This window comes from Hordeum vulgare, chromosome 4H (genome assembly GCF_904849725.1).
Source record: "Hordeum vulgare subsp. vulgare chromosome 4H, MorexV3_pseudomolecules_assembly, whole genome shotgun sequence".
Taxonomy (NCBI): domain Eukaryota; kingdom Viridiplantae; phylum Streptophyta; class Magnoliopsida; order Poales; family Poaceae; genus Hordeum; species Hordeum vulgare.
Window position 1 is genome coordinate 59748557 of NC_058521.1, and position 72089 is coordinate 59820645.

Below are 72089 nucleotides of genomic sequence, written 5' to 3' on the forward strand. Positions count from 1 at the left end.
ACGCTATTGAAAACAAAGTTGCCATAGTTGAACTTATTGAGGGTTTGGATAGAAAGATCCACAATCAAATCTCTCAGTACGGATCCAAAGTGGGAAACTTTTTGAAAAATTTAAAGGAGAAGGAACTTATAGTTAATGATTCTTCTAGAATTGGCAAATTAGAAGATGTCATAACCAACTTGAGTTCCGCTTTTGCCGCTGCGCAAAATACTCCAAATCTTACTCTCAAAAAGACTGTCATGCCTGTTTTTGTTCCTAGAGCCAGTGGTGAGTCATCTAATAAATATGAAAATCTTACAATGATAAATGATCACGCTACCTATGGTTTGAACACCAAAGATGACTATACGTGATTCCATCACTTTCGCCTAGCTAAGGGCGTTAAACAAAAGCGCTTGTTGGGAGGCAACCCAACGAATTTATCCTCTTCTTTATGTTTTGTGTTTTCCACACTTTCATAATTCTGTTATGATTGTGTTTTTTGTGTTTCTTTTTGCGTTTATGCCAAGCAAAACCGTTATGATTAGTCTTGAGGATGATCGTTTGGTCATTGTGGAAAGACAGAAAATTTCTTCTCACGAAAAGCATTTTCATTTTTTTCTGTAAGAGCTTTTGAGTTGATTCTTTTTGCTGCTGATTTCTACGCAAATTCTTCAGACTTTCGTAGTATTTCAGAATTTTTGAAGTACCATAGGTATACGAAACATAAGGATTGCTACAGACTGGTCTGCTGTTAACAGATTCTGTTTTTTGTTGTCTTGGTTGCTTATTTTGATGAAACTATGGATAGTATCGGGGGGTATTAGCCATGGAAGATTGAAAGTACAGTAACCCAAAATCAGCACAAGTAGAATTCAAGTTTTCTACAGTACCTAAGGAAGTGGTGGTTTGCTTTCTTGTACTAATCTTATCACGAGTTTCTGTTTAAGTTTCGTGTTGTGAAGTTTTCAAGTTTTGCGTGAAGTTCTTATGGACAAAAAGATAAAGAGTGGCAAGAGCTCAAGCTTGGGGATGTACAAGGCACCCCAAGAGATTCAAGGATGTCGTAAAAGCCTAAGCTTGGGGATGCCCCGGGAAGGCATCCCCTCTCTCGTCTTCAATCCATCGGTAACGTTACTTGGGGCTATATTTTTATTCACCACATGTTATGTGTTTTTGCTTGGAGCGTCTTGTATCGTAGGAGTCTTTTATTTTTGTTGTGTCACAATTATCCTTGATGCACACCTAGAGACAGAGACATGCACACACCGTGATTTTGTCAAGCTGCACTTATATCTTTTGGTAGACAATTCACCTCACATGTGCTTCACTTACATCTTTTGAGCTAGATACTTTTGTTCTATGTGCTTCACATATATCTTTTAGAGCACAGTGGTGCATGGCTTGGTAGTTGATCTATGCTTTGAAAGTAGTCTCAAAAGGGGTAGTTATCCAAAGGGATACAAAAACTTCCACCTTCATGTGCATTGAATAATTAGAGAAGTTTGATTCATCTCAATTAGTTTTGAGTTGTGGTTATGGTAATATTGAAGTCATGCTAGTAAGGTGTTGTGGATCTAGGAATACTTGTGTTGAAGTTAGTGATTCCCGTAGCATGCACGTATGGTGAACCGCTATGTGATGAAATCTGAGCATGATTAGTCTATTGATTGTCATCCTTTGCGTGGCGGTCGGGATCGCGCGATGGTTTATACCTACCAACCCTTCCCCTAGGAGTATGCGTTGAATGCTTTGTTTCGATTACTAATAAAAAAAATTCAACAAGTATATGAGTTCTTCATGACTAATGTTGAGTCCATGGTTTAGATGCACTTTCACCTTCCACCATCACTATCTTCTTAGTACCGCGCAACTTTCGCCGGTGCACAAAACCCACCATTAGCCTCCCTCAAAACAGCCACCATACCTACCTACTATGGCTTTTTCAAAGTCATTCCGAGATATATTGCCATGCAACTACCACCATGACATGTGCCACCACGTCTACATTGCCTTTGCACGATCCTAAGATAGCTAGCATGATGTTTCCATTGATGTCTATGCCATGCTAGATCATTGCCACGGTACACTACCGAAGGCATTCCATATAGAGTCATACTTGCTCTAAGTTTTGAGTTGAAAGTGTGATGATCATCATTATTGGAGCATTGTCCCATGTGAGGAAATAAAAGAGGCCAAAGAAGCCCATAAAAAAATAGGCCAAAGAGCCCACCAAAAAAAGAGAGAGAGAAAAAGAGAGAAGGGAGAATGCTACCACTTTTTCCACACTTGTGCATATTAAGCACCATGATCTTCATGATTGAGAGTCTCTTGTTTTGTCACCACCATATAGCTAGTGGGAAATTTTCATTATATAACTTGGCTTGTATATTCCAATGATAGGCTTCCTCAAAATTGCCTTAGGTCTTCGTGAGCAAGCAAGTTGGATGCACACCCACTAGTTTCACTACAAGGAATATGGTAATACAGAATGCTATTTTTTCGTCGCTACATCGTCACGGTTTTTAGTTTACGATGATCTCACGACAAAAAACCAAGCGTCGAAAACGGAGTGTCACAAATGAACATCAGCGATGTTTTGATCAAAATCGTCGTAACTTTTACGACGATTCCTCGATTGTCGTAACCTTTACGATGATCCTAAATAATCGTTGGCAATCTAACCCAGTCCTACATGGCAGTCCTACGTGGCAAAATTACAACGAAATCAAAACATCATAGTTGAAATTAGCCAAACCCATTTCAATTGATCACATGGGCTGGTTTTATTTTTTTGGGCTTTTTATTATTGGGCTTCTTTTTGGGCCTTAGCCTTTTTACACCCACTTCTAGTATTTTTTTTATTTTTTTTGTATCATGATAATTTGGGCCGTGGCCTTTTAGTACCCAAATACATTTGATCCAGTTTCAGTTTTGGCCTTTTTTCATTTTTGAATTCAACAATTTTTTATTCCAGAACTTGGTTTCATTTCTATTTGTTGGGCCTTTTCAACCCAACTTTTTGTCCGATATTAAATCCAACATTATTGTATATTCAAATCAAGAAAATTCCAAGTCGAATTAAAATCATCCATCATATAACATCACATAATACATCTTTCAGGTTTACATAACACAATAACTCATCTCATGAATACATTTCCTTACACACGAATATAGCAAGAACGAACAAAATTGCACAAGAAAAAGTTGATTTGAATGTCCCAAGTAGGCATCATCGACATCTTCTCACCACTTTCCTAGCAATAGAAAAAGAGATAAAACAAAAAACATTAAACAGTCCAATAACAAATCGATAAACAAGGACCTAGTTCATGGGCACATGGAACAATGGACTTAGGACACAGTTAACGACATCTAGTTTATAGCAACCATTGAAGAGACACGTAACAACAAGGTAATGAAAGCATCTACTGGACATAACAATGAGCACGGAAAATATAGAAGGGGCAGTTGCCCAGATTTTCCTATGCAACTATGTGGGAGCACATTCCGCACAACACGCTAAGGCAAACAAATTCGCCAGCATTAATATGCAAAGACGACGACAATGTCACTGACTTGTCGAAAGGCACCTAGATCTCATGACTGGAGCAAGTAAAATTAGCCACTAAGCACCATTGAAGAGACACATAATGATGTACAAGCCTACAGGGTAATGAAAGGACCCCCACTAATTAAACTACCAAAAACATCTTACATTTGTGAACCGAGGGAGTACTACAGATCTTATTTGCATATTGTTGATTTCGCGGGGGCCTAATACAATTGTGATGTATGCACTGCCTTGTAAACACGAGTGCTAACTTATTATGATTCACCAAAGCTTGTTTGCACAAGGAATGGCTTTAGTTACTTTCAAAAAAGAAGGGATGGCTTTAGTTAGATTTTCCTACTCAGCCAAAGGGCTTGGCCCAAATCACTGTAGCATATTCTACTGCTGATTTTACAGTAATTTTTTGTCAACAATTTTAGTTGAACAGTTTACTCTTGTTCCAATGCGCTCAAGAGATGGTTGTTCAACACATTTAGTTATCCTATTTCACAGCAATGGCCTAACGGCGAGAGGAATTATGATATTCACTTATCTTGTACCAAAGAATCCACTGCTTTCTGCAGTCCATTTTTCTGAATGAAACTACTAATATTACTTGACAGGATTTGATACGACTAATGCATGCACTACATGGTGCTACTGCTGCTGCATGCAAATTTTGTGAACCTGACTATTTTTGAATCGAAGTAAAAGATTTGCCCCACTCACTAATTAAGAAGATGAAGGAATAGATGGTTCAGCATTTGGCTGGACCCATAGCTCATTAGATTGTTTTACATAATGTTATTTTAGATCACATGAGTGGTAGGCAACTACCTTCTCCACAGGGGGACTTCCTGGTGGTGATGTTGAGCACCTTGGTGGGCATCCTGGCGGGGCCCTTGACCTTGAGCTGCTTCTCCTTGGCGCCCTTCACCAGATCGGAGCACAGTGCAAGCAAACGAAGCGGCAACGCAACGCGAACGGCAAAAAACGCAAATAGTTTTGCAAGGTACCTAGAAAGAGAGGAGCATACTCATCATCTGTTCTAGAATAAGAATTCGGAAATGGTTACTGGTTGATTGGGCTTTTTGGGTATTCACTGAATCTGTGGAATATAGTAAATTTCATGTAAGCTCCTTTGATTATATTAATAAGTTTCAGAAAAACTCTCCTATACTAATATCCTAAAAATATTCATGGTTGTAATATAACTAGTTTGCATGGTTTACTTTATTTAGCAAATAAATCAGAAGAGAACATTGGGAGTAGACGAGTAGTGAATGTTCAATATGAGTAAATCTAAGATCCTGGTTTCCTGTATTTACCAAATAAATTATCTAGCATGCATCGAACCCCGCCGGCACACGCATGAAGCACGCAGCAAACAGGTCGACAAGAACGAGAGAGAGGAACTAAAGTAAAGATGAGATAGGATGGTAAAACAGTTTGTGAAAAAACTGACCTGAATAGGTGAAGAAATCTCAACAACAGTTAAACACTTTTTGCATAAGCCAGTCCCACGTGTACCTAACTTTGCCGCTGCACGTTCAATGCAAAGATTGTCGATGGGGATGCAGGCTAGTGAATGAGGACATTGTTTGCATCTATAGTTCCAGTCTGAAATTTATTCGTCAACATATCAGAACAAGACCATGCAATCTACGTTTATCTGACTAGCAATTATTGAGTGGACAACAATGAAACATATCTTAGTTGGTATGTGAGTGCCTTCTTATAGCCCGAGTACAGTACACCCATTTTTCTTTGATATAAATGCTTGTGGTAGTTGTTGACATGCAACCATACATCCACCATACTGGGGGAAAAATTAACTGTGGACTACTGCATAAAACCTAAAAGTGCATCACTCTAAAGCAGGACATAGTTACTGATTTGCTACTGAAAAAAATACATGCATAAGAAACTGCTGATTGCAGGGCCTTCATCTCGTACTCCTTATTCTCCTGGGCGTGCCCCTTCTTCTCCTGCAACAGCAGCAACAACAGGTCAATAACAATAGCAGTTTGACATACTCCCGGGAAGCTTCAATTTACTCCATTTCTTTGATCAACAACTTATGCTAAGGACAACGTTCTATCGAACAAATCCATTTATTTGATCCAACAAGTCTTAATAGATCAGTTTGACACCAGCAACATCAGATATTAGAGAAGAATGAATATGACAACAGCAATAGCAGTTTGCCACCAGCATACAAAATTTCATTGAGTAGCTATCATGTTCAATAATCAAACTAGATCAAATACATGCACTGCAATAACTTCTCCACTGCATGTTTAATTAAAGTAACAGAACTGCTAATGCTACTACAAGCAAACAAGCAAGAAAATGAAAATCTGATAGTAACAAGCAAGCACATGATAATCTGAATCTCGGGAGAAAAAAGAGACTACTCCCAGTACGTGTGTGCAAGAAAATCACAGCAAGCAAATGTGCAGAGAAAAGAAGAGAGCTTGTACTCCCAATACATCATCATGGCAGTGCACCAGAGATTTTCAAGTTAGAAATACACCCAGGGGTAGATGAGAGAGTATCATGAAGGTTCAATTTAATTTCAATAAACTATTAACTAAATGCTCCAAAATGGGCATGCACGGTGTTGTTTAAACAAAGGAGAAGATAATTGTACAACTCAAATCTGAGATCAAGCCAACCCGGACCACCTCCAAACTGGAAAATCCATCGAGCAACGCCTTCAGAACAGAGAATGGCATGGCCAAGCCCCTCCGATCAGCAAGTGAGTTCAGAGACAGCACCCTGCATCTAAGCAAAAGTACCAAGTATTTCTGAATGTCAACCTCACGCTACACAACAGAGCCAAATATAATTTACCAAACACAAGCGATTTGTGATATGCATATAGGTGGAAGCGCGGTCAAACAAATCACACCGTGCGGAGGTAACTAACAGGGGTTAATACCTGAGATGCGGGGCTTCGGAGGAAACGTACAGGGCGGGATGTGAAGAGCCTGAGCAGATTCAGGACTGGTGGCTTCTGCGAGGATGAAAACAGTCAGGCGGGTGAGCATCTAGGAACGGCGGGAACGCATTGACACCAACGGGGCGAGAAAGGCAACCGAGGCGGTCGAGGGCCTGACCAGTCTCCCGGATCCATAACCCCATCGCGTAAGATGCCTTCACCATCTCTCAGGGCTGCAGCGACGGCGGGCAAGATCGCAGATGCGCCGAGTGCGGCGCCGGTGGCCTTGCGTTTATTTGCGGCGCCATCTTCCGGAGCTCGGCCTCTAGCTCGCGGTGCGCGTCGTCGAGATCGACGGAGCGGGGCGCCCCGACGACGGCGAGCAAGGCCGATCGCGCGGAGGGGGTGGGGCGGCCACGCACGCACTCCGCCGTATCGAGCTGGATGTCGAACCCGACGACCTTCTTGAGGCCCGTGCAGCCGCACTTGCGCGCGTGGTGGCCCAGCAGGCCCCAGCCGAGTGCGGCCCCGTCCGCGGCGGCCCCCGCGAGCGTCGCGGTCGAGAGGAGTTGGTGGAGAAGGTGGTGGTGCGTTTGGCAGCCGACGGTGGTAGGGGAGTTGGTGGAAGGGAGCGGCCGAAGGAGCCGTGGTGGGAGGCGGCGGCGAGGGGAGATGGAGGTGGGTGGCGGATTTGGATCAGGAGAGGAGTAGGGTGATGGAGAACGTCGCATGGGAAACAAAAAATTTCCTACGCGCACGAAGACCTATCATGGTGATGTCCATCTACGAGAGGGGATGAGTGATCTACGTACCCTTGTAGACCGTACAGCAGAAGCGTTAGTGAACGCGGTTGATGTAGTGGAACGTCCTCACGTCCCTCGATCCGCCCCGCGAACTATCCCGCGATCAGTCCCACGATCTAGTGCCGAACGGACGGCACCTCCGCTTCAGCACACGTACAGCTCGACGATGATCTCGGCCTTCTTGATCCAGCAAGAGAGACGGAGAGGTAGAAGAGTTCTCCGGCAGCGTGACGGCGCTCCGGAGGTTGGTGATGACCTTGTCTCAGCAGGGCTCCGCCCGAGCTCCGCAGAAACGCGATCTAGAGGAAAAACCGTGGAGGTATGTGCTCGGGCTGCCGTGGAAAAATCGTCTCAAATCAGCCCTAAAACCTCTGTATATATAGGTGGGAGAGGGGGGCCTTGCCTTGGGGCTCAAGGAGCCCCAAGGGGGTCGGCCGAGCCAAGGGGGGAAGGTCTCCCCCCCAAACCGAGTTGGACTTGGTTTGGTGGGTGGGAGTCCTTCCTGCCCTTCCCACCTCCTCCATTTTTCTTATTTCTCTTTGATTTTTCTTCCATTGCGCATAGGGCCCTTTTGGGCTGTCCCACCAGCCCACTAAGGGCTGGTGCGCCACCCTCAAGGCCTATGGGCTTCCCCGGGGTGGGTTGCCCCCCCCCCCCCGGTGAACTCCCGGAACCCATTCGTCATTCCCGGTACATTCCCGGTAACTCCGAAAACCTTCTGGTAATCAAATGAGGTCATCCTATATATCAACCTTCGTTTCCGGACCATTCCGGAAACCCTCATGATGTTCGTGATCTCATCCGGGACTCCGAACAACATTCGGTAACCAACCATATAACTCAAATACGCATAAAACAACGTCGAACCTTAAGTGTGCAGACCCTGCGGGTTCGAGAACTATGTAGACATGACCCGAGAGACTCCTCGGTCAATATCCAATAGCGGGACCTGGATGCCCATATTGGATCCTACATATTCTACGAAGAACTTATCGTTTGAACCTCAGTGCCAAGGATTCATATAATCCCGTATGTCATTCCCTTTGTCCTTCGGTATGTTACTTGCCCGAGATTCGATCGTCAGTATCCGCATACCTATTTCAATCTCGTTTACCGGCAAGTCTCTTTACTCGTTCCGTAATACAAGATCCCGCAACTTACACTAAGTCACATTGCTTGCAAGGCTTGTGTGTGATGTTGTATTACCGAGTGGGCCCCGAGATACCTCTCCGTCACACGGAGTGACAAATCCCAGTCTTGATCCATACTAACTCAACGAACACCTTCGGAGATACCTGTAAAGCATCTTTAGAGTCACCCAGTTACGTTGCGACGTTTGATACACACAAAGTATTCCTCCGGTGTTAGTCAGTTTATATGATCTCATGGTCATAGGAACAAATACTTGACACGCAGAAAACAGTAGCAACAAAATGACACGATCAACATGCTACGTCTATTAGTTTGGGTCTAGTCCATCATGTGATTCTACTAATGACGTGATCCAGTTATCAAGCAACAACACCTTGTTCATAATCAGAAGACACTGACTGTCTTTGATCAACTGGCTAGCCAACTAGAGGCTTGCTAGGGACAGTGTTTTGTCTATGTATCCACACATGTAAATGAGTCTTCATTCAATACAATTATAACATGGATAATAAATGATTATCTTGATACAGGAATTATAATAATAACTATATTTATTATTGCCTCTAGGGCATAATTCCAACAGTCTCCCACTTGCACTAGAGTCAATAATCTAGCCCTCACATCATCATGCGAATTACATTGTAATAAATCTAACACCCATACAGTTCTGGTGTTGATCATGCTTTGGCCATGGAAGAGGTTTAGTCAGCGGGTCTGCTACATTCAGATCCGTGTGCACTTTGCATATATTTACGTCCTCTCCTTCGACGTATTCGCGGATGAGGTTGAAGCGTCGTTTGATGTGTCTCGACTTCTTGTGAAACCGTGGTTCCTTTGCTAAGGCAATGGCACCCGTGTTGTCACAGAACAAGGTTATTGGATTCAGTGCGCTTGGCACCACTCCAAGATCCGTCATGAACTGCTTCATCCAGACACCCTCCTTAGCCGCCTCCGAGGCAGCCATGTACTCCGATTCACATGTAGAATCTGCTACGACGCTTTGCTTGGAACTGCACCAGCTTACCGCACCCCCATTAAGAATAAATACGTATCCGGTTTGCGACTTAGAGTCGTCCGGATCTGTGTCAAAGCTTGCATCGACGTAACCTTTTACGGCGAGCTCTTCATCACCTCCATATACGAGAAACATCTCCTTAGTCCTTTACGAGCGCTTCAGGATATTCTTGACCGCCGTCCAGTGATCCACTCCTGGATTACTATGGAACCTACCTGCCATACTTATGGCCAGGCTAACGTCCGGTCTAGTGCACAGCATTGCATACATGATAGAACCTATGGCTGAAGCATAGGGGACGGAGCGCATATGCTCTCTATCTTCATCAGTTGCTGGGCACTAAGTCTTACTCAATCTCGTACCTTGTAAAACTGGCAAGAACCCCTTCTTGGACTGTTCCATTTTGAACCTCTTCAAAACTTTATCAAGGTATGTGCTTTGTGAAAGTCCTATGAGGCGTTTTGATCTATCCCTATAGATCTTAATGCCTAGAATGTAAGCAGCTTCTCCTAGGTCCTTCATACAGAAACTTTTATTCAAGTAATCCTTTATGCTCTCCAAAAACTCTACGTTGTTTCCAATCAGCAATATGTCATCCACATATAATATTAGAAACGCCACAGAGCTCCCACTCACTTTCTTGTAAATACAAGATTCTCCAACCACTTGTATAAACCCAAATGCTTTGATCACCTCATCAAAACGTTTGTTCCAACTCCGAGATGCTTGCACCAGTCCATAAATGGATCACTGGAGCTTGCACACCTTGTTAGCATTCTTAGGATCGACAAAACCTTCGGGTTGCATCATATACAATTCTTCCTTAAGGAAATCGTTAAGGAACGCCGTTTTGACATCCATCTGCCAGATTTCATAATCGAAAAATGCAGCTATTGCTGACATGATTTTGACGGACTTAAGCATCGCTACGGGTGAGAATGTCTCATCGTAGTCAACTCCTTGAACTTGTGAAAAACCCTTTGCCACAAGTCAAGCTTTATAAACGGTCACATTGCCGTCAGCGTCCGTCTTCCTCTTAAAGATCCATTTGTTCTGAATAGCCTTGCGGCCTTCAGGTAGTACCTCCAAAGTCCACACTTTGTTCTCATACATGGATCCTATCTCGGACTTCATAGCTTCTAGACATTTGTTGGAATCCGGGCCCACCATTGCTTCTTCATAATTTGCAGGTTCATTGTTGTCCAACAACATGATTGATAAGATGGGATTATCGTACCACTCTGGAGCAGCACGTGGTCTCGTCGACCTGCGTGGTTCGACAGAAACTTGAACCGGAGTTTCATGATCACCATCATTAACTTCCTCCTCAGCCGGCGTCGCAACGACAGAGGTTTCCCCTTGCCCTGCGCCACCATCCAGAGGGATGAGAGGTTCGACAACCTCGTCAAGTTCTATCTTCCTCCCACTCAATTCTCTCGAGAGAAACTCCTTCTCGAGAAAAGCTCCGTTTTTAGCAACAAACACTTTGCCCTCGGATTTGAGATAGAAGGTGTACCCAACTGTCTCTTTTGGGTAACCTATGAAGATGCACTTTTCCGCTTTGGGTTCCAGCTTTTCAGGCTGAAGCTTTTTGACATAAGCATCACATCGCCAAACTTTAAGAAACGACAACTTTGGCCTTTTGCCATACCACAGTTCGTATGGTGTCGTCTCAACGGATTTTGATGGTGCCCTGTTTAAAGTGAATGCAACTGTTTCTAATGCATAACCCCAAAACGATAACGGCAAATCGGTAAGAGACAGCATAGATCGCACCGTTTCTAATAAAGTACGATTACAACGTTCGGACACACCATTACACTGTGGTGTTCCAGGCGGTGTCAACTGTGAAACAATTCCACATTGTCTTAAGTGAGCACCAAACTCGAAACTCAGATATTCACCCCCACGATCAGACCGTAGGAACTTGATCTTCTTGTTACGATGATTTTCAACTCCACTCTGAAATTGCTTGAACTTTTCAAATGTTTCAGACTTGTGCTTCATTAAGTAGACATAACCATATATACTCAAATCGTCAGTGAAGGTGAGAAAATAACGATATCCGCCGCGTCCCTCTACGCTCATCGGACCACACACATCGGTACGTATGATTTCCAACAAGTCACTTGCACGCTCCATTGTTTCGGAGAACGGAGTTTTAGTCATCTTGCCCATGAGGCATGGTTCGCACGTGTCAAGTGAATCAAAGTCAAGTGACTTCAAAAGTCCATCGGCATGGAGTTTCTTCATACGCTTTACACCAATATGACCTAAGCGGCAGTGCCACAAAAATATGGCGCTATCATTTTTAACTCTAACTCTTTTGGTCTCAATGTTATGTATGTGTGTATCGCTATCAAGATTCAATATGAACAATCCTCTCACATTGGGTGCATGACCATAAAAGATGTTACTCATAAAAATAGAACAACCATTATTCTCTGACTTAAAAGAGTAACCGTCTCGCAATAAACAAGATCCAGGTATAATGTTCATGCCCAACGCAGGCACCAAATAACAATGATTCAAGTTCATAACTAATCCTGATGGTAACTGAAGTGAAACTGTGCCGACGCGATTGCATCAACCTTGGAATCATTTCCTACGCGCATCGTCACTTCATCTTTCGCCAGCCTTCGTCTATTCCGCAGTTCCTGTTTTGAGTTGCAAATATGAGCAACAGAACCGGTATCGAATACACAGGCACTACTACGAGAGCCAGTTAAGTACACATCAATAACATGTATATCAAATATACCTGATTTTTCTTTGGCCGCCTTCTTATCTGCCAGATACTTGGGGCAATTGCGCTTCCAGTGACCCATACCCTTGCAATAGTAACACTCTGTTTCAGGCTTAGGTCCAGCTTTGGGTTTCTTCGTCGGATTGGCAACAGGCTTGCCGCTCTTCTTTGAATTTCCCTTCTTTCCTTTGCCGTTTCTCTTGAAACTAGTGGTCTTATTCACCATCAACACTTGATGCTCTTTACGGAGTTCAGACTCTGCGACTTTCAGCATCGCAAACAACTCGCCGGGTGACTTGTTCATCCCTTGCATGTTGTAGTTCAACACAAAGCCTTTATAGCTTGGCGGCAGTGATTGAAGGATTTTGTCAGTGATAGCCTCTTGCGGGAGTTCAATCCCCAGCTCAGCTAGACGGTTTGAGTACCCAGACATTTTGAGCACATGTTCACTGACAAACGAGTTCTCCTCCATCTTGCAAGCATAGAATTTATCGGAGGTCTCATACCTCTCGATCCGGGCGTTCTTCTAAAAGATAAACTTCAACTCGTGGAACATCTCAAATGCTCCATGACGCTCAAAGCGACGTTGAAGTCCCGGTTCTAAGCCATACAAGACTGCACATTGAACTACTGATTAGTCCTCCTTACGTGCTAACCAAGCGTTCTTAACATCCTGATCAGCCGTAGCGGGTGGTTCATCTCCTAGCGCAGCATTAAGGACATAATCCTTCTTCCCAGCTTGTAAGATTAGCTTAAGATTATGAGCCCAGTCTACAAAGTTGCTTCCATCATCTTTCAACTTAGCTTTCTCTAGGAACGTATTAAAATTCAGGGTGACTGTCGCGTGAGCCATGATCTACAACACAAATATATTCAAAGTGGACTTAGACTATGTTCAAGATAATTAGAGTTTAACTTAATCAAATTATTCGCTAAACTCCCACTCAAAAAGTACATCTCTCTAGTCATTTGAGTGGTTCATGATCCACTTACACTATCTCAAGTCCGATCATCACGTGAGTTGAGTATAGTTTCAGTGGTAAGCATCCCTATGCTAATCATATCATCTATATGATTCATGATCGACCTTTCGGTCTCATGTGTTCCGAGGCCATGTCTGCACATGCTAGGCTCGTCAAGCTTAACCCGAGTGTTCCGCGTGCGCAACTGTTTTGCACCCGTTGTATGTGAACGTTGAGTCTATCACACCCGATCATCACGTGGTGTCTCGAAACGACGAACTGTAGCAACGGTGCACGGTCGAGGAGAACACAATTTCGTCTTGAAATTTTAGTGAGAGATCACCTCATAATGCTACCGTCGTTCTAAGCAAAATAAGGTGCATAAAAGGATTAACATCACATGCAATTCATAAGTGACATGATATGGCCATCAACACGTGCTTCTTGATCTCCATCACCAAAGCACCGGCACGATCTTCTTGTCACCGGCGCCACACCATGATCTCCATCAACGTGTCGCCATCGGGGTTGTCGTGCTACTCATGCTATTACTACTAAAGCTACATCCTAGTAAAATAGTAAACGCATCTGCAAGAACAAACATTAGTATAAAGACAACCCTATGGCTCCTGCCGGTTGCCGTACCATCGACGTGCAAGTCGATATTATCTATTACAACATGATCATCTCATACATCCAATATATCATATCACATCACAAGCATACCCTGCAAAAACAAATTAGACGTCCTCTAATTTTGTTGTTGCATGTTTTACGTGATGACCATGGGTATCTAGTAGGATCGCATCTTACTTACGCAAACACCACAACGGAGATATATGAGTTGCTATTTAACCTCATCCAAGGACCTCCTCTGTCAAATCCGATTCAACTAAAGTTGGAGAAACCGACACTTGCGAGTCATCTTTGAGCAACGGGGTTACTCGTAGCGATGAAACAAGTCTCTCGTAAGCGAACGAGTAATGTCGGTCCAAGCCTCTTCAATCCAACAATACCGCGGAATCAAGAAAAGACTAAGGAGGGCAGCAAAACGCACATCACCGCCCACAAAACTTTTTGTGCTCTACTCGAGAAGACATCTACGCATGAACCTAGCTCATGATGCCACTGATGGGGCACGTCGCATGGGAAACAAAAATTTTCCTACGCGCACGAAGACCTATCATGGTGATGTCCATCTACGAGAGGGGATGAGTGATCTACGTACCCTTGTAGACCGTACAACAGAAGCGTTAGTGAACGCGGTTGATGTAGTGGAACGTCTTCACGTCCCTCGATCCGCCCCGCGAACTATCCCGCGATCAGTCCCACGATCTAATGCCGAACGGACGGCACCTCCGCGTTCAGCACACGTACAGCTCGACGATGATCTCGGCCTTCTTGATCCAGCAAGAGAGACGGAGAGGTAGAAGAGTTCTCCGGCAGTGTGACGGCGCTCCGGAGGTTGGTGATGACCTTGTCTCAGCAGGGCTCCGCCCGAGCTCCGCAGAAACGCGATCTAGAGGAAAAACCGTGGAGGTATGTGGTCGGGCTGCCGTGGAAAAATCGTCTCAAATCAGCCCTAAAACCTCCGTATATATAGGTGGGAGAGGGGGGGCCTTGCCTTGGGGCTCAAGGAGCCCCAAGGGGGTCGGCCGAGCCAAGGGGGGAAGGTCTCCCCCCCAAACCGAGTTGGACTTGGTTTGGTGGGTGGGAGTCCTTCCTGCCCTTCCCACCTCCTCCTTTTTTCTTATTTCTCTTTGATTTTTCTTCCAATGCGCATAGGCCCCTTTTGGGCTGTCCCATCAGCCCACTAAGGGCTGGTGCGCCACCCTCAAGGCCTATGGGCTTCCTCGGGGTGGGTTCCCCCCCCCCCCCCCCCCCGTGAAGTCCCGGAACCCATTCGTCATTCCCGGTAACTCCGAAAACCTTCCGGTAATCAAATGAGGTCATCCCATATATCAATCTTCGTTTCCGGACCATTCCGGAAACCCTCGTGATGTTCGTGATCTCATCCGGGACTCCGAACAACATTCGGTAACCAACCATATAACTCAAATACGCATAAAACAACGTCGAACCTTAAGTGTGCAGACCGTGCGGGGTCGAGAACTATGTAGACATGACCCGAGAGACTCCTCGGTCAATATCCAATAACGGGACCTGGATGCCCATATTGGATCCTACATATTCTATGAAGAACTTATCGTTTGAACCTCAGTGCCAAGGATTCATATAATCCCGTATGTCATTCCCTTTGTCCTTCGGTATGTTACTTGCCCGAGATTCGATCGTCAGTATCCGCATACCTATTTCAATCTCGTTTACCGGCAAGTCTCTTTACTCATTCCGTAATACAAGATACCGCAACTTACACTAAGTCACATTGCTTGCAAGGCTTGTGTGTGATGTTATATTACCGAGTGGGCCCCGAGATACCTCTCCGTCACACGGAGTGACAAATCCCAGTCTTGATCCATACTAACTCAACGAACACCTTCGGAGATACCTGTAAAGCATCTTTATAGTCACCCAGTTACGTTGCGACGTTTGATACACACAAAGTATTCCTCCGGTGTTAGTAAGTTTATATGATCTCATGGTCATAGGAACAAATACTTGACACGCAGAAAACAGTAGCAACAAAATGACACGATCAACGTGCTACGTCTATTAGTTTGGGTCTAGTCCATCACGTGATTCTACTAATGACGTGATCCAGTTATCAAGCAACAACACCTTGTTCATAATCAGTAGACACTGACTATCTTTGATCAACTGGCTAGCCAACTAGAGGCTTGCTAGGGACAGTGTTTTGTCTATGTATCCACACATGTAAATGAGTCTTCATTCAATACAATTATAGCATGGATAATAAACGATTATCTTGATACAGGAATTATAATAATAACTATATTTATTATTGCCTCTAGGGCATAATTCCAACATAGGGTTCCTGTACGCGAGAGAGAGGGATGGATGGATGGATGGGGATGGAGAGATGGATGGATGGATGAACGCCATGTCATCGATCCATTTCACAACCAATTCCACCAATTAGAATAAAGCATATGTAATTGTATTTTCCTATAGTTTTGCTTCTACTTTTTCACATGATAAAATCCATATATAATATTTTGGAGTAGACAAGTTTGCATCTTGGAATTACAAATAATGTTGCCAAAGGGACTTTTCATTTTCTTTGCACGAAAAATCGATTTTCCATTTTTCGAGTGCTCAAAGTGAGTTTTTTTGTGAATGACCTACCAAATATTTGTTGCAAAATTGGACCAAATTATTTTCCTAAAACTTTAAGTCTTATTACATGTACAATTGACCAAATCGTTTGGTGCCAAAAGCTTTTGATCCACCTTTCGTGAAAAAGACAAATTTCCTTTGATTCAGCTGGAAGGAGGTCAAATTTCAACTACAACTGTTTGATAGATTGCTCTTTAATTTTCCCAAAAATTATTTCTAAGTACATAATTATCTATTTAATCATTAAAACACCAAAAAAATTGCAAGAGTCAAGCCCTAGCTACGAACGGTCATACCCGCCGCTTGGACCGCATTTTGAAACACGCATGAAAAATTCAAAAAAAACAAAAAAATGAAAAACCATCGCACTGTGTCATTATATGTGACCAAGTTACCAGGAAAAATAATAATGTTTTAATTTGGAAATTATTTAAAAAAAGTGTTCTCAGATATGGGCTATCATGTGTGAAGATTCATGCCTTTCAAGCGAAATGATCAATCTTATGGCCACATTCATGACATAGTTTGTTCAAATGATCTAATATTGTGCATAAGGGTGTGTATTGGAATGGCAAACAATGTTGCTTAAGGAAGTTTTCATTTTCCTTGTATGAAAAATTCATTTTCCATTTTTCAAGTGCCCAAAATGAGTTTTTTTGTGAAGGACCTACCATATATTTGTAGCAAAATTGGAAAAAATCATTTTTATAACATACTAGGACATATTTAATGTACAATTGACCAAATGGTTGGGTGTTAAAGGATTCTATCGACCTCTCGTGAAAAAGACAAATTTCCGTTGAATCAGCTGAAAACGGTCAAATTTGAACTGCAACTACATTATAGTTTGCTCTTTTGTTTTCCTAAAAATCATTTCTAGGTACACAAGTATCTATTTAATCATAGAAACACTAAAATATTTTCAAGATTCAACCACTAGGCAGGAACGGTCATACCCGCTGTTTTGACCGTGTTTTGAAATGGCCATGAAAAATTCCAAACAAATTCAAAAAAATGGAAAACCATTGCATTGTGTCATTATATGTGACAAAGTTACGAGGAAAAATAATAAAATAGTAATGCTACAATTATTTTAAATAAGTGTTCTTAGAAATGGGCTATCATGTGTGAAGATTCATGACTTCCAAACCAAATGATCAATCTTATGGCCATATTCATGACATAGTTTGTTGAAATGATATAATATTATGCATAAGGGTGCATATTGGAATGGCAAACAATGTTGATTAAGGAAGTTTTCATTTTCCGTGTATGAAAAATTCATTTTTCATTTTTCAAAGTAACCAAAATGAGTTTTTTTGTGAAGGACCTACCATATATTTGTTTCAACATTGGACCAAATCGTTTTTATAAAATACTAGTCCATATTTAATTATAATTGAAAAATGGTTGGGTGTTAAAAGCTTTTATCCACCTCTCGTCAAAAAGACAAATTTATATCGATTTAGATGGAAGCGGGTTAAATTTGAACTGCAGTTGCATTATAGTTTGCTCTTTATTTTTCCCAAAAATAATTTATAGGTATATAAGTGTCTATTTAATCATAAATACATGGTGTGGTGCCTTAACGTCGAGGTTTGACTGGTGGTCGAGGGCCCCAACTCCAGAGCGCGTGAACTTGCATGCCAGTCGCATGGTCACCGCCTGACCGTTGCGTTACCACGCGTTCTAGGTGGAATAAGCATGTCTGGTGGGTTAGACAATCCCTCGGTAGGTGTTAGTAAGAAGAATACAATAGAAGAATCTCACGAGGAGAATGATCTAACCTCAAACATGAATTAGCAGCCAAGTGTTTGATTAGCGGTGCGGGTAATTCACATAGCCAATGGGACTAAATTTTGGCTGAGGATGATCATTTACTAAGGGGACTCTCTTGGCAAATTTTTAGCTCAAATGGATAAATCTAGGAGTCACTTGCTTTGCAAAGTAACACAGTGTGCAGAAATGTGGATGTTGAAGTTGGGATCAAATGAATGAATGGATTGAGCTAAAATTTGGTGTATGATGTTAATTTGGGCATATGAAGGCAGTGTATAAAAATTATACCATTTGGACATGCCAAAGTGACACTTCCTTCACAATGTGCCAATCTGGACAGAAAATGGTAATTGAAACTGGGCTCACATAGATGATTGGATTGAGCTGATATTTCGAGGAGGAGGATAATTTGGGCACATTAAAGTACTGTGAAAATTTCATAAAATTTGGATAAACAAAAATTGTACTTCCTTCACAATGCTCTCTACTGAACAGAATATTGAGAAAAATATTGAGGGAAACTGGCTGAATTGAAATGAGCTAAAATTTTGTGGAGTGAGGTTATATGGTGAGGGCCATCCCGTGGTAAATTGTCATCAACTATAAAGCAATATAACATGTAGTTGCTTCACAAAATGAAAATATTACCACAAACAAAGATTGGATGATGAGCTCACATGGATTGTTAGATGTGGCTAAAATTTTATGTAGAGCTACGTTTTGGGCACATAGATGATGTGGAAAAAATTCAACTCATCAGGATATTCCTATCTAGTACTTCCTTCACAAAGTTGTTAGCTGAACACAAACTTTGGAAATTTGCCGAGAAAGATTTACTAGGCAAATCGTTACGAAAGTTTTCATGAGGCAATGATTTGGATAGGAAAGAGTGCCCAAAAAATATGAGGATAATCAAAGAAATATAAATAGCACTTCCTTCACAAAGTGCTATTTTGAACAGAATAGGAAAATGAATATTGCTGAATTATTTTTGAACTATGGAAGGAAGGGTTTTCACATATTTGAGAAATATATGATCCAAATTATTTATGATAATTTTTTGAGAATTTTTGGAATGACAGAATAGTAGGTTGCTTCACAAACTAGGATGAGGTGGGATAGAATGGACCCACGAGTGACATGTTAACATAGTTAGAACGTGTTACGACATTTTTATAATCGTCGTAAAAGTTATGACGATCTCATCTTATGCAGTTACGACGTTTTTGACTCACATCGTCGTAATTTATATGTAGATTTGATCCCCTCAAACGGTTTACGACAATCTCGGATGAAATCGTCATAGATTTATGACGAATTCATCAACGACATCTTAAAAAAAGTCATGTATTAGCATATTTCTTGTAGTGTTTTCTTTAAGAGCATTCACATACTTGTAGCTCTAGTGCATCATTTGTATGACAATACCTACTCGTTCACATTGATATCTATTGATGAGCATCTCCACAGCTCATTGATATGCCTAGTTAATGTGACTATCTTCTCCTTTTTTGTCTTGCAATCTCCACCACATTCCACACCATCTATAGTGCTATAACCATGGCTCACGCTCATGTATTGCGTGAGAGTTGAAAATGTTTGAGAAAGTAAAGGTGTGAAACAATTACTTGGCCAATACCGGGGTTGTGCATGATTTAAATTCCTTGTGCAATGATGATAGAGCATAGCCAGACTATATGCTTTTGTAGGGATAACTTTCTTTTGGCCTTGTTATTTTGATAGTTCATGATTACTTTGCTAGTTTGCTTGAATTATTATTGTTTCCACGTCAATAGAAAACTATTGTTTTGAATCTAATGGATCTGAACATTCACATCACATAAGAAGAATTACAAAGGACACCTATGCTAGGTAGCATGAAAGCATCAAAAATTCATTCTTATCACTTCCCTACTCGAGGACAAGCAGGAGTTAAGCTTGGGGATGCTTGATACGTCTCAAACGTATCTATAATTTTTGATGGTTTCACGCTGTTATCTTGCCTTCTTTGTATGTTTTATGTACATTTTTATATCTTTTTGGGACTAACTTATTAATTCAGTGCCAAGTGTCAGTTCCTGTTTTTCTCGTGTTTTTGACTCTCTTCAGATCTGATTTTGGAACGGAGTCCAAACGGAAGAAAAACCCCGAAATGATTTTTTTTCCCGAATGGAAGAAGTCCACGGGACTTTTGGGCCAAGCCAGGTGGGCTCCACGGAGCCCACAAGCCCCCACTCCGTCACCAGGGGGAGGCGGCGCTGGGCAGGCTTGTGGCCTCCCTGGCCGCCCCCTGACCTAGGTCTTTGGCCTATAAATTCCCAAATATTCCGCAAAAAATCAGGGGAGCCTCGAAAATACTTTTCCGCCGCCGCAAGCTTCCGTTTCCGCGAGATCTCATCTGGAGACCCTTCCCGACGCCCTGCCGGAGGGGACTTTGGAGTTGGAGGGCTTCTTCATCATCATCATCGCCCTTCCAATGTCTCGTGAGTAGTTCACTTCAGACCTACGGGTCCGTAGTTAGTAGCTAGATGGCTTCTTCTCTCTCTTGGATCTTCAATACAAAGTTCTCCATGATCTTCATGGAGATCTATCCGATGTAATCTTCTTTGGCGGTGTGTTTGTCGAGCTCCGATGAATTGTGGACTTGTGATCAGATTATCTATGATGTATATTTGAGTCTTTGCTGATTTCTTATATGCATGATTTGATATCCTTGTAAGTCTCTCCGAGTCTTGGGTTTTGTTTGGCCAACTAGATCTATGATTCTTGCAATGGGAGAAGTGCTTGGTTTTGTGTTCTGCCATGTGGTGAATTTCCCATTGACAGTAGGGGAAGCAAGGCACACATCAAGCAGTTGCCATCAAGGGTAAAAAGATGGGGTTTTTATCATTGGTTTGAGATTATCCCACTACATCATGTCGTCTTGCTTAAGGCGTTACTCTGTTCTTACGGACTTAATACACTAGATGCATGCTGGATAGCGGTCGACGTGTGGAGTTATAGTAGTAGATGCAGAAAGTATCGGTCTACTTGTTTCGGACGTGATACCTATAGAAATAATCATTGCATAGATATCGTCACGACTCTGCACAATTCTATCAATTGCTCGACAGTAATTTGTTGACCCGCCATCTACTTGCTTTCGTGAGAGAAGCCACTAGTAAACACTATGGCCCCCGGGTCTATTCACCTCCATCGTTTACAACTCGGCTTTTACTTTGCTTTGTTACTTTTTTCTTTCTGTTCTCACTTAGCAAACAATCTATAAGCGATTGACAACCCCTTCATAGCGTTGGGTGCAAGCTTTTGTGTTTGTGCAGGATCTTGAGATACTCCTCCGCCGGATTGATACTTTGGTTCTCAAACTGAGGGAAATACTTACATCCGTTGTGCTACATCATCCTCTCCACTTCGAGGGAACACCAACATAGAAGGATTCCTGGTGTCGTCAATGTGCCCATTTCTAGCGCCACTGGAAGGTCTTTTGTGCAGCAGCATAACGGACATCAGAAGCATTCCTGTGCCATTGCCGAGAATCCTTTTGAAACATCAGTCACCGCATGGTATGAACCCAAAACCAAGCACTTCTCCCGTTGCAAGAATCATAGATCAAGTTGGCCCAACAAAACTCAACTCGAAAAGAATTACAAGGATATGAAATCATGCATATAAGAGATCAGAAGAAACTCAAATAAGATTCATGGATAATCTGATCATCAATCCACAATTCATCGGATCTCGACAAACACACCGCAAAAGAAGATTACATCGGATAGATCTCCATGAAGATCACGGAGAACTTTGTATTGAAGATCCAAGAGAGAGAAGCAGCCATCTAGCTACTAGCTATGGACCCGAAGGTCTATGGTGAACTACTCACGCATTATCGGAGAGGCAATGGTGTTGATGAAGAAGCCCTCCGTATCCGAATCCCCCCTCCGGCAGGGCACCAGAACGTGCCCCAGATGGGATCTTGCGGAGACAGAAGCTTGCGGCGGTGGAAAAGTATTTTCGTGGATCTCTCGCGTAGTTTTGGATTTTTCGGGAATTTATAGGCGAAAGAGGTAGGGCAGACGAGCCACACGGGGGCCACAAGCCTGCTAGGCGCGGGGCCCCTGGCCGCGCCTAGGGGGCTTGTGGCCTCCCCTGGTGGCCTTTGCCTTGGTTCTCACGCCCCCTGCGTATATTCTGTTCCGAAAAAAATCTTTTCGGAAGTTTTATTCCGTTTGGACTCCATTTAATATTCTCCTCTGAAAAGGGTCAAAAACACGGAAAAAACAAGAACTCGCACTTGGCACTGAGTTAATAAGTTAGTCCCAAAAAAGATATAAAAGGCATACAAAACATCCAAAGCTTGACAAGATAATAGCATGGAACCAACAAAAATTATAGATACGTTGGAGACGTATCACGGCGTGGCGTGGTCCGACGTGAGCGAGCCCTCGAGTGTGGGAAGAGCCCCCAACACTCGTTGGCCGGAGAGCGAGCCCAGACGGTAAGTCCTGAGTCCCCGGGGTGTTGCCCCAACGCGTCTCGCTGGGCCCCCAGGTCCCCACGTTGGTACCCTGGGCCATGCCCCTAGGTCGGGCTAGCCCAACCTGAGGGCAACGGCGGGTACCCGAACACCCGCTGGCGATCGAACGAAGCCCGCACTGGTAACATGGGCGTGTGTTCCACCCTTAGTCCCCAGGCAGGCGACGCACGCCCCGCAGCAGGGGCGGATATACCACCCCTGGCCTCCAGGTTAGGGTCGTCTGGCCCGGGAACATGGGCGTGTGCTCCACCCTCCGTTCCCAGGGTGGGGCCTCTCGGCTTGGGTGCAAGGGTGCATCCACCCCGTCCTAGGCGAGAGGTCCCTGGTCCCCAGATCCAGACGTTTGCCCGAAGAAGCTCCCTGCCAGCAGGTGTGTCCCACGAGGAAACCCGCGCTGGGCGTCCCTGCGGAGCCACCCCCGTGGTGCTGTTCATACCTATTTACGCGGGGGCTTCCCTAGGGGTCACGCGCGTGCCTCCTGCCACAGTGGTGGTCCGTGCTGCTTCCTTCGTAGCCCGGATATGTGTCGATGCGGTCGTCGTCGAACTGCGTGCTCCTCCAGGGGTTGATGTAGTCGGGCCTCCGGTACTCCCTTCTTGTTTCGTGAAGCACGCCGGGGGACGCTAGATGACGCCTCCCCAGCGCGGCCAAATCCCGTGCCACCAGGAGCTCCGACCGGACCCCCAGCAGTGGCAGGCCTGGGCGGGTGTGTGGGGCGCGCCCACGCGGTTCCCCCGCTGTGGCCTCTCACAGTGCGGGCTTACGAGCGCATCTACCATGGGGGCGCACTTGGGTCTCGGTGGCGATGTCACTCCCAAGAGCGCGCCTGTGCCCGCCGACGCGGTGGCGGCGGGCGGCGTGTCGGCGCCTGAGCTCATGCGCCACCAAGAGCGCGACATGTATGTGCGTCGGGTGCTGACAGAATCGAAAGGGGGGTGGAACAGCCTGGGCGCGTGGAAGGGTCGGGGCGACGGGGGGATGCCGTGTGGTTGGTGAAGGCAGCAGCCCCGGCGCTCGTTGGAGGCACGTCCGGCGTAAACATCGGCCGACGGGGTGGCGGAGCGTCGCACGGCCTTCCGGTCTGCCCGCGCCGGCCGCACCACGTGTGCGGCCCGCCTCTCTACGCGGATTTGTCGCCCCCCTACCATGAGTGTGACCAGCTTCCACGAGTCGAGCCCTGGGAGAGACCTTGACACACCCCCTACCTGGCATGCCAAATGTCGGATTTCGTGCTCTGCAAAACCCTAAAGGTCCGAACTCAGGGGCGTGTACAAAGATCTCTTGTGGGCTCAGCTCACCTAACGAGCTTCTCGCCGGGGATGGCCAAGAACTCACTCGATGGCGAGAAAGACACGGAACTCGGCAGTTTACCCAGGTTCGGGCCGCTGGGAAGCATAATACCATACTCCTGCTTTGGTGGATTGCCTCTCGTGGAGGTTGGTGGATGAACTAGTACAGTGTTCAAGGGCCTCCGGGGGCAGGTTCGTCCTTCTGTGATACTGGTGGGCGAATGAATGAATTGGATCCCCCTCTACGAAGAAACCCATCCTCTATATATAGCGGCGGCCGCGGTCCTCTTCCTTATCGTGTCGGCGGGAAGGGATCCCACAATGCCCAATTCTGAAGGGGAACACGGGAACATGCTCTCCTGCTGAAAGGTGGTCTTCGCCTGTAAAGTGGCTGCCCGCGCTGCAGGGGCGGGTCCAGGGATGACGTATGTCCTGCTGTCGGACGGCTTTGGCTTTGTTGCACCAAAAAGGAAACCTTTAGAAGATGCCTTGGGAACCCCGATACGTCCTTCCCCCTTTTGCACTAAAGGGGAAACTGCTTCGCCCTGCTGTCTGCTGCTCGCCTGTCCGTCCTACACGTCATCCTTGACTCCTGAGGTTGGGCATTGCCTCGGAATATCTGCCGCTCCGGAGGGGTCCTGATGTTGTACCTCCTCGCGAGGACCTTGCCTTGAGTGGTGCTAGTCCTGTTCGTTTTCGGTCGATGAAGTGGGCCAACCCTGGGTCGCAGGCACGCAGCTTTGGGTACCCCCATTCCCAGACCGCAGACAAATGCCTTGTATGCCAATAACTCATAGTCGTTGAAATTCCTAATGCAGCACTACAAGGATTCGGGTCTATTGCAACAAAAATGTTTGTTGCAATACATGCCGATTTGTGGTGATAAGTACCTATTGCCACAAAACAACATTCGTTGGCAGCCGTTGCAACTGGACATATGGTAATAGGTTATTGCCACGAAAAAGCAATCGTGGCAATAAAGTGTGTTATTGCAACATCCATGTGGGAAGTTACCACATGTTTTATCATGGCAACACTCACCTGATGCCACAATTTGATTTGTGGAGATAACTTTAATGCCACACGTAACGAATCGTGGTAATTGATAGCTCGTGGCGATAGGCATTTGTGGCAAGAACCTATGCCAACAATGCTTGTTTCGTGGCGCATTACTCTTCCGTGGCAATAATCAATTGTGGCAATAAACTATGGCAACAATCCTTGTTTGCGTGGCATTAGACATGTTGCCACGGACCGCTACACTTGTGGCATTAAGTTATGGCAACAAATATTCCAGTCGTCATAACAGGAAATTGCAACATACTTGTTTTGGTTGTGATAACTAGGTATCACAACGGGTAAAATTTTTGTAGTGAGAATCTATTGCGACAATGTAAACTTTTTGTGGCAATACTCTATTTCAACAAAACATAGTTTGGTGGTGCCATATCACAACGAGGAAAATGTTTGTAGCCAAAAGGTACTGCGACAATGTAAACTTTTTGTGGCAATACTCTATTTCAGCAAAACTTACTTTCGTGGGGCCAAATAGTTATCGCATCATGAAAAAAATTGTGGTGCTAAGCTATTGCGACAATATAAAGTGCTCCGTTGCAACATCCTAGTGCAACAAAATATGCTAATATGTGGCAACCAAAACTGGGTTGTGGTAATAGCCTATTGCATCCATAAAAAAATACACGCATTCAATTACAATATTCAAAACCATATGTATAATATGTAGATTCATAAAATTCATAATTATCATAGCAAATATCTTTCAAATAAACTCAAATGTAATTTAGCCATCATATTAAGTGCGAATACTAAAATGTCCATGATGTAGATTCCAGTCCAACTAGTTCTTTGGATCCTACAATCAAGAAATCAAAAAAAATAGTTCTAGTTAATGGGTCCAACATAACATACACCATAACATTATCCCAGCCCCATTGTTAAAAAGAATTGTCGCCAAGCTAACTGGAGTAATACCGTGTTAGCAAGCATGTAACTGAGGGGTCAGAACAATTTTACAAGTGTAAATGTCTATAGCATAAGCATAAGTACATGTATTAAACTCTTCCGCTATTGACTTAAGTTCTGAGTCGATGTATAGTTTCAGTTAAGTTCATGTCCTTAGCTAGCACATATTCAGATTTATTTTTACTTGTGACTCGATGCAACAACAACACGTGGTCAAACAGAAGAAACAACTAGCTAATTATGAAGGCCAATGACGTACAAAATGCAGGTGAACATGAAGAGAAAGCAAGGTAGTGACTTACCATTGCTTTAAACATTCTAGAATTCCTTGTTGCAGCTTATATAAGAGCATTTGAAGAAATAGCAAATGGTCTTGCACCTAGAGTCTTATTAAGACTAGATCTTTGTAAAAGAGTATTTTACAAGTTCGGATTACTATTTTATTTGCCAATCCTCTTCATAGGCACCTGTAAATAGAAGTGCAGTTTTAGCAATGAAAGTAAGCAACATAAATCTTACAAGGTCACAAGCATATGACTGTAATAACCTGTTGGGTTCTCATCTGTTGGCTCAAGAATTATTGCAGTAATCGGTATTACATTGTAAATTGAGAAACAGGGACACAAATAGTAAAAAAACGTTGCTACGAGAACAAATCCTTCTTTACTGAACACAAAAACAATTAAGGGACTTAGCATTATCAATGGGCACCATTCAGATAAGTGATTAATAATTAAGGATGTTGTGTACCTTGCAGAAAGGAGTAATGTGCATCATCTCTTTCCTTTGAAGCATGTGCACATCACGTGACGCATCCCTAACTCCATGTTAATCACAAATGTTAATTACCTTTATTGATATGGCATAAATCAAAGTGAACAGAAATATTATTACCAAGTTGTCGTTGTAGTCTCCTACCAGCAAGATCTTGCGTTGAATTCATCATTGTGCCCTTCTGTAGGTAATATCATAATTTGAGCCAATTTTAAAAGGAAACACAATACTTAAAGCAGGCATAAAAAAATGACCAGAAAAATATCTACTCAAGTCTATATTGAAGCTGTTGTAAGCAAAAAGAAGCTATGCTTAAAAGATTAAATGAAATCAAATTGTGCTATAGCATGGAGAACATAATTCATTGAGCATACCATACGTCTATAATTTTGATTTAGAAATTAAAAGCTAGGGTATCTGTAATCAAGTCTATATACTAAAGCTGTGAAGCATACACATGAAACCAATTAGAGCCCATCCTGACAAGGTTACTCCCAATACAGACACATGTAGTAATCTAGCCTGAATGTAAATAAGTTGAATGTGGCAGTATGCTTCAGTATCGGCACATACGCTTTTAAGAACTCCGGACAGTGGTTCTAGTATTAACTTGGTAATATTCTAAATAGTCAATGCTAGCTTTAACTTGATTACAGACAAACAATTGTTACTGCAATGTGAGTGCACTTGTATAATTATGGGCAGGTCGGCTTGCAACTAGCTGCAAATTTGACTATAGGTGTGCGTGTTCAAGTTGGCTAATCTAGGTTCAACGTTTGGTTGCATGTGTTGCAGCATAAGTCGGTTCCTAACAGTGTCAGATAACCTTGTATAAACTAGTAAGCATGCACGTGCAAATGCACGTCTCGACTGATATACAAATATATGTTAAAATTAACATGAATAAAATTGTCACATAAATTTAAAGAAAGAGATTTGTAGTTTGATCTGCCCTCTCTTCCATCTTAAACCAAATAATCCGACCCATACTTAATATATTAGATCATTGTATGAGGATGAAGGAATGTCATTGGATTATCATAAGTCATAATGTTAAGTGTACCCATCTTCCTGCACTCGCTCGTACGAATATTCTTTGATTGGTCATGATGCAACATCCAGGTTGTGCCACTTGCTGCCCATGATAAAAATCTGTGCTTTTTGAAGCAATATCAAGATGCTTTGTAAGTCCCTGCAACTATTCATAAGATATAAATTAAGAAGCAGAAGACAAAAAAAAGTATAAAATCCTAACAAAAATCAATGGTAAATACTTACTATCAGAGTGAGGTCATCACTGGGTAGTACATCAGGACCAAAGGAATCAAGTACTTGTATCTCACATATTTTGGCGTTGACAACCGCTAGATACCAATGACAGTTCTTAATGTTTACTGGAATATAAACCTGAAGCAAACATTGTTATGTAAGCCATATGAAGGCATCCAGTTAAAATATATATTAAATTTGATGCAGAGATAAAGCCTGACCATGTCATGTTGTAGATAATAATGAACCCGTCGTATGATGTGTCCATGTTCGATGGGGCTATATCAAGGTTTCCATCTCGCTTTAGTATGGCAGATACATAAGTGGTTTCTAGATGTACATTTCCTCTGGCTCTATGCCGAAGATGCTCTTGAGCACGCATACAATAGATATATGCATTTATGACCTATAAGTGGAAGCACCAATAACAGTTAGTTGAAATTCATTTATTTCTTATTTAAAACAATAACTTTATTGACTCGGTTGGGCTTACACTATCATCCAAAAATGTGTCACCATTTATAAGACCTGCCAAATCCTCAACTGATAAGACCGCATCAAAAATGCCCACAAGCTTGGTTTTCGGAGGTACGGACATGATGTATTGAATAATAGATATATCTTCATTGGTACAGATGTAATCTATATGTCATTGTATAAATAAGTACCTTGCGGGATAACTGATGTGTTCACCTTCTTTGAGTCATAGTCACGATTGACCCAAACCCTGGCACACTACAGAAAATGTCAAAATAATTTGCTACAGGTAGGCCACTGTCATCCATGTCATAACTTACAGCACACCAGCATTTGTGTCAATGCCCCCCTCCTCTCCCGAAACAGCCCGAGGCCCCGACCCTACGCGCACGCCGAGACGCCTCCGGATTACAATAATATGATGATTTAAAAGCACATTTGGCATTTAACTGATATGCTATTTACTCACTGACAGGGGACATCCATGACCAATATTCTGATGTTCTTCGATTATTCGAGTATGGTGGGTTCCCACCGGAGGCGAACTACTTGTTTCTGGGTGACTATGTTGATCGTGGCAAACAGAGTATTGAAACAATATGTCTTCTCCTTGCTTACAAACATAAACCACAAAAGGAATTACCTGCTGCAAATCGAAGCTCCTATGGCCAGAACTCCTGCAGTCTCCGACAGCACGAACCCACTGACCTTGGTGGTGATAAACAACCTGCATCCGAACAGAAAATAATACCAGAATAAGAATCGGGAACAAAACTGGAAAAAGAACATCTAAAAGATTTGAGTCATAGTCACGATTGACCCAAACCCTGGCACACTATAGAAAATGTCAAAATAATTTGCTACAGGTAGGTTGTCATTGGATTTAAGTCATAGTCACGATTGACCCAGGTTCAGGTTGATGGTGGCTCGAGCTCCTCCAATGGAGGCCGCGCCGCTACGCTGCCCGCACTGGAGTGAGGCCCCGATTGTCGACGACGCTCCTCGCTCGTCGAGTCAGTATATTCACTCCTCTGCCATCTCTATTTTCTGCTCAGATGTGCGTTATGTGCGGTGACCGCAGCTTGTATGCTCGGTGCTCGTTGTTTTGCCAAGCAGAAAGCCCCCCTTGAATGGGAGCAGGTTTCAACCGAATCGCAAATGTAACAAGAAACATGTATTTATTGGATCCGACCCATGAATGAAAAATTAATCTATAGCTTTCTGAAACTACGGTAAAATATTATCTTTATCTTTATGCTTTGTGATGATTTGTCTTGACGAAGCTTCAATTATTTACGAACAAGATTAATTATATATAGTGTAAGAAGGAGTACTGCATTGGTAAGTAACCGTAAGATAGATATGAATTACCGTTACGAACAATGACGAAGACACAAGTCCCCTCGCTGATTTAAAACATCAATCTCACATGTTTTGTCTTCTCAAAAAAACTGAAAAGAACATTTGAAATCAATATCTGTGACCGGAACAGGTTAGGGACAGGAACATATGCTAACACACGTGCTTCCATATAAATATATATGAATAAAAGAATAGAAGAAATTGGTGGTTAGTTTCAGTTGTTATCTTTTTTAGCAATGCATTAGTCCAAAGAACAAATAAATTACAGATTTATAATTATCATTCAATGAAACATTCATCTCTAGGAAAAAAAAAGGGACCTGTGTTAGTGTTGAAGAACAACTGGCATTCTCATTTCACAAACCTGTGGACAGGGGGTTGCTGTCTCAGAGGCCGAGCTCGTCGGCAGGGATGACGCGGTAGAGACTGGGACATCAAGAAGACAAATGGCAGGCGAGAGAGGAAGGGGAAAATGCAGTGAACATACAAGAAAAATCACACGAGAGTACAATAAGGTCAGAACAGCCGAACCTCAATTCTGCAATGTAACTCGATCAAGGTGGTAAAGGGATACAAGTAAACTAATGCTACAATTCCGAAATCAGTATCTGTTCCAACAAGTTCGGTTTCTTTCAGCGATCAAGGTGGTAAAGGGATACCCTAAACCCTAGAATAAATAGCATCTCAAGCTGAATGAAATTTCCATATTCAAGTGTGCAATGAATCATGTGTATATAGTTTCAAAGTGAAATAATTTCTTGTATTCAAGTCTGATCTGAATTGCCCATCTTATTTTTATTATGTCTGTACACACAGACTTGTAAGTCTAATCTGAATTGCAAGGAGTAATTGTTTGAAGTGAGCACTAAGAAATACAAATTGCTCATATGTTCAGAGATGAATGGCGTCATTAATTTAACGCGGGGCCTCGGACTTCTTTCTAAAAAATGTTCAGAGATGAATCGTATTTCCTACAACACATAAAAGACAGAGAAAGTTCCAATCAGTAAGACATGAGCGTCCATGAAGTACAAGCATCATGAAAGAAATTTACAATCCATGGTCAGTCTCGTGCATACATTCAACAACAACAGTTCATAAAAGTACAAACTAACTGACTCAGTGTGACAATCAGGAGGCATGGTGTGTACCTCTTGGAGACCTAAAAAGCGTGATTAGATCAACAGAACCGAAGAGCCAGCGATGTGCTATGATGGAAAATCACAGCAGCGTAGAGCGGGATGGTTGGTCCAGATGTTTGTCGATGTGGGGGCGCTGCGCTTTTGTTTCCGGCGACAGCAGGCAGGCATGCAGTCAGGATGCGCGGCCTCCACCGCTCCACGCAGTCCCAGGACGGCAAGCGAGAACGTGAGCAGGGGTTGCGGCTTCCGCGTACCCACGACGGGGACCGAGTGGCACCCGCAGTGAGAGTAGCCGGGCGACAGCGGCCGAGCAGGGCGGGGAACGGGGTGTGGAGGAAAGAAAAGATAGAAGAAAGGGGAAGATGGAGGAGCAACAAGGAGCCGGTCGGGGCGGAGCGGCGAGGAGCACGCGGGGCGAGGCGGGGCGGGGCGGAGCGGCGAGGAGCACGCGGGGCGGAATAACCTGAGACGCCGTCATGACACCGTGAGGATGGAGGAACCAGAACGAGAGAGCTCAGATCCAATCTCGCGATTTGGTGAAGAGAAATAATCGGGAGTATTTCTGAAGGGTGTTTAGCGGGGAGGTTAAGAATTTGTGGCGCCAGACATGACGGTCGGGGCGGAGCGGCGAGGAGCACGCGGGGCGAGGCGGGGCGGAGCGGCGAGGAGCACGCGGGGCGGAATAACCTGAGACGCCGTCATGACACCGTGAGGATGGAGGAACCAGAACGAGAGAGCTCAGATCCAATCTCGCGATTTGATGAAGAGAAATAATCGGGAGTATTTCTGAAGGGTGTTTAGCCGGGAGGTTAAGAATTTGTGGCGCCAGACACGACCTAATTATTTGGTGGGAAATTAAAAAAAAAGACTGAAGTCTTTAGCGGGAAGGTTAATTAAAAATTACTTCCGTAAAGCAGAACACGCGGTTAATTATTTGTTTGGGAAGTATTTTTTAAGGGAACGTTTAGAATAATGAAATAAATTGAAAAAAATGGAATCAATGTGGAATATATCTGTTGCCGAAAATAATGTTACTAAAATTTATTTGTAAAAGGTTATTTTGTTGGTTGTCCGAGATAGACGTGTGCGTTGTTGTCAATCATACATGGCAGTTGTAATGACGAGGAGAGCACACAGTGGACACAAGAACATCAGCCGGGTCGGCGAGGGTCATGGAGGTGGTGTGCGCTACACTCATTGACAGAAACATCATGTCACCCTCGCTTCAAAACTACTAGGTTATACTATTGTCTTGAAACATAAGTAGATACGGTCGATCTATGTCGGTCCGAATCTCACGGTTCGATCTTGAGATGGGGTGATAAGATGAGAGATGACGAAGAACACGAAGGACGCGGTGGAATACCTCTTTCAACTGTTTTCTTCTTATTAGTTGTTCGGCCAATCCAATAGAACTGAATCCAAAGAAGACCCCACGACCACGCATGAAAATACCTACACAAAGAAAATTAATAGATCATCTCCATCTAATGTTTTGTGATTTCCACACATATAGGGGAATAGCATATAGTTCGTCTATTTCATCATCACCTCTGTCCCAGATCAACAAGTAGTTTATACATATATATTTAGGGGATCATCATGTTAATCATACACAATGCCATCACATATGTTCAACATTTTGCGACTAGCAAACCCTAGCAAATCAACCAATCTAGCTAGCTAACCTTAACTAATGCTTCCGGCCTGCCAACTCACCGGGGCTTCTAGTGCGAGGACGACGCCGATTCAATTAATACAATCAAAGGAAGACCCGATGGCAACGCCTAAGTAGAACGTCGCAAGGGAAAGATTTGTGTTGTGCATACTAGCACAAGGGGGAAGAGTAGCTATGAGGGCATAGTAGATCGTCGCATGAAAATACCTAAACCAAGAATATATATAGATCATCTCCATCTGAGGTCTTGTGGTTTCCACACATATGGGGGGAATAGATCCATAGCTCATCTATCTCATCATCATCTCTTTCCTATATCAACTAGCATACCCTGGCTAACTGATCAAGATAGCTAACCATAACCGGCGCTGCTCCCGGACTACCAACTCACCAGGGCTTTTAGTGCAAGGACGACGTTGATCCAATATAATCCAATCCGAAAAAGACCCGACGACCTGGACTCGGATGGAGATCCATTTGTAGCCACCACAATGTGGTCATGAACGACTAGGGAAGCCACCGCAAGATCTTCGTCATCCAAAGACGAATCATCGGATGAACAAATGAAGTGGTTGAAGAAAAGTACATCTCCATTGTCCATACCTTTTGTGGGCGATGTGTCAAGCACCTTGCGGGCGTTGTTGCAAAGAGGCCGCGAAGATAACCTCGATGCGGCAGGGGCGTTTGGTGTCCGGCTATAGGTCGCTCTGGAGCACCCGACAGAAGCTGTCGTGGTCGATAGACATCGCAGGCGGTCGTATCCCCTCTGGCACCGGATACGACGTCGATTCCAAACGACGGCCAAAACTCCTACGAAAGCGCAGGCGTGGTGGCGGCCATAGCGAGACGTGGTTTGGTATGGACGACCGTCGGGTGAGCAGTGAGGAGACGGCCGGAAAAATAGTGACGGCGCCGATAGCGGGGTGGGGCGGGGATGACAGGTGGAGGCGTTGGAGGTGAATGAAGCGCTAGTGTCCCCGACAAGCGAGCCATGGGGAGGACAAGGGCTTGCTTTTCGCTCGTCCACATGTTGTCCGTTTCACCCCAAACGCGACGCGTGTTTGGGCCGGGAATGAATCAAAAACGGACGAAAAACATACATTCATCGGTTTAACCCCAAACGAACTAGGCCGGACGGGAGGGTCGTGCGTTGGAGTTGGCCTGAGGGACTGAGGCTGGACCGATCCAGCGCTCTGGCCGATCGGCCGTCTTTTTCTCAGAAAAATTGACTATTTATTATTAAGTTCGTTGGAATTTGATTATAACTATAAAGTTGATTTGTTATTGACAAAACGTAGCTAGGGACTTGATTGTGAGAGATGATTAGTGCTAGAAAAAAAAGAGCTGACACACACGTCGTATACGAATACAAATACGTGCTTGGTGATCGTCTCATAGTCATAACTACGTGCATCGCTCCATCCCTCCATCCAAATCTAATCATCGCAACTTATAAGGCAGTGCCTCTTCAACTCTAGGCCACGAACTCATCAACCCGTGCACCGTCAGCCAGCCAGTCAGAGCATCTATAGCTGGGCAAACGTTCGACTAGCCGCTCATAAGTCGTCGACATTGTTTTTAATCTATCCATGTAAGTAGTACTCGTATTTGGCAGTATGACGCTAGTCGTTCAGAGTCCAACTTGCACTCGAGTACAAACTGGTCTAAAGGCCAGGGACAGTGCAGTCTTTTGTTTCGCTCCTAGAGTCATAACTGGTCAAAAATAAAGAAAAATAGGATTATAGTTTGTAGCATGGGTGCATCCAGATTTGTTTTTTCTTTCCTTCTTTCTTCATCAGTTTTCTTCTTATATTTTATCTCGTTGTGTAGCAATCGATCTGTACACGATCCGTATACGTATGAGATCCTTTTTTCTTTTTCCAGCACTAATCATCTCTTACGCTCTAGTCCCTAGTTAATGTTTTGTCAATAAAAAATCAACTTTCTATAAATTTGATTCCAACAAACTTAATAACAAATAGTCAATTTTCGGCACCAAAACTTCCACGACCATCTCCCACGACCGCCGCTCCTCTCCCACGATCACCTTTACCCCGTCAGCCCCTCTCGCCCACCGATCTCGCTGCGTCCCGCCGCCCCCTCCTCCCTCCCTCGGCTCCCAGGCGAGCACTACCCTTCCTCTTCACTCATGCACCGTCACGCATACCTCGCTCCAAGGTGGCTCCACCATCCAAGGAGGCGGCGCGGAACATTCCCAGATGCGGAGGAGGCACCACATCTCATGTAGGCGGTGACCTGGAGCTCCTTCCCGCCGTTGCCGACCTGCTCCACCTCACCTGCTCGCTGAACGGATTATGTGCTAACTGAGATCTGAGTCTGACTCGGTATTTTTTGTAGCTCTACTCCATATCGCTGATGGAGTTGCCTCCAGATGGATAGCAACGATTAGGGTCGATGGCGAGATTCCCCATCCAACCCTTTGTTTGACTCTGTTTGTGTTCATGTGCATCTGTAGAATTTGTTTAGTTATTACAACTATTCTTTGTTCTAGCCATTGTGGCCATTAGATCTGATAAAAAGAAAGTTTCTTAATCTCATATTCAACATGAAATTCTAATTGAATTTTCTATTCAGCTGCTAATTCCAATAATTTTATGGATTGTATTTGCATGTACAGTGCTGGCTGCTCAACCACCAAGGGCATATGCTTCTCGTGCTAGCCACATCTTCCTCCTACGACATGTCAGATTGCATCGCTTCTGCCAGGCACTTTATAGGTACAACTCGCTTTGCTCCACCATTGTTCGTCGTTGTACACCACATGCTTGACGAAAGTTCAGAGATAGTGGTGACCTAGCTGCTGTTAAACCATCCTTGTTAGAAATAATGTGAATGTCTAATCTGAAACACTATGTTGAATGCTTGAAACAGTGTGATCTGTACAATTCAGTGTTAACCGAACAACAAATTGACTTTTTAAATGCTTGAAACAGTTTTGAACCTTGCAGCCCCATCTGATCATGACGGAGGGCTTTGACACCCGAAGCCATATACTGCGGAGGCACACACAAAACAAAAAACACCAGAAACGAATTCCAGGAGAGGGTAAAGGAATGGGAACCGGAGTGCAGGTGCGGATCTAGTCGTGGATGGCAAGGGAGATCTTCTCCTTGTTGAAGATGATGATGTCAATGACGAGCGTGCAGCCCTCCTCCGTGCAGCGGCCACGACACTGTCAGCATACAAAATAGTCTCCATAACCAGCATAGTCTCGTGGGTATTCTAGCATCGATGTTGCATTTTTCCAAGCAATTTATGACTTGGAAAAATCATGCATTCATATTATATACAACGATAAATAATATTCTAGCATTGATGTTGCATTTTTTTCAAGCAATTTATGACCTGGAAAAATCATGTTGTTCATATTATATACAACCAAAAATAGATTCTAGCATCAATGTTATGCATTTCAGTTAACAGAGTCTCTTTTCTCATAACTATCTTTGCTAAAAAAATTGAGTATGTCTTCGGCTCTTGGCTAATTCTGGGTATAATAGTCTCACACAGTACATCCGTGGTTCTTTGAATCTCAATGCGGAACATGATGTTAGTAAGTAAAAAGACTATAAAAACTTATAGAGCTGTGGCATTGTATATTTTGTATGTCTTGGAAGGCGAGCATTTTTTTCCAATGAACATCATAAACATTACTGTTCTTCTCCCCCAAGAGAAGTACCATGTGAGTATCAAACTGATCTATAGATATTATATAGTCCTACCTGGCTACGATGTGAAGTTATGTCTACTGAATTCTTAGACAGTTACATGACTTCTATTCCATGACAGAACACAACACATGGGATTATTGCATTATGAAATTCGATGTAAATTTATCTAAATCAGAGATTCGGAGGAAGCGAGCAACCATGGGTTACTGTGTGTGGGGGGGGGTGTTAAGGTATGAGGTAAATGAAGAAAGCAATGGGCTCGGCAACAGCGCACCCGAGCAAACTGGGTGGCTCCAGTAGTCCGGTTAACAGCGGGGCTCGGTGCGTTGCTGGCCGGTGGTGCGAGCATGTGTGGACAGCAGTCGCCCAGGCGGGCAGAGGCAGGCCACGACACCGGAGCGCCCGAGCGGACTGGGTGGCTCCAACAGTACGGCTGATAGGGGCAGCTTAGCGCGGTGCTGCACGGTGGTGCGCGTCTCCATAGAAAGCAACCATCCGAGGATGCAGAGGCAGGCCACGACATCGGGGGGCTCCTCACAAAGGTCCCTGACGCCAGTGAGGAGATCTCGCGTTCGCCGTCGATCTCGCGCCTCCTCCGGTCCGGAATCCGTCTGTGAGGAGGAGGGGAAATCAGGAACGACCACTAGGTTTCTCCCCCGGGCCAACAGGGAGACGATGCGGGTCGCGAGTTGGAGAGCCCTTTTCCCCTCTAGTTTAGTATGATACTTTTGCATTGATGAATCGTTGTATGCATTCGCAAACAACAATATTTCTCTGCGGGAGGAGTGCGGGCACTCGTGGTAAATTGCTAATTGCACATTTGACACAAACTTTAATTAGTCTTAGCCATTAGTGAGGCTAATCTAGTGGTATTAATCAAGATGTGTACATCTACCATGTGGCTTTAAGAAAGAATTACTTTTGTTTGTTTAATAGTAGTATAGATCATGAGAAATAATATAATAAATAAAGAAAAAAATCAGGAGCATTTCAGAAAATACCATTGCAATATCTTGCTCCTTTTTCGCAACACTAGAGGATTGTTGCAATATGTTGTATGTATTACTATGGATGCACAGTTTGTCGCAATATGTAATAGTTATTGCAACAAAACGAATGTGAGGCAAAATTTTGCCCTATTACAACCAATGCATATTTTGTTGCAATACGAAGCCATGTTTTTGCAACAATATCTATGACTAGGGCCACATGGCAGGATTGTTGCAATATATTTCTAAATATTACCACAAAGATTTCCTTTGTTGTAATACCTAGTCTTTATTGCAACAAAATGGCCAATTCACGCAACGGGACACAACTGTCGCAATACCACTACCATATTACAACGCCGATGCAACTTGTGGCAAAACATGGCTTCTATTACAACAAAATGAGTATTTAGCACGACCAAACAAAATTGTGGCAATATGTAGATCCTATTACCACAAATTGAAACTTTGTGGTAATATAACATTTTATTGCAACGAAAGATAATTGTAGCAATAAATTTTGTGGCAATAGATTGGAATCCTTGTAGTGCAGGCTTCATGCTCCACAGTGAATGCCAACGCGCTGGAGATAGCCGAGCTAAAAGAAAAACTGAAGGTTTCCGATGAAGAGCTCAGCCGAGTGGATGTTCGTCTTGATGAAAAGCAGGGTAAGTTGCAAGTAATGCTGTAAATAGTGTTAATCACTTTAAATGCAGAAGGCCTCTCCTAATTTTTAATGTCTGGCCTCGTTATGTCGATTTGGTCATCATCACAGGAGGAAGAGTTCGAGAAACCCAAGGCCAAACTTGAGCAGGCCAAGAAGGAGGCTGCGGCTCGCAAGGTGGCGATCGAACAAGCAGCTGCCGAGCTGAGCTCCATTAAGGTGGAAAGTAGCAAGCATGAGGTCAGGGTGGCCAAAGTTCAACAGGAGCTGCAAGAAGCCAACTCTAAATGTGAAGCTTTGGAGCAAAAGTCTCGAAAGTAGGTGATCGAGCTCTCCAAGCTATCCGCCGAGCTTAAATCAGAGCGGGTGGAATGGAGGTTCTATGAAGAAGAGGGGCGCCAGGCCAAGAAGATGCAACTAGTAAGCAATACACAATGTGCCTTTGGTGGAAATAGGTGTGCATTTCTTACGCAGATATGGCGTTCCTCACACGCCTTCACGGACATCCCAATGAGTGTGGCGGAAGCAAACAAGCACTACTCGACCCATGACAGGGATGCTGAGTAGAGGCTCTTCTGGGCTCAGTTTCAGACTTCCGAGCTCAACCCCGGTCTGAGTTATCAAATGAAACAACTCATGGAGATGCATAGGATGGCGGAGCCGTCCATGAAAGATCTCTATATCCAGTTATGGCCTACTGGGCCTTTCCCAAGCAGTTACTTCGGCTTAGTGCATAAGTTGGTTGATGCCATGCCCCAGATTGAGGTCCTGAAGCATTTCTTCTGCATAGAAGGAGCTCAAATGGCCTTTGTGAGGACCTTTGTGCACTACCCGGGGATGAATCCCGTGATGATGGCGACCGCGCCTCCACCGGACGGGAAGAGCACGCATGCCCCGAGCTGTATTTTCCCTCTGTGATGGAGGGTCCTCGAGTTATAGAGACCGAGTGCTCGAAAGATTTAATCTTCGAGTAATTGTATTGTCGTGTGCCTCCGAACAACTTATATTTATAATGTTTAGTATTTGTGCTTTGTGTATTATTTTGACTCCCATCAGTTGGCCGGTTTCAATCTGAAAGTAACGGGTCGTTGGCTACAGCCCCAGGTAGATACTACTCGGGGTGTTTCTTCGTCTGTACTATTACCCTTAGCCGATGAGTCAGTGCCCAAATGTGGTAGTGTGCGATGGAAACGAGGCAAACACACAAGCGGTTTTATCGCTTTCACTTAGCCTTAGGAGTATTAATTAGGGGGTTGATCGGAAGCCCCCATGTTTTTTGGTGGTAGTCGGGTAAGCCGAATTTCGAAATAGTTACCATAGGGTCCGCCAAGGCGTAAACCCTCCTTGTAACATGGAATAGCCTCCAACAGCTTTTGGTTTTTGAGCTCGGTTTGCTGATACGTCTCCAACGTATCTATAATTTTTGATTGTTCCATGCTCATATATTATCATTCTAGGAAACTTTTGGGGCATTTATATACCCAATTTATAATATTTTTTATCACTAACCTATTGACCCAGTGCCTAGTGCCAGTTTCTGTTTTCTGCGTATTTTTTGCTTTGCACGTTTACCCTACCAAACAAAGTCCAAATACCAGGAAAATTTAATATGATTTTTTCTGCACTATATGAAGACCTGGAAGCATCAGAAGTGGACGAGAGGCCGCACGAGGGAGGCACAAGCCAACATGGCGCGACCTAGGGCTTGGCTGCGCCGTGATGGCTTGTGGCCCCCTCTGGCCTATAAATTCACAAATATTCTGAAAACCCTAAGAGCACTCCCAAAACACTTTTTTCGCCGCCGCAAGTCTCTATTCGGACGGGAGGCCATCTAAACCTCTGTTCCGGCGATCTTCTCGAGGGGAGATCAATCACAGAGGGCCTCTACATCAAACTTGTTGCCCTCACCATGATGTGTGAGTAGTTCACCATAGACATACGGGTCCGTAGGGAGTACCTAGATGGCAATCTCTCTCCCTTATGATCTTCAATACCATGTTCATCGCATCTTCGCTTTGATCTACCCGATGTAATCACTATTCTACGGTGTGTTTGTTGGGATCCGATTAATTGTGGATTTATGTTCAGATTATTCATGAAAAGTATTTGAGTCACCTCTGATTATTATGATTCTTAATTGCATGATCATCATAGCTTCGAATGCTCTCCGATCTATTGAGATAGTTTGGCCAACTAGATTAATATTTCTTTAGTGGGAGTGGTGCGTTGTAGTAGGTTCAACCTAGCGAATGTCTATATCCTAGTGACAGAAGGGACAAGATGCATCTTTGTGTTTCTTCTACTAAGGATAAAGCGATGGGATTTATTCATATTAATTTAGTTTACTTTGTCTACATCATGTCATTGTTCTCCAGGCATTACTCTGTTTTTACTTAATACGTAGAGAGGCAAGAATAGAAGTGCTCTTGAAGTAGAGTAATAGTAATAGGTGCAGGCAGGAGTCGGCCTATTTTCTTATGGACGTGACGCCTATATACACACGATCATTGTCGTGAAAATTGCATAATTATTCACTGTTCTATCAATTGCCCAACAGTAATTTGTTTACCCACCATATACCTTTGCCATGAGAGATGCCATTAGGGAACACTACGACCCCGGGTCTATTCACTTATATATTTACAAACACTACCACTACCTTGCTGCCATTATTTGTGTTTTATTTTATTCTGGAATTTACAATCATCAACCAGTATCTACACACCTCATTTGCTTCCAAATAACGAGATCAAGGAGATTGACAACCCTCTTGCCTGCGTTGGGTGCAAGTTGTTTGTTTCCTTGTGTGCAGTTGCTAAAGGAGGTTTAGGATTGGTATTCCTCTTGGTTCAATAAACCTTGGTTTCGTAACTGAGTGAAATACTTACCAGCATTGTGCTGCGATAACCCGTTCCTCTGGCGCCGTTGCCGGGTAATACCATCACCAACTATCAAGTAGTTTATCACAAATTTTCATTCACATGTTCTTCTTTTTATTTTCTGTTATATTTAGTTTATCACATAAAAATTAAATACAAACATAATTACCTTTGCTTGTTGCTACTTTACTTCGTCGCTTGCTAGTTTACTTGTCTTGCTTGTTGCTTTGCTTGTTCGGTCACCATGTCTCAAGATACTACTAAATTGTGTGACTTCTCAAATACTAATAATAATGATTTTACTAGTACTCCTATACCACCCGCCACTAGTGCGGAGGTTGTTGATATCAATGCTGCATTGCTGAATCTTGTGATGAAAGATCAATTTTTGGGAAGTCCTAATGAGGATCCCGTTGCTCATCTTAATACCTTTGTTGAATTATGTGATATGCAAAATAAAAAAGGATATGGATAATGATATTGTGAAATTAAAATTATTTCCTTTTTTGCTAAGAGATAAAGCTAAAGGTTGGTTTTCATCTTTACCTCGTAATAGTATTGGAACGTGGGATAAGTGTAAGGATGCTTTCATTGCCAAGTATTTTGCTCCTGCTAAGATCATCTCCCTTAGAAATCAAATAATGAATTTTAAACACCAATATCATCAGCATGTTGCACAAGCATGGGAGAGATTGAAATTAATGTTAAGAAATTGCCCAACTCATGGTTTAAACTTGTGGATGATTATAAAAAAATTCTATGCTGGAGTGAACTTTGTGTTTAGAAATCTTCTAGATTCTGCTGCAGGTGGTACCTTCATGGATATGACCTTGGGAGAGGCCACCAAACTTCTGGACAATATTATGACAAATTATTCTCAGTGTCATATTGAAAGAGCCCCAACTGGTAAGAAGGTAAATTATGTTGAAGAAATTGCTACTTTGAGTGAAAAAGTGGATGCTCTTATGAATATGCTTGCTAGTAAATATACTCATGTTGATCCCCATGATATGCCTTTGTCTACCTTGATTGAACAAACTAATGATGCTATTGATGTGTACTTCATCTCACGAAATAATTTCAACAACAATGCTTATAGAGGAAATTTCAATGCTAGACCGTATCCCGATAATTCCTCTAATAACTATCGAAATTATTATGGAAATTCTTCTACAAATGCTAATAAGATACCCTTTGATCTTGATAACACAATTAATGAATTTATTAATTCACAAAAAGTTTTCAATACTATGGTAGAAGAAAAATTGCATGGTGTTGATACTTTGCCTAAAAACATGGATATAATAGCTCTTGATGTAGAAACTCTTAAAATCAAGGTGCTGCCACCTAAGCATGATTTTAATGAGTCTATTGAATCTATCGAAATATCTATTAATGAAAGTAAGGAGAGGACCGCTAAGTTAAGAGCTAAGCGGGAATTCTTAGAAAAGGCTCTTCCACCCGGTTTTTACCAGAATCATGATAAAGATATTAAAATGATTGGTGTTTCTCCAATTGAATCTTTGTTTACCTCTCTGAATATAAATGATAAAGGGACTAGAGATAACTCAATCTAGTTGAGGAGCGTCTTGTTTGCTTGGAGGGTGATAATTTTGATGCCAAAATTGAAAAAAGTGGGTTTGGAGATGTCAAAACTTTAGCTAGTGATGTGCCCACTATATTTGATTATAAGTACTTTAATTATGATAAATGCTCCATAGTATAATTTACTTCCTTGTTGCAATCCATTATTAGCTCATCCAATGCTTGTGAACAAAACAAAGCTTTTACCGAACATATAGTAGAAGCTACGATGACAGCTTATGATGAGAAACTTGAACTTGGAGTTTCTATTCCTAGAAAATTTCATGATGACTGGGAACCTACTATCAAAATAAATATGAATGCAATGCTTTGTGTGATCTTGGTGCTAGTGTTTCAACTATACCAAAAACTTTATGTCATGTGCTTGGTCTCACCAATATTGAAGCGTGTTCCCTAAACTTGCATCTCACGGATTCTACCATCAAGAAATCTTTAGGTATAATTAATGATGTGCTTATTATTGCAAATAAAAATTATGTTCCTGTAGATTTCATTGTGCTTGATATTGATTGCAATCCTTCTTGTCCCATAATACTTGGAAGACCATTCTTACGAACTATAGGTGCAATTATGGACATGAAGGAGGGAAACATAAGGTTCCAATTACCATTAAAGAAATGGAGGGAACACTTTCCTAGAAAGATAATTAAACCACCTTACAAATCCACCATGAGAGCCACTTATGGGTTGAGTGTCAAAGATGACAACACTTGAAACTATGCATTATGCCTAGCTAGGGGCATAAAACAATAGCTTTTGTTGGGAGGCAACCCAATAGTTATCTTAATTTTTGTTTTTACTTTATGTTATTTTGTGTTGACATGATTATTGCCTCTGTAATGATTATGCTTTTATGTTTTAATTAGTGTTCATGCCAAGTAAAGCCTTTGGGATAACTTATTTGATGAGTATGATTGATGTTATGCAAAAACAGAAACTTTCGTCTCGAGTGAGAATTTTTATTTCACTGCTGGAGCATACTTAAATATTTAAATTTTTACACAATATTTACGTACAAATTCTCCACATTGTCCCAATTTTTCAGAATTTTTAGAGTTATATAAGTATGTGATCTTTACATATTGCTACAGACTGTTCTGTTTTAAACAGATTCGGTTTTGCCTGCATAGTTTGCTTGTTTTGATGATGCCATGGATTATATGGGGCCGTATAAGTCATGGATAAGTTAGAATACAGTACTGATTATGCAATTATAAATTAAGAATCAATTTATAACAGTACCTAAAGTATGCAATATGTTTCTTATACTACCGGATCTCACAAAGTTTTGTTGAGTTTTTTGTGATTGAAGTTTTCAAGTTTTGAGTGTGATCGCGATGGACCAAGGAATAAGGAGTAGCAAGAGCCTAAGATTGGGTATTACCAAGGCACCCCAAGTATTATTCTAAGTAAGACTCAAGCGTCTAAGCTTGGGGATGCCCCGGAAGGCATCCCCTATTTCGTCTCAAACCATCGGTATGTCACTTGGAGCTACATTTTTATTCATCTTGGAGCGTCGTTTGCTTTTGATTGCATTTACTTTCAGTTTGTCACAATCATCATTTGTTGGACACACCTATTATAGATAGACTCACCTTCATTATGATTTTCTAGAATACTCTATGTGCTTCACTTATATCTTTTGAGCTTGGCACTTGCTCTAGTACTTCACTTATATCTTTTCGAGCACGGTGGCGTGAAGATTTTATAGAAACGATTGCTCTCATTCTTCACTTATATTTGTTTGACAGATGAATAAATAGTGATAGTAATTTGCATGGGTCATAAGATTTTCCAAAAATAATAGGCATTCAATGAATGATAATCAAAACCATCATGTAACACACATAGAGAAATTGTGAGTTAATTACATTGATATGGTAATATGAAAAAGGTGTAAGTCCATAATTGTTGATTCATATAAGTTTCGGGATTAAAGGGGCGTTAACTTGTTGTTCATATAAATATTAAAGAGGCATGGTGATGATGTGTGATCATTCTTATTCCTCGTCAAAATCCTAGTGTTGTCTCGAGTCGGGGGTGCGCGGCGGTTAACTCCTACCAAGCCCCTCCATCGGGGCATGCGAGTAGTGCTTTGATGTATGATAAAACTAATAAAACTTCACAATAAGTATGTGACTTCTTTACGACTAATGTGACACCTTGTACATACGCACATTTACCTTCTCATATTTGCTAGCCTCTTCGGTGTCGTGCATAGCCCATTCTCACCTCGAGGATTGGTGCAACTTTCTCCGGTGCATCCACACCCCGCAACATGATACACTCTGTTGCACATAAGCATCATTATATCTTCCTCAAAACAGCCACCATACCTACCAATTATGGCATTTCCATATCCATTCCGAGATATATTGCCATGCAAATTCCATCGACACTTCATATGACTAGTTCGTTCATCGTCATATTGCTTTGCATGATCATATAGAGTTGCCACATTATTTGTGGGAAAGCCACCTTCCATCACATTTGATAGATATCACTCTAGATCATTGCACATCCTAGTACACTGCCAGAGGCATTCTCAGAGAGTCATATCTTCCTATGAGTTCTCCATATTGAGTAGTAAGTAAATAAAAGTGTGATGATCATCCTCGTTAGAGCATTGTCCCAGTGAGGAAAGGATGATGGAGACAATGATTCCCCCACAAGTAGGGATGGGACTCTGGACAAAAAATAAATAAAATGGGGGAGGCCAAATGAGCCAACCATATATAAAAAATATTATGGGGAAGGCAAAAATAAAAGAAAAGCACACCATATAAAAATGAGAGAAAAACAGAGAAGGGACGATGCTACTATCCTTTACCACACTTGTGCCTCAAAGTGGCACCATGATCTTCATAGCGAGTCTCCTATGTTGTCACCTCCATATGCTAGTGTGAATTATCTTATCATAATAGACTTGGCTTGTATATTCCAATGATGGGCTTCCTCAAGCGCCCTAGGTCTTCATGAACAAGCAAGTTGGATGCACACGTCACTTAGCTTCAGTTGAGCTTTCATACACTTGTAGCTCTAGTGCATCATTTGCATGGCAATCCCTACTCCTTGCATTGACATATATCGATGGGCATCTCCATAGCTAGTTGGTATGCCTAGTTGAAGTGAGATTATCTTCTCCACTTTTTACCCCTCCGATATCTACCACCATATTCTAATCCACATATATGCTATGTCCAATGGTTCACGCTCATGTATTGCATGAAGAATAAAAAGTTGATGTATATTGAAAAAGTACAATCCAATTAAGTGACTTGAACACCGTGGTGCTTAACATTTGTGTTTATGTGGTGAAGATGGAGTCATGCCTTGGTAATACAATAAAGATGAATAGGGGGTAACATTCTTTTAGGATCGTATACTTTGAAAATCAATAATTGTGTTGCTTATACTTAATAAATATTATTATGTTGTTGTTTGTTAATTCATCATTTCTCAGTGATCATACATACAAGAGATTACATTATGGATAGCATGTCACGTTAAAAATTCTATTTTTATTATTTACGTACTCGAGGACGAGTAGGAATTAAGCTTGGGGCTGCTGATACGTCTCCAATGTATCTATAATTTTTTATTGTTCCATGATGATATATTATCACTCTAGGATACTTTTTGGGAATTTATATACCAATTTATAATATTTTTTGAGCACTAACCTATTGACCCAGTGCCCAGTGCGAGTTTCTGTTTTCTTCGTATTTTTTGCTTTGTAGGTTTACCCTAACAAACGAAGTCCAAATGCGACGAAACATTAATATGATTCTTTTCTGGACTATATGAAGACCTGCAAGCATCAGAAGTGGACAAGAGGCCACACGAGGAAGGCACAAGCCAACAGGGCGTGGCCCAGCGCCTGGCCGCGCCGAGATGGCTTATGGCCCCCCTGGATGCCTCCCGACGTCCCTCTCTGGCCTATAAATTCATAAATATTCCGAAAACCCTAAGAGGACTCCCGAAACACTTTTTCTACCATCGCAAGTCTCTGTTCCGACGGGAAGCCATCTAAACCTCCGTTCTGGTGATCTGTCGGAGGGGAGATCAATCACGGAGGGCCTCTACATCAACCTTGCTGCCCTCACCATGATGTGTGAGTAGTTCACCACAAACCTATGGGTCCGTAGGAAGTACCTAGATGGCAATCTCTCTCTCTCTCTTATGATCTTCAATACCATGTTCACCGCATCTTCATTTTGATCTATCCGATGTAATCACTATTCTATGATGTTGTTGGGATCCTATCAATTGCCGGTTTATGTTCAGATTATTCATAAAAAGTATTTGAGTCACCTCTGGTAATTATGATTCTTAATTGCATGATCGTCATAGCTTCGTAATGCTCTCCGATCTATTGCGATAGTTTGGCCAACTAGATTAATATTTCTTCAATTGGAGTAGTGTGTTGTAGTAGGTTCAACCTGGTAAATTTCTATATCCTAGTGACAGAAGGGGACAAGATGCATCTTTGTGTTCCTGCTACTAAGGATAAAACGATGGGGTTTGTTCATATTAAATGAGTTTACTTTGTCTACATCATGTCATTGTTCTTCAAGCATTACTCTGTTTTAACTTAATACGTAGAGAGGCAAGCATAGAAGCGCTCTTGAAGTTGAGTAATAGTAATAGCTGTAGGAAGGAGTCGGCCTATTTGCTTATGGGTGTGATGCCTATATACACACGATCATTGTCGTGAAAATTGCATAATTATTCGTTGTTCTATCAATTGCCCAACAGTAGTTTGTTTACCCACCATATGCATTTGCCATGAGAGATGCCATTAGGGAACACTACGGCCCCCAGGTATATTCACTTATATATTTACAAACTCTACTACTACCTTTATGCCATTATTTATGTTTTATTTTTATTTTGCAATTTACAATCATCAACAATTATCTACACACATCATTTGCTTGCACATAACGAGATCAAGGGGATTGAAAACCCTCTTGCCCGCGTTTGGTGGAAGTTTTTTTTGTGCAGTCGGTGAACACGGTTGAGGATTGGTATTCATATTGGTTCGATAAACCTTGGTTTCATAACTGAGGGAAATACTTACCCACATTGTGCGGTGATAACCCGTTCCTCTTCAAGAAAACCCAACGCAGATCACAGTCATCAGTTGCAGACCAATTCTCGCTTATTATGACGGTCAGTTTTCAGCTTTCTCCACTGAGGTATTTTTAGCCAGACTAGGGCAATAAAATCGCAATGGTTCTCCCTTTACCCCTTAGCCAAACTAGCAGAACGTAAGGAGTTAAGCACAAGAGCAGGGAAACCCAACTGTAGACCCAAGACATAATTCAGAATCGATGCATATAACGCAAGACCCTAGAGTCCGAACACTTAAAAAGCAATGACGACATAGTAATCAAGGTGGTGTTACCATCCAAGCCCCCGGTCTATGATCGTTAACACTTTATCATGTGTAAGAAGTAATTTTGACATGTGAGCGCCGATAAGCATAAAATGTATGTATACAAAAGTACTTGGAATAATGTGTGCGATGAATTCTTATAACTCGTGGCACCACGGCAGCGGTTACACATAACTATCAATACAAGTTTTTAAAGCAACTTTTCCGAGTGACCTTACATGGGCGACTTGACGTCCGCCCTTTGTTGGTCGTACTATATTTGTTACCCTTGCTGGGGGTGAAGGTACTATACTTTACAGGAAGTTGTTATCAGCATGTGGGCCTTGAATAGTGGGCGTTGAGAAGCTGCTGATGGAAAAGGAGGAGCTTGACGCTTGGGGCTCTTCATGATGTCGTGCCTTTGGTCCATAGGGGTGTGTTGGACCGAAGCTAGGTTGACCCGGTCACATAATCCCTGGCGGGTTGCTCCCACGACTGCCCATGAAATTTTAAGGATGAAATTGTGTTTATGAGGGACATACCTTGAAGGTGTTCCGATCATGTTGTCGGAGCCGTATCCCTATGTACTCTGTGCGGAAGAAATATCCGGCTGGTCTGATTGAGCTCGGGATCGCTTGCCTTCCCTCCACGCCTTTATTGCTGGCCTCTGGCTTGAAGTTTTGTATTCATGTTGACACTCGGTTGCCAGTGCGGCCATATGCTCTTTAGTTCGGAAAGAATGCTCTGTATTGCCGTTGACAGTGATGACTCCCTTGGGTTCAGGAATTTTGAGCTTCATGTAGGCATAGCGGGGTACAACATTGAAGTAGACGAAAGTTGTGCGGCCGAGCATGGCATGATATTCATTGCAGAAGGGGCGATGTAGAAGATCAATTCCTCGCTACGGAAGTTGTCGGGCGAGCCAAACACAACTTTGAGTGTTATTGTACCCAAGGAACGGACTTCGACGCGTGGAATCACTCCTTTAAAAGTAGTGCGGCTTGGTTTGATTCGTGATGAGTCTATGCCCATCTTTTTCATCGTATTCGAATAAATCAGATTAAGGCTACTTCCTCCAACCATGAGGACTCGAGTGAGGTGGAAACCATCGATGATGGGGTCGAGGACCAGGGCGTCCGACCCTCCATGACGGATACTCGTTGGATGATCCATGTTGTCGAAGGTGATCATGCAAACCGACCATGGATTCTATTTAGGTGTTATGGGCTCTATGGCGTATACCTCCCGAGGACCCGTTTCCTCTCCCTTTTGGGTATATGGGTGACATAGATCATGTTCACGGTCTTGACCTCAGGAGGGAACTGCTTTTGGCCTCCATTGTTCGAGCCACGGGGCTCCTCGGCATCTTCACTTCGTGGGCCCCTGTTTTGTTCATCGGTGGCAAGCTTGCTATCCTACTTGAACACCCAACAATTTCTATTGGTGTGGGTGTGTGAGAACCCGGAATTTACTTCCAGACCCTCCTATGTATTTTTGTCAACCCCAGGATCATTGTTGACCACACAGCGAAATGGTATCATTGCACAATACGTAAAATCCTTTTATTATATATTGCCCCAAGGCATACATTGAAAAAATGTCTCATGACATTTATTACAATCAGAAAACAGCGGAAAATACAATGCGTAGCGACTCCATCTCAGCCACACGCAGTCGATGTAGTCCACGTAACCTCACTCCTACGGATCGCCATAGTAGTCGTAGTCGTCATCTTCATCTTCATGTAACTCTGTTGTCAACAAAAGTATTGCCATGAGTACATTACGTACTCAACATGCCTCCCTCGGAGAAGGTCCTAATAGCTACATGTGGCTTCAAAGGAAGGTTGTATGGCTCATTTGCATAAAAGCTAATTTTATTTGAAAAAAAAGCATTTGGATAAAAGTAGTTCCTGATGAAAACATGTTTATATCCAGAGTAACTTTCATCAAAGTGAGGATCCTCGATCAACTCACACTCATCATAGGTTCCAACAATTGGGGCAAAGAGGGAATAAGCAAGACAGGTCTTGTATGTCAAGAAAGATTCATGTGTCGTCCATGACCGTGGACACGGCTATTCGAATAGTTTTACACTCTGTAGAGGTTATACACTTTACCCACATGACACAATCTCGTCTTGATGCCACCAGTGGCTGCTGGTATAGTACACCATTTGGTATACCGGCAGGGAGATTGTGACGAGGTCTTTAGACTAGATCCCCCAAAGATGTGACATGCCCATCGGGTCTGGCACACGGAACTGAGAGTACGTCCTCAAACCGGTCCCCCCATCTGTGCCGAGGATACTCCTCACAAGGCAGCTATCCCATCTGCGGTACGGCGACATCGACACCTAAGGCTGACTAGCTTACTTGACCAAGCCAGTGCCCATATAGCATGTGGTTGTACTGTTTACACAATCTTCAAATCCAAGACTTATTAGGCCTCATGCGGCACAGACGACTGATTGCTCCCTTCACCTTGGGCAGCCAATCGCTCCTTCAATCCTTGATTCAGCTGTCGCCCGCGCCAGTATTTAGATGGTAAGTTTCACCCAGAGTAGAAGAGGATAGAGAAGGTCACCAAGGCCAACTGCCAGCTCAGCTATAAGTTTCAAGTGTCAATGACTCAAAGTTTATTCAACAAGAACCTATAGGGTAATAAGCATGGCTAAGCATTTCTACTCTACCAGATTACTATATACTTCTACTCAGGTGTCAAATGGATAGGCGACAAGCGAATCAAGGTAGTGTGTCAATCGACACGCTAGATACAAGATTATAAACATGCATGGTGTAACCATAAAACTCAATGCAATTTATAAAACATAGGATAAGTATGATCAAAGAAGGAGGCATGCCTTCGTTGTTGAGTCCTTCAGTAACCTGACTGTCTCCATGTCCAACATCGTCACTCCCTACTCGTCGTAACAATGGCAAAAGACAAACAATAAATACCAAAGCAATGGTAAGTCCAAATAACATCCAAAACAAAATAAGGTGGATGGGTAACAAGATATTGATCAAGATGGAGATTCCGAAATGGGATAGCACGATAGGGATGTAAGAGAGATGATTCAGTGAGGTGACATGGTTTAGGTTGACGATGACTAAGGAACTCTTGGTGATCAAGACTAGCGTTCTAATGGGAACTACGATACTGACGATTAGTACAGTCCACTACACAACTCAGTTAGCTATATAGGACTACTACATGATGAAGCCGATGAAGTTCAGCACACATGGAATGGAATCAACATACGTATTTTTACTACACAATCTCAACATAACATAGTAGATGTAAAGGTTAACCACAAATAAATATTTAGATATAATCTAAATATTTACAATGGTAACCACAAGCAAAGTAAAACATCAACCATAACAAACAATGTTTTCTAGAACAAAAGATAAACCAATACTAACAACCACTAGCAATTATATTATCACCACGTGATCAAAATAATAAAGCATGATGTGCACACTAACTGTATGATCAAAGCACAATTCTATTAACATGACATATGACTCATCCTAAGCATGGGATGAACTATTGCATCAAGTATAAAACACTAACATGTGACAAGGGCAATCACCTATAAGAAGCACATGGACTAACTACGCTACTATAACACATGGAGCATAATAAGACATGAAAGATCACTATCATGACAAGATGTAAAGGCTTAAGCATACAATAATGCAATAGATAGATAAGTAAATATACTTACTAATCATGGTGGAACATCACATGAGATACCACACTAGGCTACCAATAGAATACAACTCGTAACTATGAGATAACTTAGTTGATATCAACTATCATGAAGATCAAGCATGGCACTAGCATGCAATCTCACATTCTAGTCATGACATGTAAGAACACGAAATCATGGAACAAGGACACAACCCTATCATGTCAGTTAATACAGGTAATCATGTTCATAAACAGTAATGAGCATGTAGGCAAGTAAACAACTAGATCATATAATCAACTAATCAACATGTATTATACAACATGAATAACATGATGGCATGCGTTTCTAAATAGTATAACCTCACTTGCAAATGCATAGAAGCACAACCAAGACATCGTACAACTCTCGGGTTGGTACACACATGACATGTAAGTCAACTACGGTAATAAAGTAGACCCTAATTGGCACAACACATGGATTGGTACACACATGACATGTAAGCTACCATCCCAGGTAAACAAGACAACTAAGATAATTAACAAGAAGTAATGAAGTAGGTTATATGCTACAACCTAAATCATATGTACCAATACAAATCAGAAACGTGACATGAAACAACCAACCATGAATAATGGATAGCAAACATCTATAAACTAGATGATCAAATAGGTGATAATATATATGCAACGAACAATAATGTAGTCACCTCCAACAACAAAGCATTTCATTTGATATCTATCATAATTAATACATACAAAACACATGAAATAATACAACTAATCTATACTAGAAATGCATGACTAAATGTTAGTCGGCCAAGATAAATATTTAGATAACTCTAAATATTTGTAAAGATTAAATGGCAATTAACTATATGCAACAACCAATGATTAACCTTGGCTTCGTTTAGCTTATAGCAACTCTACAACAATATCAACTTACTCTAAAATCTAATGTAACATAACATGCTCGTGATAACTAGTAAATGGAAATTAAATATATAACACATATGATTAGATAAGCGCTAACCTATAACATGCCATGACTTCACACATAAACAAATCACATAAGCAACATGATTGAAAACGAATATATGGAACAATATAATATTTTTACCATGCTAAACAAAATAAATTAAATCAAAAGATAAATTATTCTATGCGATTAAACAAAGGAAACAATGAAAATTCTATGCAACTATAAGCATGACGAACATTATCAAAGTTGTGTGCGCATGCACAAGAGAGGACTACAAAACTAAAATAAATAAATAAATAAAATCCTTACAAACATGGTAATAATTCACAACACGTGTACGTATATATATCCTACGACTACTTATAGCATAAAAAAATAACACATGAAATAATATGTTCAACTATTTTCAAAAAACCATAACCGGTAAAATAATCTAACAAATCATTTGCCGCATCAAAATTATGAGACACATAAAATGCACTCCTAGGCATAAAGCGAACTTATGAACAATAACATATTCACGAAAAATTAACCGATGAATACAGTCCGTAAATCTTAACCAAACGACTACATGGATATATATTTTACAATACAATTATCAAACAAGTAATCCAGTTAATTTTATGTAGGTTTTAGGACATCACACAAGTGGAAAAATAAATAGTTTCTTGCACTTAGTGAAATTCTTATGTGAACTAAACAAACATGTAATATGATATATATGCAAAATCTAAAACCACGAACGGGGTCCTTTGACCACTTAAAAAGTCTCATCTATTGATAGCTAGATCAAGCAATGAACAAAAAAAACAATGGAAAAAGTCTATAATATTTGGTTCATGCGACCGATAGCATCGACGCGCCCAACGGCCAAACTAGGAGGAACTATGATGTCTAGGAGATAAGACCCGTGATGTTGAGACGGTGTGCAAGAGGAATTGGATAGAGACTCACCGAGCATGAAGATACAAATCGATGAACTCGACGAAGAGTGTACGCGGACATGCAGAATTCTTCGTGTGTGGTGGACGGATCGCGTTCTTTCTTCTCTGAATGGAGCTGCAGCATGGAGGAGGAGATCCTGGCGCAAGGAGTAGGATGGATATGGTCCGAGTCATCGGAATCGCGACCTCACGTCCATGGAGCTTCGAAGTTCAGGGAGCTTTCACGGGGAGATGAGGAATGGAATATGCATGAGCTTCCACGGAATTGGAAGAGGAGGTAGAGGGGCCTCTACTGGTGCCTTCAGTTTTGCAAACAATGAAGAGTTAGGGATTTATGGAAGGGCAGTGGAGTGGCTGTAGGTTTCTTCATGTATGTTTATATGAGCCAGAGAATAGGTCCTCGTTTGCATGCGCATGCGAGAGGAAGATGAAGGAGAAAAGGCCCTCGTTGGAAGAGATGGTGAGCGGAGAGAATAGGAACGGAGGGAGAACTCAAGGAAAGTCCAGCCGTTTCTTTTGTTGTGTAATTGCAAATGGCTGTTGCTTACAGGTACTTGTGAGTGTACAGAAGATGGAGAGGAAAGGCTCGCTAGTTGGAAGAGATGGTCCAGATCGATCAAACCCATGAAAAAATTAAGATGGGAAAAAGAAAAGAAAAGCAAACAAATGTGTAGCCCATTCAGTTGTAGGAAAAGATTGAGTCGGGTTGCGCCTAGAAAAATAGATAGCAAAAAGAGTTGACGTTTTACGTGGATGAAACAAAGTAATATACACACATAAAAGAAATATGATTAAGGCGGGGAAATTCTGTCCGGAGTTTAATTGACGAAAAGAATTGATTTTCCTTCGAGGAAAATATAGAGAATTAGCAGAAGCTTGAACAGATATCAAACGAAATCTAGAAAACCCAAGAAAAAAATTAGATGCACATAACTAAATATGCTCACAACAAAATCCAAGTAAAAGCAGAGAACAAAACATCAATTTAAATTTACGTTGGTTTTTTAAACTAATTAAAATCTCCGAACCATAAAACTTAATTCCTGCTTTTATGAAAATATAAAACAAACGAAATTTTCTTGCCCTGATTTTTGAAAAACTTTTCTCAAACACTCCGAGAATCGGGATGTTACAGGGTGGCGGGCTTGTCTTGGTGCCATGAATCTCGCATGGCCATTCCATGATCTTATCCCATGGAGCTGGTCCATCCCTGTGCCCCTTGAAGAGTTTCTTCCGCTGTCCGGGCTTTGTAAGGCGAAATCCAACATTCACTAGTGTGTCGTCGGCGTCACCACTACGGTGACGATGTTTATTTTTGTTTTTCCTTTACTTGTTGTTTCTGTCCCGAACTTCAGAGGATCCTGGCTTGTCCACATTATGCTTGCGTCGAGCTAGCTAATTATCTTCAACTGCGCAAAAGTGGGTCATGAGTGGGGTAAGGGCGGACATTGTTCTCGGCCTATCCTAGCCGAGGTGTCGAGCAACCCATTCGTCCCGGATGTTGTGCCAAAATGAAGCTATTGCTTCGGCATCCGGATAGTCTATGATTTGATTCTCCTTAGTGAGGAACCGGTTCCAGAATTCTCTGGCTAATTCTCCCACCTTCTGGACGACGTTGCTTAGGTCGGATGAATCAAGTGGCGAACATATGTTCCCTGAAAGTTAGATAGGAAAGCCTCATCGAGGTTTTCCCAGCTTCCAATGGAATCTTCAGGTAGGCTGTTTAGCCACTGTCATGCCAGTCCTTTGACTGTTAGCGGTAATTATTTTATGGCATGGATATCGTCTCTTGTGGCCATATGAATGTGGAGAAGGAAATCTTCTATCCACACAGCAGGGTCTGTTGTCCCGTCATAGTGTTCGATGTTTACGGGTTTAAACCCTTCCAATAATTGGTGTTGCATGACCTCATCTGTGAAACACAATGGGTGAGTGGCGCCTTTGATCGAGGCTATGTTGTGCCGGAAATTGGCTCTGGGTTGAGCCTGGTAGGTTTCTTGGCCTCTTCTCTTGTAGGCGACCCGAGGTGGTTTGTCATCCCATCGAGTGGGAGAATACCTCCTGGATACGTAGATGGATCTGTTGTGACCTAATTTGACATATGGTGGGTCGAGCCTGTCCCCACGGTGCATATGCTCTTTTCTTTTTCAACGCGGAGGTTCGGGACTATACTCGTTCTCTCCGGGTGTTCTGTCGCACCCTCGAAGTGGGCGGTCAGGCTGGTCATAGTAGATGCATCTGGGGGACACTTGTTCTGGGGCCTCGTCATCGAGCTGTGGGAGTAGTCGTCGGCGTGGGTATGTATTCTTCTCGTCCGGCCACTCTGTGTCGTATCCTTCTTTGCCCGCTAGGATTTTGGTCCACCTATTATTGATGGTGTCCTGTTCGTCCTGGAGCTGTTGTTATTTTTCTTTTAAGCTTTGGGTGGTGGCTATGAGCCGCTGCCCGAATTGCTCCTGGCCTTCAGGGTCTTTGGAAATTACAAATTCTTCGGCATCAAGGCCGTCTAGGTCGTCGATGGGAGGGAGGTAATCGTCGTGGTCGTCTAGATTGTTGCGGTCGTCGAGATCGGCATTGGCCGGTTCCTTTGGTTGGTGCTCGGGAGCTTCAGGGTTGCCGTGCCCGTGAGGGGTTGTGTTCTCCCCTATGGCTTGTGTGGAGCCCCTTCCCTTATTTTCCTTGGTGCGCTTACACGGCTTTCGGTGTTTTGAGGGCTCTTCCGCGGACTTATCACTTTTTTTCTTGGGTGTGATGTTATCTGTATTGTGAGGCGTGTCTACCATGTAAACATCATAGCTAGATGATGTGGTCCACCGCCCGGTGTTTATGGGGGTGGGTAGTAGGACTCGTCGTCCATATCCTCGATCTCTTAGGAGGCGTAGTCCAATGTGTTGGTTAGATCTTCGACGGTGGCGATCAAGTGGGTGGTGGGTGGGTCGGAAAAGTCCCTGTAATCCACCTCGGAGCCGATCTTCGAACAGGTCGGACTTTGGGTAAGTGAGATTTGAAGCGACTTGATGTGGTCGAGCACCTCCTTTAACATCGAGATGCTAACCTAACCAATTCTTTCGAGATTCTGGGAGCTGACCTCCGTGACTTCCGTAGGGGAAGACGGTTCGGCAATGCCCGTTTCCTATTGTCCGGACACTGTGGTCGGTTCCGAGATCAAGGCCTCCTTTCAGACGAGGATGGGACCAAGACCGTATCCAGACAAGGGACCCGAAATGAGGGCTTCAGGATTTTGGGCTTCATCAGTCGAGACCGTGATGTTGGCTGGGTATAGATTGCCTCGCGAGTCGGTGGAGACTTCAAAGTCTTCGAACCTTATTTGGTGACCGGCGACAGAACCTCCAATCTGGCAAGTAGGGTCGGTTAGGTCCGCGCGTGGCGTGGAGCTGCCGAACGAGGGGATTTGTTCGAGGGCAAAGATGCCCCATTCCAGACTCAATCATTGATGATCAAGCGAGCCATCGATCCTTTCAGTGATCCAACAGCAGAACTCTCAATGAAAGCACCAATGTTAGGATCAAAACCGTAAGATCTCGGGTACGGAGTCCCGAACTATGGAGCTTACATCGATGGGTTGCAGGAAAGAGGGGGAGACGATGTTTACCTAGGTCCACGCCCTCTTAAGGAGGTAAAACCCTACGTACTCCTTGATTATATTGATGAGGAACAATGGTTACAGAGTTGATCTACCTTGAGATTGTACAAGCTAAACCCTAGATGAGATAACCTCCCTCTACGCATAAGAGCCTCTGGTTTATATAGACACCAGGGCCCCTAGGGTTGCATGTTACCGACTTAGATCGGGGGTAGACGGGTCGAACTGGTCCTCCTGCATTGGAGTGCACGTCTAGTCTTCGGAGCTTTCCATCTTGATTACACAGTTGTCAGATAATCAGGTCTTCAATGATGCGGCCCATATGATCGGCCCATAAGGGACAACCCGACTGCCCGAGGACCCCTTAATCTGGAAATCCCTCACTTTGGAGCGTCCTACTTCGTGTTGTGGAATTGAACAAATATGTTTGTAAGGGCAAGGAGATCGCCTACTTCATGAGGATGTACCATGAGTGAGGCTAGTCATGTGTGGACGGAAGTCGTGGTGGCATAGACAAGGCCGCTTCTTCATGGACCCCTTGTGGGTGGAGCCCTCCGTGCACTCTTGCAGCCGTTACCCTCCATGCGTTGAAGTCTCCACTAACATGGACATACGGTAGCGCCACCTATCGGAACCATGCCAAAAATCATTGTGTCTACTTCTTCGCGTTTGATCTTCCAAAACTCTACTCCTTACTACACGTGCAAAGTCTGTACTTTCCGCTGCCATATTTGTTGACTAGCATGTGTAGGTTGCACTACACTTGTTAGAAATGCTAAAATCTGCTAACCATTAACTTGGGAAAAGGCTAGGATTTTAATTTATGCAAGTAGTCTGTTCATCCCCCCTAGACACCTCTTGCATCGATATCTCACTATCCTATGATGTTTGAGTAGATTTATTTGTCCTACGGGTTAATTGTGATATGATGTTATTGATATGAGTGTTGTCCTAAGGTGCCTTCTGTGAGGCACACACATGAGTGATTAACGCTGGAGAGTTTGCAATATGTTCATGATTCGCTTATAGTGGGTGGCTAGAGTGAGAGAAGCTTACACCCGACTAAGGGAGTTGTGTGCATATGGGAGTAAAGAGGACTTGATGTTTAATTCTATGGTCGGGTTTACCTTAATGATTTCTAGTAGTTGTCGATGCTTGCTAGAGGTCCAATCATAAGTGTATATGATCCAAGTAAGGAAAGTGTGTTAGCATATGCCTCTCCCTCAATGTATATGATAAGTATCTATTATGTTATGTTCAATTATCTATGGACAATCTTTCTCTTGCGTTACACAAAAAGTGTTCTAGTAAACAACCCCTAACTTTTAATCCCTTCCCGCAAAATAGTTTCATACTTGTTCTAGGCAAAGTAAGCATTAGCGTTCGTAGAGTTGTATCGGTGGTCGATAGAACTTGAGAGAATATTAATTCTACCTTTAGCTCCTCGTTGGGTTCGACACTTTTACTTATCGAAAAAGGCAACAAATGACCCCCTCCACTTGTGGGTTATCAAGACCTTTTTCTCGTGCCCTTGCCTGGAAGCAATAGCGTAGTGGTTCATATTCTCATGTGTTCTTGTTTGCTTTATCACTAAGTAATTTTTATGTTCTATTCTAAGTTGTTTTCTATCTTTAATTATGGGTAGGAAACGCAAAATACCAAAAAAGATGTACTTGCTAACCAAGTGGTTGAGGAACCACCCAGAATGTATCCTTCTATTGAAGCTTATTACTTGGATCATCTTCGATCCCTTTGTGCTTGTTCTCAAAACCCAACTTGCTCAGTTGAGGTAAAACCATTAAATGTGCATGCTTATTATGTGTGACATCGCTTATCTCAAAAAGGGAACGCTTGTGGCATCTAATTAGTACTTTGTGTTGCTATGCTTGGAATTTATGTGAAATATATGATTTTACTTGTTGTTCTGAAGAAACTTAAAAATACCTTCCTTACCAATGTGTGTTTAATGTAACTGAAATATTATCTTCTTACGCCAATGAGGCCTATTTTTATCATGATGTTGATAAAATTGAAGAATTTGTTGCTTTTAAGGGTGCTTATGAAATTGCTACTTTGATTGTAAAGTATGATGCTACTCTTTACAAATCTGAAAATTTTGTCATACTTAAATATTTCTATGAAGACTATGATTCTAATGCTTTTGTTAAAGAATTTATTGAAAGAATGACCGTTGCCTTGGAAGAGAAATAAATTTGCAGGAATCTATGGAAGAGAAAATTGCTGAAACTATGAGCTCATTAGATGAAAAAGATAAGGGGGGAGCGAAGAACAAAAGGAGGAAGAGCGGATTAGCTACCCGTGCTCACCTTCTAATGAGAGTAACTCTTCAACCCATACATAGTTTAATTTCCCTTTGCACATACCGAAGGATGAACGCTATGATGATTGCTATGATCCCTTGGATTCATTTGAAATATCCTTTTTTGATGAACTTGATGCTTGTTATGCTTGTGGCCATGATGCCAATATGAATTATTCTTATGGAGATGAACTTGCTATAGTTCCTTATGTTAATCATGAAATTGTTGCTATTGCACCCACAAATGATAGTGCTATTATCTTTTTGAATTCTCCCAACTAAACAATATCGAAGAAGTTTGTCGTTATTAAGGATTATATTGATGGGTTGCATTTTAAGACTACACATGCTGATTTTGATGAACATAATATGTATGTGCTTTCTACTCCTACTTGCAATTATTATGAGAGAGGAACCAAATCTTCACCTCTTCATGTTTCCAATACGATAAAATTGCAAGAAACAACATATGCTATGCATTGGCCTTTACTTTGTGTGAATGAATTGTTCTTTTATGATATGCCAATGCATAGGAAGAGAGTTAGACTTTGTTGTTACATGATATTTTTGCTTTGTGCTCACTACTAAATTACAAATCATTGTTAATTAAAATTGGCATTGATATACCTTGGGATCCATATGGATCCATTACTTGAGCACTATATGCCTAGCTTAATGGCTTTACAGAAAGTGCTTCCAAGAAGACAACCAGAAGTTTTATAGAGTCATTTATTTCTGGTGTGTGATTTGAAAATAATTAAAAATAAAAAATTAAGTCGGGAACCTAAAACCTTTTCAAAAAGAAAAGTGAAAGTGAGAAGGACGAGCACCGTTGAATTGGGGGCTAGTCTTGAACTTTGTTCATGCCCATGAAAACTTTGTGCGTCTTGATTACATAAACTTTTCAAGAAATATAATTATTCCCCTATATAAATCCTTTGTATTATAAAAATAATGTGCCAAGTAAAGCCTTTTGGATGATTTGGGTGATAGTATGTTTGATCCTGTGCAAAAACAGAAATTTTGACGTCCAGTGCAGAATTTCTCTGATTTCACTAGAACGCCTTTTTGATCTGAGTTTTCTTACAAGGCATTAATATACAAATTCCCCAGGTCCTCCTAATTTATCATAATTTTTATATTACAGAAGTTTTGTATTTGTGCTGATCATTACAAACAATTCTGTTTTAGACAGATTCAGTGTTCTCTTGCATAGTTTGCTTGTTTTGATGATGCTATGGCTTGTATCGGAGGGTATAAGCCAGTGAGAAACTATAATACAGTACCTTATTCAATAATTAAATATGAATTAATTTATAACAGTCCCAAAGTTTATGATTTTCCTATTATACTAACGGATCTCACGAGGTTTCTATTAAGTTTTGTGTGATTGAAGTTTTCAAGTTTTGGGTGAGCGATATGCGGAGAATAAGGAGGAGAAAGTGTTGGGGAACGTCGCATGGGAAACAAAAATTTTCCTACGCGCACGAAGACCTATCATGGTGATGTCCATCTACGAGAGGGGATGAGTGATCTACGTACCCTTGTAGATCGTACAACAGAAGCATTAGAGAACGCGGTTGATGTAGTGGAACGTCCTCACGTCCCTCGATCCGCCCCGCGAACAATCCCGCGATCAGTCCCACGATCTAGTACCGAACGGACGGCACCTCCGCGTTCAGCACACGTACAGCTCGACGATGATCTCAGCCTTCTTGATCCAGCAAGAGAGACGGAGAGGTAGAAGATTTCTCCGGCAGCGTGACGACGCTCCGGACGTTGGTGATGACCTTGTCTCAGCAGGGCTCCGCCCGAGCTCCATAGAAACGCGATCTAGAGGAAAAACTATGGAGGTATGTGGTCGGGCAACCGTGAGAAAGTCGTCTCAAATCAGCCCTAATTGCTCCATATATATAGGAGGAGGGAGGGGGGCCTTGCCTTGGGGTCCAAGGACCCCCAAGGAGTCGGCCGAGCCAAAGGGGGGGAGGACTCCCCCCCCAAACCGAGTTGGACTTGGTTTGGTGGGAGGAGTCCCCCTCCCTTCCCACTTCCCCTTTTTTTTCCTTTCCTCTTGATTTTTCTTCCCTTGGCGCATTGGGCACTTGTGGGCTGTCCCACCAGCCCACTAAGGGCTGGTGTGACTCCCCCAATGCCTATGGGCTTCCCCGGGGTGGGTTGCCCCCCCCGGTGAACTCCCGGAACCCATTCGTCATTCCCGGTACATTCCCGGTAACTTCGAAAACCTTCCGGTAATCAAATGAGGTCATCCTATATATCAATCTTCGTTTCCGGACCATTCCGGAAACCCTCGTGACGTCCGTGATCTCATCCGGGACTCCGAACAACATTCGGTAACCAACCATATAACTCAAATACGCATAAAACAACGTCGAACCTTAAGTGTGCAGACCCTGCGGGTTCGAGAACTATGTAGACATGACCCGAGAGACTCCTCGGTCAATATCCAACAGCGGGACCTGGATGCCCATATTGGATCCTACATATTCTACGAAGATCTTATCGTTTGAACCTCAGTGCCAAGGATTCGTATAATCCCGTATGTCATTCCCTTTGTCCTTCGGTATGTTACTTGCCCGAGATTCGATCGTCAGTATCCGCATACCTATTTCAATCTCGTTTACCGGCAAGTCTCTTTACTCGTTCCGTAATACAAGATCCCGCAACTTACACTAAGTTACATTGCTTGCAAGGCTTGTGTGTGATGTTGTATTACCGAGTGGGCCCCGAGATACCTCTCCGTCACACGGAGTGACAAATCCCAGTCTTGATCCATACTAACTCAACTAACACCTTCGGAGATACCTGTAGAGCATCTTTATAGTCACCCAGTTACGTTGCGACGTTTGATACACACAAAGCATTCCTCCGGTGTCAGTGAGTTATATGATCTCATGGTCATAGGAATAAATACCTGACACGCAGAAAACAGTAGCAACAAAATGACACGATCAACATGCTATGTCTATTAGTTTGGGTCTAGTCCATCACGTGATTCTCCCAATGACGTGATCCAGTTATCAAGCAACAACACCTTGTTCATAATCAGAAGACACTGACTATCATCGATCAACTGGCTAGCCAACTAGAGGCATGCTAGGGACGGTGTTTTGCCTATGTATCCACACATGTAAATGAGTCTTCATTCAATACAATTATAGCATGGATAATAAACTATTATCTTGATACAGGAATTATAATAATAACTATACATTTATTATTGCCTCTAGGGCATAATTCCAACAGTCTCCCACTTGCACTAGAGTCAATAATCTAGCCCTCACATCACCATGTGAATTACATTGTAATAAATCTGATACCCATACAGTTCTGGTGTCGATCATGTTTTGGCCATGGAAGAGGTTTAGTCAGCGGGTCTTCTACATTCAGATCCGTGTGCACTTTGCATATATTTACGTCCTCTTCCTCGACGTAGTCGCGGATGAGGTTGAAGCATTGTTTGATGTGTCTGGTCTTCTTGTGAAACCGTGGTTCCTTTGCTAAGGCAATGGCACAAGTGTTGTCACAGAACAAGGTTATTGGATCCAGTGCACTTGGCACCACTCCAAGATCCGTCATGAACTGCTTCATCCAGACACCCTCCTTAGCCGCCTCCGAGGTAGCCATGTACTCCTCTTCACATGTAGAATCTGCTACGACGCTTTGCTTGGAACTGCACCAGCTTACTGCACCCCCATTAAGAATAAATACGTATCCGGTTTGCGACTTAGAGTCGTCCGGATCTGTGTCAAAGCTTGCATCGACGTAACCTTTTACGGCGAGCTCTTCGTCACCTCCATACACGAGAAACATCTCCTTAGTCCTTTTCAGGTACTTTAGGATATTCTTGACCGCTGTCCAGTGATCCACTCCTGGATTACTCTGGAACCTACCTGCCATACTTATGGCCAGGCTAACATCCGGTCTAATGCACAACATCACATACATGATAGAACCTATGGCTGAAGCATAGGGGACGGAGCGCATATGCTCTCTATCTTCATCAGTTGCTGGGCACTGAGTCTTACTCAATCTCGTACCTTGTAACACTGGCAAGAACCCTTTCTTGGACTGTTCCATTTTGAACCTCTTCAAAACTTTATCAAGGTATGTGCTTTGTGAAAGTCCTATCAGGTGTTTTGATCTATCCCTATAGATCTTAATGCCTAGAATGTAAGCAGCTTCTCCTAGGTCCTTCATAGAGAAACTTTTATTTAAGTAAACTTTTATGCTCTCCAAAATCTCTACGTTGTTTCCAATCAGTAATATGTCATCTACATATAATATTAGAAACGCCACAGAGCTCCCACTCACTTTCTTGTAAATACAAGATTCTCCAACCACTTGTATAAACCCAAATGCTTTGATCACCTCATCAAAACGTTTGTTCCAACTCCGAGATGCTTGCACCAGTCCATAAATGGATCGCTGGAGCTTGCACACTTTGTCAGCATTTTTAGGATCGACAAAACCTTCGGGCTGCATCATATACAACTCTTCCTTAAGGAAACCGTTAAGGAATGCCGTTTTGACATCCATCTGCCAGATTTCATAATCGAAAAATGCAGCTATTGCTAACATGATTCTGACGGACTTAAGCATCGCCACGGGAGAGAAAGTCTCATCGTAGTCAATTCCTGGAACTTGTGAAAAACCTTTTGCCACAAGTTGAGCTTTATAAACGGTCACATTACCGTCAGCGTCTGTCTTCTTCTTAAAGATCCATTTGTTCTGAATAGCCTTGCGGCCCTCAGGCAGTATCTCCAAAGTCCACACTTTGTTCTCATACATGGATCCTATCTCGGATTTCATGGCTTCTAGCCATTTGTTGGAATCTGGGCCCACCATTGCTTCTTCATAATTCGCAGGTTCATTGTTGTCTAACAACATGATTGACAAGACGGGATTACCGTACCACTCTGGAGCAGCGCGTGATCTCGTCGACCTGCGTGGTTCAACAGAAACTTGAACCGGAGTTTCATGATCATCATCATTAACTTCCTCCTCAACCGGCGTCGCAATGACAGAGGTTTCCCCTTGCCCTGCGCCACCATCCAGAGGGATGATAGGTTCGACAACCTCGTCAAGTTCTATCCTCCACCCACTCAATTCTCTCGAAAGAAACTCCTTCTCGAGAAAAGCTCCGTTTTTAGCAACAAACACTTTGCCCTCGGATTTGAGATAGAAGGTGTACCCAACTGTCTCTTTTGGGTAACCTATGAAGACGCACTTTTCCGCTTTGGGTTCCAGCTTTTCAGGCTGAAGCTTTTTGACATAAGCATCACATCCCCAAACTTTAAGAAATGACAACTTTGGCCTCTTTCCATACCACAGTTCGTATGGTGTCGTCTCAACGGATTTTGATGGTGCCCTATTTAAAGTGAATGCAGCTGTTTCTAATGCATAACCCCAAAACGATAACGGCAAATCAGTAAGAGACATCATAGATCGCACCATCTCTAACAAAGTACGATTACGACGTTCGAACACACCATTACGCTGTGGTGTTCCAGGCGGTGTTAACTGCGAAACAATTCCACGTTGTCTTAAGTGAGCACCAAACTCGAAACTCAGATATTCACCCCCACGATCAGACCGCAGGAACTTGATCTTCTTGTTACGATGATTTTCCACTTCACTCTGAAATTGCTTGAACTTTTCAAATGTTTCAGACTTGTGCTTCATCAAGTAGACATAACCATATCTACTCAAATCGTCAGTGAAGGTGAGAAAATAACGATATCCGTCGCGTGCCTCTATGCTCATTGGACCACACACATCGGTATGTATGATTTCCAACAAGTCACTCGCACGCTCCATTGTTCCGGAGAACGGAGTTTTAGTCATATTGCCCATGAGGCATGGTTCGCACGTGTCAAGTGAATCAAAGTCAAGTGACTCCAAAAGTCCATCAGCATGGAGTTTCTTCATGCGCTTTACACCAATATGACCTAAACGGCAGTGCCATAAAAATATGGCGCTATCATTGTTTACTCTAACTCTTTTGGTCTCAATGTTATGTATATGCGTATCGCTATCAAGATTCAATATGAACAATCCTCTCACATTCGGTGCATGACCATAAAAGATGTTACTCATTGAAATAGAACAACCATTATTCTCAGACTTAAAAGAGTAACCGTCTCGCAATAAACAAGATCCAGATATAATGTTCATGCTCAACGCAGGCACTAAATAACAATGATTTAAGTTCATCACTAATCCCGATGGTAGCTGAAGTGACACTGTGCCGACGGCGATTGCATCAACCTTGGAACCGTTTCCTACGCGCATCGTCACTTCGTCTTTCGCCAGCCTTCGTCTATTCCGCAGTTCCTGCTTCGAGTTGCAAATATGAGCAACAGAACCGGTATCGAATACCCAGGCACTACTACGAGAGCCGGTTAAGTACACATCAATAACATGTATATCAAATATACCTGATTTTTCTTTGCCCGCCTTCTTATCTGCCAGATACTTGGGGCAATTGCGCTTCCAGTGACCCATACCCTTGCAATAGTAACACTATGTTTCAGGCTTAGGTCCAGCCTTGGGTTTCTTCGGCGGATTGGCAACAGGCTTGCCGCTCTTCTTCGAATTGCCCTTCTTGCCTTTGCCGTTTCTCTTGAAACTAGTGGTCTTGCTCACCATCAACACTTGATGCTCTTTACGGAGTTCAGACTCTGCGACTTTCAGCATCGCAAACAACTCGCCGGGAGACTTGTTCATCCCTTGCATGTTGTAGTTCAACACAAAGCCTTTATAGCTTGGCGGCAGTGATTGAAGGATTCTGTCAGTGATAGCTTCTTGCGGGAGTTCAATCCCCAGTTCAGCTAGACGGTTTGAGTACCCAGACATTTTGAGCACATGTTCACTGACAGACGAGTTTTCCTCCATCTTGCAAGCATAGAATTTATCGGAGGTCTCATACCTCTCGATCCGGGCGTTCTTCTGAAAGATAAACTCCAACTCCTGGAACATCTATGACGCTCAAAGCGACGTTGAAGTCCCGGTTCTAAGCCATACAAGACTGCACATTGAACTATTGAGTAGTCCTCCTTACGTGCTAACCAAGCGTTCTTAACATCCTGATCAGCCGTAGCGGGTGGTTCATCTCCTAGCGCAGCATTAAGGACATAATCCTTCTTCCCAGCTTGTAAGATTAGCTTAAGATTACGAGCCCAGTCTACAAAGTTGCTTCCATTATCTTTCAACTTAGCTTTCTCTAGGAACGTATTAAAATTCAGGATGACTGTCGCGTGAGCCATGATCTACAACACAAATATATTCAAAGTGGACTTAGACTATGTTCAAGATAATTAGAGTTCAACTTAATCAAATTATATGCTAAACTCCCACTCAAAAAGTACATCTCTCTAGTCATTTGAGTGGTTCATGATCCACTTACACTATCCCAAGTCCGATCATCACGTGAGTCGAGAGTAGTTTCAGTGGTAAGCATCCCTAGGCTAATCATATCAACTATATGATTCATGATCGACCTTTCGGTCTCATGTGTTCCGAGGCCATGTCTGCACATGCTAGGCTCGTCAAGCTTAACCCGAGTGTTCCGCGTGCGCAACTGTTTTGCACCCGTTGTATGTGAACGTTGAGTCTATCACACCCGATCATCACGTGGTGTCTCGAAACGACGAACTGTAGCAACGGTGCACAGTCGGGGAGAACACAATTTCGTCTTGAAATTTTAGTGAGAGATCACCTCATAATGCTACCGTCGTTCTAAGCAAAATAAGGTGCATAAAAGGATTAACATCACATGCAATTCATAAGTGACATGATATGGCCATCATCACGTGCTTCTTGATCTCCATCACCAAAGCACCGGCACGATCTTCTTGTCACCGGCGCCACACCATGATCATCCATCAACGTGTCGCCATCGGGGTTGTCGTGCTACTTATGCTATTACTACTAAAGCTACATCCTAGCAAAATAGTAAACGCATCTGCAAGCACAAACGTTAGTATAATGACAACCCTATGGCTCCTGCCGGTTGCCGTACCATCGACATGCAAGTCGATATTTCTATTACAACATGATCATCTCATACATCCAATATATCACATCACATTGTTGGCCATATCACATCACAATCATACCCTGCAAAAACAAGTTAGACGTCCTCTAATTTTGTTGTTGCATGTTTTACGTGGTGACCAAGGGTATCTAGTAGGATCGCATCTTACTTACGCAAACACCACAACGGAGATATATGAGTTGCTATTTAACCTCATCCAAGGACCTCCTCGGTCAAATCCGATTCCACTAAAGTTGGAGAAACCGACACTTGCCAGTCATCTTTGAGCAAAGGGGGTTACTCGTAACGATGAAACCAGTCTCTCGTAAGCGTACGAGTAATGTCGGTCCAAGCCGCTTCAATCCAACAATACCGCGGAATCAAGAAAAGACTAAGGAGGGCAGCAAAGTGCACATCACCGCCCACAAAACTTTTTGTGTTCTACTCGAGAAGACATCTACGCATGAACCTAGCTCATGATGCCACTGTTGGGGAACGTCGCATGGGAAACAAAAATTTTCCTACGCGCACGGAGACCTATCATGGTGATGTCCATCTACGAGAGGGGATGAGTGATCTACGTACCCTTGTAGATCGTACAGCAGAAGCATTAGAGAACGCGGTTGATGTAGTGGAACGTCCTCACGTCCCTCGATCCGCCCCGCGAACAATCCCGCGATCAGTCCCACGATCTAGTACCGAACGGACGGCACCTCCGCGTTCAGCACACGTACAGCTCGACGATGATCTCGGCCTTCTTGATCCAGCAAGAGAGACGGAGAGGTAGAAGAGTTCTCCGGCAGCGTGACGGCGCTCCGGAGGTTTGTGATGACCTTGTCTCAGCAGGGCTCCGCCCGAGCTCCGCAGAAACGCGATCTAGAGGAAAAACTATGGAGGTATGTGGTCGGGCAGCCGTGAGAAAGTCGTCTCAAATCAGCCCTAATTGCTCCATATATATAGGAGGAGGGAGGGGGGCCTTGCCTTGGGGTCCAAGGACCCCCAAGGAGTCGGCCGAGCCAAAGGGGGGGAGGACTCCCCCCCAAACCGAGTTGGACTTGGTTTGGTGGGAGGAGTCCCCCTCCCTTCCCACTTCCCCTTTTTTTTCCTTTCCTCTTGATTTTTCTTCCCTTGGCGCATTGGGAACTTGTGGGCTGTCCCACCAGCCCACTAAGGGCTGGTGTGACTCCCCCAATGCCTATGGGCTTCCCCGGGGTGGGTTGCCCCCCCCCGGTGAACTCCCGGAACCCATTCGTCATTCCCGGTACATTCCCGGTAACTCCGAAAACCTTCTGGTAATCAAATGAGGTCATCCTATATATCAATCTTCGTTTCCGGACCATTTCGGAAACCCTCGTGACGTCCGTGATCTCATCCGGGACTCCGAACAACATTCGGTAACCAACCATATAACTCAAATACGCATAAAACAACGTCGAACCTTAAGTGTGCAGACCCTGCGGGTTCGAGAACTATGTAGACATGACCCGAGAGACTCCTCGGTCAATATCCAACAGCGGGACCTGGATGCCCATCTTGGATCCTACATATTCTACGAAGATCTTATCGTTTGAACCTCAGTGCCAAGGATTCGTATAATCCCGTATGTCATTCCATTTGTCCTTCGGTATGTTACTTGCCCGAGATTCCATCGTCAGTATCCGCATACCTATTTCAATCTCGTTTACCGGCAAGTCTCTTTACTCGTTCCGTAATATAAGATCCCGCAACTTACACTAAGTTACATTGCTTGCAAGGCTTGTGTGTGATGTTGTATTACCGAGTGGGCCCCGAGATACCTCTCCGTCACACGGAGTGACAAATCCCAGTCTTGATCCATACTAACTCAACTAACACCTTCGGAGATACCTGTAGAGCATCTTTATAGTCACCCAGTTACGTTGCGACGTTTGATACACACAAAGCATTCCTCCGGTGTCAGTGAGTTATATGATCTCATGGTCATAGGAATAAATACCTGACACGCAAAAAACAGTAGCAACAAAATGACACGATCAACATGCTATGTCTATTAGTTTGGGTCTAGTCCATCACGTGATTCTCCCAATGACGTGATCCAGTTATCAAGCAACAACACCTTGTTCATAATCAGAAGACACTGACTATCATCGATCAACTGGCTAGCCAACTAGAGGCATGCTAGGGACGGTGTTTTGCCTATGTATCCACACATGTAAATGAGTCTTCATTCAATACAATTATAGCATGGATAATAAACTATTATCTTGATACAGGAATTATAATAATAACTATACATTTATTATTGCCTCTAGGGCATAATTCCAATAGAAAGAACCTAAGCTTTGGGGATTTTCAAGGTACCCCAAAGGTAATATCCAAGGAATACTCAAGCGTCTAAGCTTGGGGATGCGTGGGAAGGCATCCCCTCTTTCGTCATCAACACTATCGATATATCTTACTTGGAGCTATATTTTTATTCATCACATAATACGTGTTTTGCTTGGATTGTCATTTTATTTTTCTGTTCTTTGTTCTATGTTATTCATACTATTACTTTTCAATAAAAATTTCCAAGAATTACCTTTAGGATGTTTGAATTACTTGTTTGATATGTGTTGTGTAAAAACAGAAATTTCGGCTTTAGTGTTTGATTTTAAATATTTTAATGCAACGTCAAAAGTTTCTAAAAAAATTAAAAATTACTTTTATATAAATTATTTAGAACGTACTAAATTTTCAGAATTTTATAAGTTACAGAATTATAAGTTTCATCTGCATCTTTACAAATTGTTCTGTTTTTCACATATTGCTGTTATAATTGCTTTGCGTGCTTATGTATTTGATTCGTGTTGAGCCCCATTGACTTGGGAGCCATTGAATTGTGATAGCATACAGTGGGTAATGTTAGAGTATAATTATACAATTATGTTATGGCAGGACATGATGAGATTTGATGTTATATGAACCAACCTCTCTAATAAAAGTTTTGTCAAGTTTTGTGTGGATGAAGTGTTCAAAGATCGAGGAGGTATTGATTTGAAAAGAATAAGAAGAGGTAAGAGCTCAATCTTGGGGATGCCCAAGGCACCCCAGGTAATTATTCAAGGCATCCCATCTTTCTTCTTCAACAACTATCGGTATGTTTCGGTTTCTGTTTTGTTCACATGATATGCGTAAATTCTTGGAGCGTCATGTGCCTTTTATTTTACTTTTAGCAATGCACCATGCTGGTATGGTAAAGTCCATTGTTGATTTATAGAATGCTCTTTGCACTTCACTTATATCATTTGCATATGGCTCAATAGAATGCTTCATGTTCTTCACTTATATCATTTGAAGTTGGATGTGTGTTTCTCTACATATAGAAAATCGTTATTTTTATAATGCTATTTTTCTTAACTTATATGTATTAGAGCATGGTCTTTTTAAGAAAGATATAACATCTCGTTCTTCACTTATATTTGTTTGAGAGTTCATAATAAGACTAGTCCAAAAATAATAGGTATTAAAGGAGTGATAATAAAAACTTTCATGTAGCACACTAAAGAGAAATTATGGGTTAATGATATTGATGTGGTAATGTGAAAGGGTGTGAGTGCATCATTATTGATTTGTAGAAGTGTCGGTATTAACAGGTGTTAACTTCTTGTTTGCCTAAAAATTTAAAAGGCATGTTGAGGATGTGTGAGCATTTCTATTCCTTGTTGAAATCCCAATGTTGTTTTGAGTCAGAGTCGCGCGATGGTTAATTCCTCCCGACCCTCTCCCTCGGGGCATGCGAGTAGTACTTTGATTTGTGGTAAAAATAATATAACTTTGCAATAAGTATATGAGTTCTTTATGACTAATGTGACACCATGGACATATGCAATCTCACCTCCTCATATTTGTTAGCCTCTTGGTTACCGTGCATTGCCCATTCTCACCTCGAGGATTGGTGCAACTTTCGCTGGTGCATCCAAACCCCATGACAGGATACGCTCTGCTCCACATAAGCCTCATTATATCTTCGTGAAAACAGCCACCATACCTGCCTATCATGGCATTTTCATAGCCATTCCGAGATATATTGTCATGCAACTTCCAGCGTCACTGCATATGACTTGTACTTCAATTGTCATATTACTTTGCATGATCGTAAGATAGCAAGCATGATATTTACATGGCTTTGGTATCTTTTGCTACGCTAGATCATTGCACATGTTGGTACACTGCCAGAGGCATTCATATAGAGTCATATCTTCTTATCAGTTTTTCATATCAAGTTGTAAGTAAATAAAAGTGTGATTATCATAATTATTAGAGCATTGTCATGTGAGGAAATAAAAATGTGGGAGTCCAAATGAGCCCACCATAAAAAATATGGGGGAGGTGAAAAAAATCCCACCATGAAAAAGAACCAAATAAATGAGAGAAAAAGAGAGAAGGGACTTTGCTACTATCCTTTACCACACTTATGCCTCAAAGTGGCACCATGTTCTTCATACAAAGAGTCTCTTGTTTTGTCACTTCCATATGCTAGTGTGATTTTTTATTATAGAACTTGTCTTGTATATTCCAATGATGGGCGTCCTCAAATGCCCGAGGCCTTCATGAGA

The 72089-nt window shown here is 42.7% G+C and overlaps 3 long non-coding RNA genes across 6 annotated transcripts; all 3 read right to left on the reverse strand.

Annotated features, from left to right (window-relative positions):
* Positions 1-4229: 4229 nt before the first annotated feature.
* LOC123451194 lies at positions 4230-5486 on the reverse strand. Its single transcript, XR_006632111.1, has 3 exons — positions 5451-5486; positions 5001-5077; positions 4230-4551 (listed from the first exon to the last, which is right to left on the reverse strand). It is a non-coding gene; the product is annotated as an uncharacterized LOC123451194 (long non-coding RNA).
* A 20119-nt stretch (positions 5487-25605) lies between these two features.
* On the reverse strand, positions 25606-28157 carry LOC123451196. 3 transcript variants are annotated; one of them, XR_006632114.1, is made up of 6 exons: positions 28053-28157; positions 27838-27972; positions 26895-26955; positions 26751-26817; positions 26303-26467; positions 25606-25890 (listed from the first exon to the last, which is right to left on the reverse strand). It is a non-coding gene; the product is annotated as an uncharacterized LOC123451196 (long non-coding RNA). The 3 variants fall into 3 exon arrangements; XR_006632116.1 differs by lacking the exon at positions 26303-26467; XR_006632115.1 differs by lacking the exons at positions 25606-25890; positions 26303-26467; positions 26751-26817; positions 26895-26955 and having other exon boundaries at positions 27740-27972.
* Positions 28158-28711: 554 nt separating this feature from the next.
* On the reverse strand, positions 28712-31392 carry LOC123451195. Of its 2 annotated transcripts, XR_006632113.1 has the most exons (4): positions 31034-31392; positions 30247-30853; positions 29892-29971; positions 28712-29247 (listed from the first exon to the last, which is right to left on the reverse strand). It is a non-coding gene; the product is annotated as an uncharacterized LOC123451195 (long non-coding RNA). The 2 variants fall into 2 exon arrangements; XR_006632112.1 differs by having other exon boundaries at positions 30247-31392.
* Between the last annotated feature and the right edge of the window lie 40697 nt (positions 31393-72089).